Source organism: Humulus lupulus, chromosome 7 (genome assembly GCF_963169125.1).
Source record: "Humulus lupulus chromosome 7, drHumLupu1.1, whole genome shotgun sequence".
In the NCBI taxonomy this organism is placed as follows: domain Eukaryota; kingdom Viridiplantae; phylum Streptophyta; class Magnoliopsida; order Rosales; family Cannabaceae; genus Humulus; species Humulus lupulus.
In genome coordinates this window covers 120,980,428-121,052,516 of record NC_084799.1, presented here as the reverse complement: position 1 = coordinate 121,052,516, position 72,089 = coordinate 120,980,428, and the positions used below count along the sequence as shown (strand labels likewise).

The window sequence follows — 72,089 nt, the reverse complement described above, 5'->3', positions numbered from 1 at the left end:
GATGATGGAGTTGGAGGCAAATGACTTACAAATGCCAACTGGTGAAGATGACTCAGAAGGTTATGAAGAGTTCATTATGCACATGTCAGATGATTGGAATCAAAATGTTGAGGCTGATAATTGGAGTGAAGATTATGAGGGTGAGTATAAAAGTGACTCGAGTATAGAGATAGTTGATTTGGTAGATATTGACAGTGAGGAAGGGCAGGTCCAAAATATCCCAACTGGTGTGGTGTGGACGACATGGCCCAAGTCCAACAACCAGCAAGCCACACTAGTCATCCAAGTAATGAGGCCCAACAAGAAATTAATATAGGCCACGTGGATGGTTTTGGGGAAGCCCAGTCTGAACCGAAAAATAGGCAATGTGCTGGATTTTATGAACTTGAATCTAGGCAAAGTCAAGGGGTTGTGCAGTCACAAACAGAAACTTCAATTGACATTGGTGAAGGGCATGTTGAGACCCAAACACGAATAGAATTTGACCATAGTGAATGGCCAAATGAGTTTGAATCAGAAACTTCTTTTGGGAAAAGTGGAGGGCCTATTGAGACAGAACCACAACCTGAGTTAGGCCGAAATGAAGGGCCTGATGAGACACAACCTAATCCAGACTTTGTTGAAGAAGAGTATGCCCTAGATGAGATGAGGAGAGGCATTTTGGGGATGATGTTGCACACCCTAGCAGCTGGTGGAGTTCAGTGGTCGATACTTGCAACCAAAAAGACATAGGAGAGTCTAATAGTGAATATGAGTTTGATGATCTGAGGAGTTTGAACAGTGATGAAGAAGTAGGCAGGGTTAATAGAGGAAAAAAATAATTCCATCCAAGGACTGTCTGGAATGATTTCAAGTTTACACTTGGGTTGGAGTTTTCTAGTAAGGAGCAACTTAGGGAGGCTCAGACTGAGCACTTCATAAGCACTGACAAGGAGTTCACTTATGTGACCAATAATTATGTGAAGATAAGGGAAGTTTGTAAATGGAAAGGTTGTGGCTGGACATTGTATGCTAGGGTGCAGGCAAAAGATTACACAACATTCAACGTCAATAGACTTGTGGATGTGCATAATTGTGGCATTGTATTTGACATCAAGAAAGTGACTGCTACTTGGTTGACCAAGCATTTCATCGAAGACTTTAGAATGAACCCAAATATGACTTACAACAACTTTAACACCTTGACTGCAAAAACAAAGTTCTCGAATACATCCTCCTGTGCATTCTACAACACCAAGAACAAGGCCAAAGAAATGTTGGAAGGTTTTGTGAATGAGCAATATAGAGTTTTGGATGATTATTGCAAACAAACTCCTATGCCACACTCCTGGAAGCACAACCATTATCAAAAGTAGCATTGTCAATGACAAAAGGTTGTTTGAGAGAGTTTATATCTGCCTCAAAGCTTGCAAGGAGGGGTTCAAGGCTTGCAAACCACTTATTGGCTTGGATAGTTGTTTCCTAAAAGGGTACTGCAAAGGTATGTTGCTAGCTGTTGTGGGTATTGATGCAAATAATGGCACGATTCCAATTGCATATGCTATTTTCAAGAAGGAAAATATGGACACATGGAACTAGTTTTTAAAATTGTTGAAGGAGGATTTGGAGGTTATTGACACTAGGAGATATACACTGATTAGTGATAGACAAAAGTGGTTAGAAAATGCTTTAGGCTCCCTGTTTGATGGTCTGAGATAAGATTTTGTGTGAGACATTTACATGCCAACTTTAAAAAGGAGTTTCTAGGTCTTCTTCTATACTCTTAAGGCATTGTTCAATGTGACATGCTCTTGAACAATCTATGTGAGAGTTTCAACTCTGCCATATTGGATGCAAGGGACAAGCCCATCATAACTTTGTTGGAGAAAATTCGGTTCTGGTTGATGTCTAGATTATGTAAGAAAAGGGAAAGTGTGGCAAAGTGGTTGCAACCTGTGGGGAAGAAAATTCTAGATATCATAGAGAAGAACAAGCAAGTGGCTAGGCATTATTCATGTATTAGAGCAAATGCAAATATGTTTCAGGTTACTTATCTTGGTAGTGAGAGCTTCTCATGTAACCTAGCTACTTGGACATGCACTTGTAGAGCTTTTAAATTGAGTGGGGTACCATGTGGGCATGCATTGGCCTGTATATAGAGTTCCAACATGAATGTTTATGATTTTATAATTGATGCATACAAAAAAGAAGACTTTCAAGCACAATATGCTGCAGTTATTGGACCAATGCCAAGTCTTGATAAGTGGCCAGATCCTGGTTTGAATCCAATTTACCCTCCAACTGAATCAAAATTGCCTGGGAGACCAAAGAAGACAAGGAAAAAGGCACCTGATGAAGATGACACCAATGCAACCAAAAAAAGAAGGTTTGGTCAACCAAACCATTGCAGCAATTGTAAATAAACATGCCATTCAAGAGCCACTTGCAAGAATCCAACAGTGACACATATATTCAATCTTTAGTTATTTTTAGTTTAGTTTGCTTTTCAATTATGATTTCATAAATGTTTTAGTTAATTTTCTTTTTATTTATTGATTGTAGCCTGTCGTTACAAAGAAAATGGGTTGACCGCCTCTAAAGAATCCACATCCTGGCACTGTGAAAAGAAAGGAGAGGAGAGCCAAAAAGAATGCAAGAGATGCAGCAGCAGCAGCAGCAACAACTTCATCATCTCAGCCACCACCCTCTCAACAAGTCGTTGTTGGGGTTTTATGCCCTAATTAAAACCCAAATTCTTTGTAATCTCATTTTATTATCAATAAAATAATAGAAATCATTTTTTGACTTGGTCAATCACTTTGCTCACATATTTTATTTTCATGATTATTTGTTTAATATAAACTTCTATTAAATCCCGAGCATATAGCTAATCTTATTTATAGTGACGTAATCACAGTGGAATATAAATATGATTATATGTTCAAAATAAGTTAGTCCTAAGATTAGTCAGTGCACTGGATTTACACTGACTTGCCAATCTACGATATGATCTACTTACACATTACAGTGTTATGTTCTTTCCAGAACATTAGCAAAGTAGATAAGATCGGATGTATTTGTTACATCGGACAGGACCGATATTGACAGTTGATAAGATAAGTAAACATACCGTTATTATCTATTCTAGTCATATCATATAGTTGACCATAGGTCAATTCAATCTCAATTCTGAGTGGTTAGTATTCTAACTGATTTTATTATTTGAGTTATTTGACTTGTTCGTTACCAGCTTACCCTACGGACTAGCCCATACTTACATCTTGGGAACTCGGTAGTATAATTGAGTGGGAGTGTTAATCATAGATATGAACATCTATAGCTTCTGATGAAGAAGTGAAACGATGGTTTCCTTTTAGTTTGGTTCAAGGTGTTAAATGATAGAGATCTCATTTCAGTAATTAAATTAGTTTACTGAAATATCATTTACAAGGAACTAAGTGTTTTAAGGATAAAATACAATGAGGGGTAAAATGGTATTTTAAGTCCTATCTCATTGTAGACCGTCTATAGAGGATTGAGTGACAATTATGGTTGTAACAATGGATAATTAATAGCGTATCTATATTTGTTATAGAGCGTTCTATGAATTCAAGAGTGCAATTCCAAGTCTATAGTGGAGTCACGAGGAATTAATAAGTTAGTAAATTTATTTGTTAGATTTATGATAACTTATTGGAGCTTGATTTCATAGGCCCATGGTCCCCATTGTACCTTGGATAAAATCATCTAGATAGTCTCAATTAATTGATTTAATCATCAATTAGAATTATCAAAGTTGACCAGGTCAATTTTGGATAGTTTCACAGAGTTGTGTAATTTTGACAAGAAAAGAGAAATTATGACAGATTTATTAATTAAGATAAATTGGTATCTAAATTAATAAATAAGTTTAAATCAAGGTTCAAATTATAAATAATTAATTTGATAAAGGATTTAAATAATTATTTAATTAATTAAATCAATAGAAAATAATACAGGCCTTGATTTTAAGTCCAATGGGCTTATAATCAAATGGGAAATTTCACGGGCCTATAGCCCATGATAATTTCGACCTAGGGCTTCAAAATGGCTGTTATTTTATTGATTTTTTAATTAAATTAAATGGCCTAATTGAGTCTATAAAAGGAGCTCTTAGAGAGAAGATTTTAGAGACGACAAATAAGTCACAAGTCAGATTTTCTGATAGTTTTATATTCTCTCTAAACACAAGTCCTTTTCTAAGCCACTTTGTTATTTTCTCTTCTTCTCTCTATATCTATCTCATGTATTGAGAATTGCCCACACTAGTCTAGGTGGTTCTAAGAATACATTGGAAGATTGTGAAGAAAAAAGAAGATCGGTTCAGTTTCTTGATAATACTCTGCGACAGAAAGGATACAAGAGTTAGAGAAACTGAAGGAAGGACTCTTAATTCCGCTGTGTATACTGTAAGTATTTTATTCTTTGTTTCTCTTGAATTCAATTTTAGAAACATGTTTTAGGCTATCTCATATTAATTTGTTTAATATTATATATACATGAAAATAAATAAAGATCATGTATAAGTTTTTTCCAACAGTCGTTGCATCTCAAGAGCAACACACACCTAGGAGAAGTGGAAGACCCCGTGGAAGACAACCAGCAGCTGCAACTTCCTCATCCCAGCCATCACCCTCTCAGTAAGTCATTGCATCTCAAGAACAAAACACACAGAGGAGAAGAGGAAAGACAGAGTGGACCAGCAACAACATTTTCCTCATCCCAGCCACCACCCTCTCAGCAAGCCACTGCATCTCAAGAAAAAAACACATAGAGGAGAAGAGGAAGACAAAGTGGACCAACAACAACATTTTCCTCATCCCAGCCACCACCCTCTCAGCAAGCCACTGCATCTCAAGAACAAAACACACAGAGGAGAAGAGGAAGACAGAGTGGACCAGCAACATCATTTTCCTCATCTCAACCAATAACATCTTAGAATCTAAGTTATAATGTGTCTGTCATCTTTTGTTGTTAAGACTGTTTTAGGTCATTTATGACATTTGTTTTATGCCATCTTTGGCCTAATTTTGTGTACAAATGTATAAGATGTGGACCTTGTGATTTGGCCAAGTATTTTGTGTAGCCTGTTTATTTTGCAAACTGATATGACTTTTTTGTCTATGAATTATGACTTGCATATGTCTATCAATTTGGGTGCCAATTATATTTTTTCTCTGCCATATTGGGTGCCAATTGTGACCTTGCATCTTGTATGAATTTTCTACATGATGTCATGTAGTCAAAATTATTATTTGCATCTGTGAAATTAAGCATAATGAACTTAAACTAACATGACCAGAATTTAACCAGAACAAGCACAATTGTCAAAATTCATTCATTAATTTTAGACTTGCTACATTACAGATATGATGAAACTAGCACTTTAACAACTGAAACAAACACCATTGCCTTGTGTCGGTACTTTTTTTTAACCAAAATCACACGATGTCTAATATTTCAAACACCAGACTAGTACAATTACAGATAGAATGAAAACTAACTTTTCCCAACTTATACCAATCCAATCTTTCTTAAGGAGGTGACCATAAGCACTGCAAACATGACCCTCACCCATTATTGGCTTGTTCCCACGGTTTAGACTTGGTATTTCAGACTCCAAGAGATCTTCAGCGTTCCAAGTTTCTCCCTCGATTCTTTTTCTCCAGTTTGGAATGACAACCCTTCCACTTTCAACCATTTCTGGATCCACCCACCGGAAAAAATCGCAACCCCCTTCTGACTGACATAAAGCAAGAAGAAGAACCTAGATGAAGAAAACCCAGATACAAAAAAAAAAAAAAAAAATCAAAACAAATTTATCCACACTTACTTTCATTAAGCGACAAGTTTGAAATCTTCTCCCAAGATTTACATTGTTGTCGCGGTCGCAATCGACTCCCACCACTACATCTTCAGGTCATTACTTTTGATCAACTGGAAAAATGCGAACTTTCACCCACCATTTTCCTCCATTGCTACTCGTCTTCTTCAGTCGTTCATGAAGTTTTGTTTTTAATTTTCAGAGTTTGTTTTTATTTTATTTTTCAATAAAACGTTTTTTATTTCAAATTTTGGTTTTTACAAAAATAAATGGTGAATTAATCTCCACTGTACACGTGGACAAAATAAGACGGAATTGAGCTGTATACTAACGAAAGTGGACAATAGGTACTATTCCCACAAAAAAAAAAGATTTGGTACTAAATTACTAGTTTCTTAAAACATTAGATACTTTTTACACTATATATAAATACTAAATCTTTTGTCTCTTTTAAAATTAAAAATCTTTTAAATTTAATTTAAAAAATAAATATAATTTTTTATGTTTGGTATCCGTATAATATTATATAACACTATATTTAATTTTGACTTGTAAATACATATAAATGTATAACATTTTAATAGCGGCACATCATCAAACACACCTTTAAGTATTTATTTAGTTATAATTATTATTATTACCTTGAAAAGATTTCGTTATATTTATTTAAATTTTAGATTAGATACAACAAGGTACCAAAAGGTACGGCAGATGTGTGACAAAATATATTTTTGCTGTAAAAAAATTATTTAGATATTCAAGTACAACTTTAATTAAAAACAATTATTTAGATATTTTAGCGAGAAACCCTATTATAGAGGGGGTGATGGGAATCGCATTCTTCAAACTCGAGCAGTTTTAAATTACACTATTCCAAATGATGAAGAATCTATTTTCAGGTCATATGAAGCTAACATAATAATTAATCACAATTACTAAAGAGTCACTTCTTGATATCTTACACCACACTCAGACTCAATACATACATAATTTTTTAAACGGAGACTATTATGTAATTATCACATATTAATACGACTACATTAAATTATATAAACTCAACACATGTAATGATTCTTTCAAAAGAAAAACATATGTAATAATATATTTGATTCCTAATTTTAATATTTTTCAACTTTAAATTGTACTTAAGTATGCACTGTAGGTGGGAGATTTTGTTGACTATTACTAGGAGAATGTTTCCACCCATGCATGCATGACAACCGTTACATAATTATACATTTAAATAAAAATTGCACTGTTATATTAATAATTACGTAGGAGACAGAGCATAGGTGTTATGGAACTTATTGAAACGGCTTAACCATTATGAGAGTATATACACTACCGATTTGTTATTGTATATAAATATAAGAATTTTCTTAGTTAAGTACATCATTTTTGCTTATATTGTTGGAGTGTTTTCTATTTTCCGCACTTATATAAATTATAACAATTTATTTTTTTTTGCATGTTGGTGTATATTATAGTTATGTCAGACATCCTGTCAATTTTTGAAAAATTTTAAATAATTTACGGTGTCGAAATCAGAGTTCAAATAGTAAGTTTGTGCCTGATTTTTTTTTATACTAGTGGAAAACAGATTATTTGAGCTATGATTTCGGCACTGTAAATTATTCAGATTTTTCCGAAAATTGGCAGGATTCCTATTATAATTATCATCTATGTAGCCATACAAAAAAATTGGATTATAATTTCTCCAAGTACCGAAATAGAAAACAACCTTATGGTAGGGACAAAAGTAATGCCCCCTACCTATGAAGCTCCCTATAAATATATATACCAAAGGGAAGTTTTTTATTTTCGGTACTTGGGGAAATTATGACTCGATTTTTTTGTATGACAACGTACATGATAGTTATAGTAAGCATCCTGCCAATTTTCAAGAAATTCTGAATAATTTACAGTATTGAAATTATAGTTCAAATAGTCTATTTTCCAAATGTATAAAAAAAATTAGACACACATGCAACTGACTGTTTGAACTCTAATTTTGACACTGTAAATTATTTGGAATTTCTCGAAAATTGGCGAGATACATGTTATAACTATAATGTACACCATCATATAAAAAAAATTAGGTTATAATTTCTCTAAGTATTGAAAATAAAAAATGCCCCCTAGAATAGTGGCAAAAGTGATGCACGAACCTAACAAAAATTTTATATGTATATAAATATATATATTTTATGGGACACACCAACCTTTTAAGTTATGATATATGCATATGGATTGAGATACGAGATGAATTAGGTGGTCCAAAAGAAAGAGAATTTAAAGTCTTTTTGGACCAATTGAAAGAAAAAGAGTATTTGAAATCAGTGGTAATTGATGTATGCGTATGCATGCAATGCAAGCCTTTATTTCTTGGTGTTTCCTATTACACAAACACACCTTTAGTAACGAAAAAAGAAGACAAAAATCAAAGAATTTTAGTTAATGGTGGACGGTGACTTTGATTGCTCATGCATGCCTCATTGCTTTGCTTTTCTTTTCTTTCCTTTTTTCTTCATCATGATTATACAAAAACATGTGAGACTATTTTTATACATTGCCATTCCCTATGTGAAAGAACAGCTAGTTCTAGATTTTTATTTATTTATTTTATTGTATTGTGAAAACAGAACATCATTAAAAGGCTAAATCAGCCATAACAAGGGGCAAAATAGAGCTTGGACATGTAAGCCAAAAAATATTGTTAGGTTATAGAAAGACACTGGGTCAACTCTAGGTTAAGGCGGGATAGATATATAGAGATCCCAATTTGTAAGAAATTTAAAAATAGATATAATAAAACATGAAAATTGTATTAAAATAAAAAAATTATGGATCCCTAAATTTAATTTTTACAAGAATTTCAATAATCCCAAGATCAGTCCTCAAAAGAGGATGAGCTACTAGTACAATGGCTTTTTTTTGGCACATAATAGAAATAAGGGATAATTGCGGTATAAATACTCAATGTTTGAGTTTTGTACGCGACATAGACCCAATATTTATTTTTAGTGGCAATAGTACCCAAAGTCAGTAAAAGTGTAATTCCGTCAATCTCCTCCGTTAGGTCTCTTAATGAGCTGATTTGGAAGACACGTGTCACGTTTTTATTAGTCAAAATCATAATTATTTTTAAAATATTATTGAGCTGGACTAATCACGGAGTGACACGTGTTGGTCCAGTCATCACGAAATGGAGACCTAACGGAGGAGGCTGGTGGAATTACACTTTTACTGACTTTGTGTACTATTGCCACTAAAAATAAACATTAGATCTATACCGTGTATAAAACTCAAACATTGAGTACTTATGCCGCAAAAAAACCTAGAAATAACATCAAAAAAATTATTACATACATTAATAACATCCTTATGCACATCTCCACATTGCGAAGCAAGACGGGATCTTATGTGTTGATGTGATAAATTGCATTAAGACAATCTAATTCCAATATGACAGCATTGCCGCCTAGTCTCTTCCACAACAAAGCACTGTGGAGAAGGGTCTTAGTTTCAACCACTAGTGGATCAAGAGAAGATTGAGTGTGATGGACTATGTTGATGCTATAGTACACTACCCTTTACATCTATAATGATCACTCCAAATCCAATTCTATTCTTATCTTTGTCAATCGCAACATCAATATTGACTTTGAGTTTATCAGCAGGCACTGAAAATACTTAAATTTTTTCAATAGTTACACTTTAATATTTTTTTTTAGTATAATACATTCTGTCTATAAAAATAGTGCAACTGTTAGTACCCAGACTTAGCGTCTGACTCAGGTATACACGTGTCAGTATTTGATTGGTTTGTATCATTTTAATTATTTAAATATTATATCAATTATTTTAAAACTCATTTGAAAATAAAATTATTAAAAAAATGAATTAAAATTAAAAAATAATTTTAATAAAAACTAAAACAATTAGTTTGGAAAAATAAAAATTAAATAAACCAAACTAAAACAGATTAAATCAAACTTAAATTAAATCATAACTTGTAAAACTTAAAATCCAAAACTAAACAAAACATATATAAATTTTAAACACAAATTAAATCCCCTTCTTCTCTTTCTTCGTTTCCATCCCTCTCCTTTTTCTTTTTCTTTTTCTCTATTACTGCTAGCTTCGTCCATGGAAGGCAGCAAGAGCACATGGGTGTTGCTAGGCGATAGAGACAGGAAGATAGCTCGGAGAAGACGATCGACAGGAAGGGAGCAGGAAGAGCGATGGGAAGATGGCATGGAGAAGAGATTAGGGTCACTGTGTTGTTGGGCAATGGAGCTGCTGGGTCACGGTGAAGATGGGTGATGAAGACGGGCGATGAAGGCGACCTACGGTACTGCTTGGACAAAGATGAGGGCAAGATGGCGATCTTGTGTTGATGAAAGATTTGGGTTTTAGTTTTTCAATTATGGGTTTTTGTTCTTCAAATCTGGGTTTTGTTAATGGATTTTTTTATCTAAGATTTTGTATTTTGATTGTATTTTGGTGAGATTTGTAGATTTTTCTACCAATGTATGTCTATGTTTGAGATATTTTGAATGGAAGTTTGTATATTTGAGTTCATTGTGTTCAACATTTTGAATGAAGCTGGTTTTATGTTCAACATTGTTCATGTTCATTCATAGTTTATTATTCTGATTTTTTTGTTCATTATTCTTACTCATTTTTTTTGTTTTTGTTTTTGTTTCATTTGTTTCTTGAATTAATTTGGTTGAAAATGAACTCACAAGCATGGTTATGATATTCATTTTAGTTTTGATATGAATCTAGTTTGTAGTTTGAATGTTCTTCATATTTTTTTTAATTTAGGTTTTTACATTAATTAAAATGTGATAATGCGACAAAAATACTCAATGTTTTGGTGTTTGTATGCAATATGGACCCAATCTTTTTTTTTCACGAGGAAAGTACCCAAACTTAGTAAAATAGTAATTTTGTCCATCTCCGTCAGTTACACTACGTTAGCTGCTTGGGTAAATGAGACAAAAGTACCCAAATGTTTGGTGTTTGTACGCAACATGGACCCAATCTTTTTTTCTACGAGGAAAGTACCCAAACTTAGTAAAACAATAATTTCTTCCTTCTCCGTTAGTTATACTCCAATAGTTGTTGACTGGACCAACATGTGTCACTTTGTGATTGGTCCAGCTCATAAATATTTTTAAAAAATTATTTAATTAATTTTAAAATAAAAAATAGTTTTTGAGCAATATGAGATGATTGAGTTTCTTTTGAATTTTGATGAAAATTTTGATTTGGGAAGAAATATTGTTCTGATTTTGATATTCTAAATTAAAATAATATATTTTTGTATTTTTTTCATTTTAATGTATTTTTAATAATTTTTTATTTTAAAATTAATTAAATGATGTTTTAAAAATATTTATGAGTTGGACCAATCACGAAGTGACACGTGTTGGTCCAGTCAGCAGCTAACAGAGTGTAATTGACGAAGATAAATAGAATTACTATTTTACTAAGCTTGGGTACTTTCCTCACGAAAAAATAAGATTGGGTCCATGCCGCATGCAAACGCCAAACATTGGGTACTTTTTCCGCATTTACCCTAGTAGCTAACAGAGTGTAACTGACGAAGATGGACGAAATTATTGTTTTACTAAGTTTGGGTACTTTCCCAGCGTTAAAAAAGATTGGGTTCATGCCTTGTACAAACACCAAACATTGGATATTTTTGCCGCAATTAAGACATGTGTTTTAAGCTCCAAATAATGTGTTTAAAAGTTATAATCCTATTGGTTAGATTAATGATGGTACCCACACTATAAAATGATTCTCTTAGAGTTTTTATAGACTTGATCACTCTCTCACATCTCTCTCTAGCTCTCAAGATCATAAGTTTTCTCCAAGAAATTAATAAAGAAAACACTTGTCTTTGTGAATTTTAAGGCTTGTTTAATCCCAATTCCCTTTCTTACTAGAGAAAGCCTCAAGCATCCATTAAGGGCTAGGAAATAGAGAATTTGGACAACAATACTACTCATGTATAAGCCTTGTTTTGATTCTCATCAAAGAAGAAGAAGCTTCAAGTGGTGTTCTAACTAGGGTTTGAAGCTTGCAAGAAGAACTAAGAGTTTTGTTCTAAAACTAGGGTTTGCATTTCTCTATCTCAATCTTTTCTTAGACTCTGTCAAGGATAATTGTGTGTAGATTCTTATTATTGTGGTAGTGTAATCTCACTCTCTCCCAACACGAAGAACCTATAATTCTATGCTCCAATAAACTAGATTATTAATTAAACTCTTTAATTAAGTAGTCTTATTTATTAACTCCATTATTACTCCACTATACATATGGAATTTCATTTTTAGTAATTATAGAATTGTATATACATAATTATCTCGTGTAATCCATTGATATAATCACTTCATGTAGTTTCGTCCTACAATTATTGGTTTGTAAATTATGTTGGGTTTTATACCCTTAATAAAATCACATTTCTCATGTAATACGTTTTTATTATCAATAAAAGAAGTAGAAATTATTTTTTTATTCAATCGCATTGTTCGCCTGTGTTTATTACATGTTTATTCAATTAGTACAAACATTCATAAAATCCTGAACATATGGATAGCTAAAATTATAGTGACTAGGTCACAATGGATTATAGTTGTAATTATATGTTCAAAGAACGAGTCCTAAGATTAAATCAGTGCATTGGATTTTCAATGATTTGGTAATCTTCAATATGATCTACTTACATATTCGGGTGTGATGTTTGTCCAAGGCATTGACCAAGTAGATAATATCAGATGTATTTGGTTACATCGGACTAGGACTGATATTGATTATTGATAGATAAATTAGTATCGTTATTATCGAATCTAATCAATGTCACAACGTTGATCATAGGTCAAGTCGATCTTAATTCTGGGTGATAATATTCTGCTAATTATATTATTTAAATATTTTGACTTCTTCGTTACCAGCTTACCCTACGGTCTAGCCCACACTTACAATTTGGAGATTTAGTAGTGTAATTGAGTGGGAGTATTATTCATAGATATGAAATCTGTAATGCTCCAAAATCCCTAATGAGGTTTAATAGTATATTAGTAGGCCAGGAGGGCCATAATTGATTTATTATGTCATTAAACTATTATGTGCATGTTTATTTGAATTATATAATTATATGATGATAAATGCATGCATGTGGCTCCACATTTCATTATAGGGGCATTTTGGTAATTTGGCCCGTTGAGGGCATATATGTATACTTTCATGCATGTTGGTGAACTATTGGTGAGGCCACATTATAATGTGGATTTTTTCGAGCTATTCGGCATGAGATGATATTTGAATATAAGTTATCGGTTTGGTCATAACTGGATTGAATTTGGGGCTTGGGGTGAGTCTCGGGGTGATTTGGTGATTAGAGTTGTACGACCTGAAAATCAGCACGTACCTTTTAAGGAAACTCTGGTATAGCTGGCTAGCAAAAGGCTATGATCGATGTTCCACGTGTTCACTTTTCATCCGGGGGAATTTAGCATGATTCCCTAGACAAATAGCTCGAGTTGATGAGTTCAAAGCAACATACTTCCTGGAACCATTTGTGGAGTACAACATCAAAAGGCACGAGCTGACGTTACACTAGCTCGTGGTACGCCAGAGGTCTGACGTACCCCAGGATCTTTATAAAGTTGACCACACAATATAAACGTGCGTAAACAGACATCACGTGTTTGTTTACTCCCGAATTCCCAGATACACAATATAAACGTGCATGATCAGACATCACACGCCTGATTTAGACCATGTGATCCATGATCCATTTTACCTAATGATTAGACCACACTTCAATATAAAATGTAAATGTTAATCATTAGTGTCACAGAGATGATGTGAGGGATCAAGGGATCACAGGATGACCCCAACACCTACCCAGGGATCATTTTCCTATAAATACCAAGACCTTGGATAGAAAAGGGGTTGGGTTTTTCTCGGTGTAATGCAAATATTCTGTTAAAATAGAGAGAGACATACAGTAATAATATTGACTCGTGGACTATGGGGATTTTAACCTCCAAACCACGTAAAAAGGAATGAGTGTTCTGACTATATCATTCTAAGTAGTTTGAAGAGTGATTATTCTCCTTACGGTTTACCCTTAAGCACTAGTTTATTCCAGCTAATCTTCATAATACACTGTTGGCGAAAAACCGCGTCAACAGTTTGGTGCTTTCATTGAGAGCTGCGAATTAGTGCCATTGAAAAAGATTCAGGAAAAATTTCATCATGGTGGTCACTCGTTCAAGGCACAGTAACGAAACGGATTAGCATGGTGGGCAGGAGGCTCACCATACCACTGTTTCTGACGAACAAGGCCCGGAGATCCAGCAGCGATCGGGAAAACAACCGATGGGCCACAGCGACACCGAAATCTCAGCACCTCTACCGCCGAATCTGAACCAGGATTAATTGACAACGGTAGAGATAGAGAACATGCAATTGAGAAGCCATCTAGCCAAGGAAAATAAGCAAATCGAGAAAGTCTTGGCTCGGCTACCCCCTCTTGCAACCGACGTTAACGTCGGAAAGAGGCAAGGCGGGACTCGTAAGTCTCACCGGGATAGTCGACCTAGGCCAAGTCAATCGGTTAGAACCCCAACTCCAAGTTCTACTCCTTTGTCGCCCAATCACCAAGAAACCCCGTTTGGTGGCTTTCCCAGGGATCACCAACGAGTCAGCCGGTCGATCAGAACCTCGACTCCAAGTTCAACGCCACCGTCGAATGCCCATGGCAACCCACATAGATGGTCAAGGAAAAACTCACAAAGACGGCATGTCCCAACTGACTTCCCTATACCGCGATCAGATCGCCATGCACAGGGAACCAGAAATGGTGGAGCAGAGCAACCGCGGGCTAGTTTGATCCGACCTGATGGAACGAGAATTGCTTCACCAATCAGACACCCTCCATCATCGATCAAGCATCCGTCCCCACCTCATTCGGCTCGAGACGTCCCTGCCTACGGAAACAACAGGAGGAATCCTCCAATCCTCCTTTCGCTGCCCCTGCTCATGTCCCACGAGCACGCGGGAACGCTCCAGATCCTCATCCTCGGCTGCAAGCTCTGAGCTTCTCTAATGGAAGTTATTGGACGGAGGATCATCGAAGTGGTAGGACCAGCCCAGATTTGAGGAATCAGCTGAGTTCAGCTCAAAACCCTCGAGTTGATCCACATACCGATCTGCGAGATTGCCTAAACTCACAAAGGACCAATCCGGCTCGCGATGGAGTCAGCAGCACTCACCACGAGGGAAGTCCTTCTGAAGTACGCGACAATGGGAATGCCCCACCAAACCAAGCTCGAACTTAGAGGGACAATAACCCATCAAATGCGTACTGTCGAATGGGAGCTATTGAACAGACCCAAGGAACCAAGGACCCAACCCTCGAGAGGCTGGCCCAGATGGAGGAACTGATGAAAATACTCCTATCAGAAAAGGAAAAAGATGAGTACAACTCAGGGGACGAGCTCAAGCTTTTGCCCCCAACATCGCAGCAACACCATACCCACCAGGCTTCAAGATGCCCCATTTATCAAAATTTGACAGAGATGGAGATCCGTCCGACCACATGGGGATGTTCAATACCCTAATGATGGCTCATAACATCAGACCCGAATTAAGATGATTAGTATTCCCTTCGACTCTGGTCGGACCAGCCAGGCAATGGTTCAAGCAATACAAGAAGCATTCTATCAGCTCGTGGAAGAGTTTTTCCACTGACTTCAAGAGGGCATTCCGGACTTCTCAAGCAACTCGGATAAAGGCAGACTCCCTGGAAAACATAAAGCAGTAGCCTGGAGAGCCTCTAAAAGCATACTTGAGTAGGTTTTCCAACATCGTTGTGTGAGCTAGAGATGCAAATGAAAGCTCTAGGCTTAGGGCGATGAGAACAGGAATCCTTGTCGAAGGCGACCTGTGGAAAGAGATCCAGAGAAAAGGCATCAACAAAGTGGAGGAGTTCCTGAACAAGGCTCGGAGTTGGATCAACCTGGAAGAGGCGCGGGCTTCGGTCGCAGGAACCAGCCAAGTCCCTGCCCAGCCGTTGGAGAGGTAACAGACGTGGCAGCTACGGCTCAAATCGTTACCCAGAATAACCACGGGGGAGGAAGCAAGAGGAAGGGAAATGGTGAAGGAGGCCAGAATGGTTCAAAGAAAAATAAGCCCATGGAGAAATTCAAACTAGTCTATGCAACTTACGCCGACCTCACGGATACCAGGGAGCGCATCTTCTTGGCGAACTCTGCCCGCCTTCCGTGGAAGAAGCCGGAGCCTTTAAAAAATCAAAGGGCAAAGAGAGACCCTTCAAAAAAAATTTGATTCCACAATGACATCGGTCACAACACCGATGACTGCAGGCATTTGAAAGATGAGATCGAGACGCTCATCAGGGTGGGGCCCCTGGCTCAGTATGCCCGGAATCGAGTCACTCCTAATCAGCCCGCTGGGCAAAACATTCAATCAGCTCCGGAAGTCCCCGCAAATCAAACCGGAGCCCAGGTGAGTCAGGACACCCCTCCTCTGATAATAGGGGGAGAAATAACCACCATCTCTGGAGGCCCTCATCTGGCAGGCATGAGCAGAATTTCCCAAAAGAGGTATGTCAATGAGCTGAGGTCTCACAATGGAGTTAAGTTCGTCATGGAGCAACGTTTGTCTAAACAACAATGATTGGAGAAACAACCGATCAGTTTTACTAAAGAAGACACTAGTCATGTCCAGTTCCCGCATAATGACCATCTAGTCATAACCGTCCAGCTCGCCAATCGGAGAGTTAGGCAGACCTTGGTCGACAACAGGAGCTCTGTGAACCTGCTATTTAGGTCCACATTGGAGAAAATGGGATTGTCTGTGGCCGAACTAAAGGCAACCTCCATGATGTTGTACGGGTTTTCCGGAGAAGGTTCGACAGCTATCGGAATAATCGAGTTGGTAATAACCCTAGGTGAAGGACCACGAACTGTTTCTAAGCTGCTCAAATTTGTGGTCGTGGATTGTCCGACCGCATACAACGCAATCTTGGGTAGGCCCACGCTGATGGCATTTGAAGTTATAACTTCCGTCCGCCACCTTGCGATAAAATTTCCTTCATCCATGGGAATATGTACTGTTCGAGGCGATCAACTCGCTGCTAGGGAATGCTATAGCATTTCCATGAAGGGAAAATCACAACCCGGGCAACAGACAATGGTCGTGCAGGATCGAGGAGAGGAATCCCAGGAAGTCAGAGATAATCCTGAGATGGAAGAACCTCAGCCAGTCAGTTGCAGGGGAGCCACCCCGAGTGAGGATATTGATCCCCAAATGGGTAAAGATAGATTCGAGCTCCAGGCTATTGAAGACCTCGAAGAAGTAAACATTGATCCCAAAGATGTTTCGAGGGTCGTTAAGCTCGGGAAAAATCTTGACACCAAAAGAAAGGTGGATCTGGTAACTTTTTTACTAGAAAATCTAGACGTTTTCGCTTGGTCCCATGAAGACATGATAGGAATCAGCCCGAGTGTCATCATGCATACGCTAAATTTGGACAAAAGCATGCCTGCGAAATCCCAGAAATAGAGGTTTCTAGGTACAACCCGAGCTGAGGCACTGGAGGAAGAAGTAGCTAGGCTTTTGAAGTGTGGCTTTATCCACGAGGCTAAGTATCCAATCTGGGTCACCAATCCTGTCCTGATCCCAAAGCCAAATGGAAAATGGCGGACCTGCATCAATTTCTCCGATCTAAATAAAGCATGTCCCAAGGATTGCTTCCCCTTGCCAAGGATTGACTAGTTGGTGGACGCCACCGCAGGGCATGAGCTCATGACCTTCATGGATGCATACTCTGGATATAACCAGATCGCCATGAACCCTGCGGACCAGGAACATACTAGCTTCATGACTCCAACCAACGTGTACTGCTATAAAGTCATGCCCTTTGGGCTGAAAAATGCTGGGGCGACCTACGAGAGGTTGGTCAACAGAATGTTCGTTGATCAGATCGAAAAAAACATGGAAGTGTATGTTGATGATATCCTAGTCAAGTCAAAGACTGCCGATAACCATGTCTCCGATCTGAAGGAATGTTTTGGAATTCTAAGGAAGTATAATATGAGGCTAAACCCCTAGAAATGTACTTTCTGAGTGGCGTCGGGAAAATTCCTGGGATTCATAGTCAACACCAGGGGGATAGAGGCGAACCTGGACAAAATCAGATCGCTGCTAGAGATTCCTTCACCCAGGTTGCATAAAGATGTCCTGAGTCTGACAGGAAGGGTGGCAGCCTTTAATCGGTTTATTTCTAAATCCACCGATAAGTGTTTTCCACTCTACAAACTGCTTCGGGGGAACAAAAAGTTTGAGTGGACTGAGGAGTGCAAGCAGGCTTTCATCGACCTGAAGACACATTTGGCCGAGCCACTAGTGTTATCTAAACCAACGGCAAGAGAGCCCATTTTTCTCTATTTAGCCGTGACCGAAAATGCGGCCAGCGCCGTGTTGGTCCGAGAGGAGGACCGAGTTCAAAAGCCAGTATATTATATAAGCAAAAGACTTCTCGGAGCAGAATCTCAGTATCCTCTATTGGAAAAGATGGTGTTCTGCCTTATTACGGCTTCCAGGAAGCTTAGGCCATATTTCCAATCCCATTCAATCCACGTCATGACCGATTAGCTTTAAGGCATGTCCTGCAGAAACCTAAGACATCGAGACGTTTGTTGAAATTGGTGGTCAAGCTCAGCCAGTTCAAGATACTGTATATATCCCGAACTACGATAAAAGCCAACCCTTGGCTGAGTTCATGGCTGAATGCACTGGATTACAGGAAGAGCCCTTGAGAAAACCAGTGCGGGAATTATGGAGAATCTTCGTACACAGGACATCTAATGAGAACGGGTCCGGAGCTGGGATCATCTTAATATCCCCGGAAGGGCATCGTTTCCACTCCGCGTTGCGGTTTGGGTTCGTGGCATCCAACAAATGAATCCGAATACGAAGCCTTATTGGTTGGGCTTAGAGTGGCAAGGGAGTTGAAGGCCAGGGCCATCCACTGGTACAGCGATTCACAGCTCGTGGTAAACCAAGTATCTGTGGAATATCAAGCTCGAGGGGCCTAAATGGCAGCTTACCTAGCCAAGGTCAAGAAGGAGCTATCAGAGTTTGAGTATAGCCTAGTTGAGCAGATCCGTCGCGAGCAGAACGCCAATGCCGACGCTCTAGCTAGACTCGCTATCTCCAAAGAAGTCGAGACTCTGAGCATAGTACCAATTGAATTCTTAGAAAGCCCAAGCATGGTACAAAACACGATGGAGGTCGAGATGATCGATATCAGACCGACCTGGATGACTCCCATAATAGAGTATCTTACGACAGGAAAATTGCCTGGCAAGCGGAAAGACGCGAGGAGAGTACTCTATCAAGCTCCAAGGTACACAATCATAGATGGGACGCTATACCGACGTGGCCACTCCTTACCACTACTATGGTGTGTTCTGCCAAAGGAAGCCAAAACTATTTTGCAGGAGGTGCATGAAGGCTTCTATGGGGATCACGCTGGGGGGCAAAACCTGGCCTTGAAAATATTACGGCAGGGGTATTTTTGGCCCACGTTATCAAAGGACTCCATCTCCTATGTCCAAAAGTGTGATAAGTGCCAGCGGTTTGCCACCATCGCCCGAGCTCCTGCAGTCGGGCTAAAAATGATATCATCCCCCTAGCCATTCGCGGTATGGAAAATTGATTTAATTTGAGCCTTGCCCACAGGGAAGGGAGGAGTTCGCTATGCAGTAGTGGCCATCGATTATTTTACAAAATGGGCGAAGGCGGAGCCCCTGGCTACAATCACCGCAAAGAGAGTCCTTGACTTCGTGGTCAAGAATATTGTTTGCTGATTTGGATTGCCAAGAAAGATTGTATCAGACAATGGGACGCAGTTTGATAGCGATCTCTTCACCGAATTTTGTGAAAGACACGGCGTAATCAAAAGCTTCTCCTCGGTTGCCTACCCGCAGGCCAACAGGAAGGTTGAGGCTGTGAATAAAACCCTCAAAGCAAGCATTAAGAAGAGGTTGGACGAGGCCAAGGGAGTATGGCCCGAGCAGCTCCTGCAGGTGATGTGGGCTTACTGGACCTCCCACCGAACTTCCACGGGGCATACCCCTTTCTCCTTTACTTTTGAAAGTGAAGTCGTCCTCCCTGTCGAAATAAAGGTAGCCACACATAGGCTTCAGACCTTTAGCCCGGAGCAAAACGACGAACTACTCAGCGCGTCCCTCGACCTAATTGATGAGAAACGAGAAGATTCATAGCTACGGCTCGCGCATTATCAACAAAAAATCACTCGTTATTTTATTTCAAAGGTCAAAAAGTGTGTCTTTGGTTTAGGTGACCTGGTACTCCGAAGGGTATTTTTAGCAGGCAAGGACCCCAAAGATGGTGCCTTAGGCCCGAGCTAGGAAGGGCCCTATCAAATAGTGGAAATCATACATGAAGGTACTTTTTAATTGGCCCGACTTAGTGGAGAAATGGTACCACGGACCTGGAATGCTATGCATTTGAAAAAGTATTATCAGTGATCAAACCACCTGTCTATGTAAGGCTCGAATATAAAAGCCATTTAATTTTAGAAATATAAAAAAAAAATGTTTATGGTATATTTGTATCTTTGTACGGTTTCATCTGCATGTTAGTTCAAAGTAACCCAGAAAGTCCACTTCCTGATTACTTGGGGGCAGACAACCTGAGGACCAAGTTCCGAAACATAGAAGTTGGTTAAATTGATTAACTAGTGTTTTTCTAAAAAACGCGAGGTGTCAATAAAACTAATGCGAACTAAGTTTTTAATTAAATATCCTGGACACGACCAGGTTCCGAAACTTAGAAGTTGGTTAAATTGATTAACTAGTGTTTTTCTAAAACACGTGAGGTGTCAATAAAACTAACGCGAACTAAGTTTTTAATTAAATATCTTGGGCCCAAGGACCAGGTTGCGAAACTTAGAAGTTGGTTAAATTGATTTACCAGTGTTTTTCTAAAAAAACGCGAGGTGTCAATAAAACTAACGCGAACTAAGTTTTTAATTAAATATCCTGGACACGACCAGGTTCCGAAACTTAGAAGTTGGTTAGATTGATTAACAATGTTTTTGTTATATTATTTTATAATATAACGTAATATTATATTATATTATAATATAATATTTTAGATTAAATAAATGTGACAAAGAGTGTCACATATTGTAACATATAAAAGAGAATTACAATATTTAGATATATGAGATATATCCAAATAATGTAACATATTTGGTGTTACAAATTTGTAACTTCCAAATATTACCCTTTATTGTGTAAATTTGGTGTTACACAATATTGAGATGAATTTCATAAAGCCATATGTGAAATGGCTGTTAGAGATACGATTTTAACCCCAATAATGTGTTTTGGGAGTTACAAAATCATTTGGGAGGATTTGGAACCGTTTGGAAAAACAACACAGTTTCAAGTGCTGAAACTGGACTGTGGCCGCAGCCACTGAATGATGGTGGCCACGGCCTGGGGGACAGAGAGCAGTGGCCGCGGCCACTGATGTCCTTGGTCGCGGCCACAGGTGCATTTCAGGCCAATTTTTCAATTTTTTCCAAATGTGTTGAATGGTTCCAAAAACCCAAATAACTCCCAAATCTCAACTTTAATTCCATATTAATCCAATTAAACATTGGTAACAACCATGGGGGTTGGTGGAATTTGAAATTCAAAGGGTGTCTCTAAACTCTATAAATAGGAGCCTATAGCTCACTTGAAATATACAACATTTCTATCCATTAGAGCACTTAGCTAGAAACACCTTGAGGCTTGATTATTCCATAAAGCATTTCCAAAATCTGTGAGAGATCCCTTAGTGCTTGAGTTAGGGGGAAATAAGCTTTTGGACAAAGGTTTCAAACCTTGTTCAAGTTAGTGATCCCCAACACTCGTCACTTCGGTTGTGTGAGTGAGAGTTTATTGTTTTTGTTCTTGTTCTTATTTTATTTTATTTCTTTTTCTTCTTTTTGTTCTTGTTCTATTTACTTTTACTTTTGTTTAAGAGTTGTAATCCTTTTATTTCCTTTGTTCAAACACTTCTAGTTTACTTGTATCTTTTTGTAATAGAGTTGTACTTTCTATTTCTATCATCTTACATCTCCTTCTCCTTTTATTTGTATTTTCAGTTATAGAGTTGTAACACTCTTTTTAATCAATCTATATTTATTTGTAATATTATTGCATAGAGTTGTATTATCTTACCAATTCTATTGAGGCAAATACATATTTTCAAACATTCAAAAGCTTATACCCTTGTTTGTTTCAATGGAAGGTGAGACCATCAAGATAATGAATCAAGACCTAGTGAGGTTGGATAGGTTTGATGGATCCAATTTCACTAGGTGGCAAGACAAGGTGAGATTCCTTTTGACCACTCTCAAAATCGCCTACATTATAGAATCCACTCTAGAACCTCTCCCAACACCATCCAACAATGATACTCCCGAGCAGGTGGAGAAAAGAAGGAAGAGGGAGGAGGAAAATCTCCTTTGTAGGGGTCATATCCTCAACGCCCTATCCGATAGGCTCTATGACCTCTACCCCGAGACCAAATCGACCAAGGAGATATGGGATGCACTTGAGAAAAAGTTCAAGGCGGAAGAGGAAGGTACCAAAAAGTTTTTGATAACTCAATACTTCGATTTCAAATTTTTTGGTGACAAACCTATTCTTCCTCAAATTCATGAATTGCAAATAATTGTTAACAAACTGAAAGTTTTAAAGATTGAGCTTCCCGAGGCCTTTCAAATTGGTGCTATAGTGGCTAAATTACCACCAACTTGGAAGAGCTATAGGAAAAGAATCCTTCATAAAAATGAGGATTATTCTTTGGATTAATCCAAAAACATATTCAAATCGAAGAGGAATCGATATGTAGAGATAAACTTGTGGAGGGGTCTAGTGGAGAGACTTCCAAAGCAAATAAGGTGTCACAACCAAAACATCCCAAAAATAAAGGGAAAAAGGGTAACAAGATACCTTTGGGTCTAGAAACCAACCCAAACAAGTTTAAAGGCGAGAAAGGTCCTTGCTTTGTGTGTGGGAAAAAGGGTCACTATGCTAGAGAGTGTAGGCATAGAAAAGACCAACAAGGACCTAAGGTGAACGCAACTCAAGAGGAAAACATAGTTGCTACCCTTAGTGAGATGAATGCGGTCCAAGGTAAGGTGAAAGGGTGGTGGTATGATACATGTGCCACCATTCATGTCACCTATGACAAATCATTGTTCAAGACCTTTGAAGAGTCAAAGGGCAACCATGAGATTCAAATGGACAATGAGGGAAAATCCAAGGTACTTGGCAAATGTACCATTGAAGTCTTTTTCACCTCCGCCAAGAAAGTTACATTAGTGAATGTACTTTATGTTCCCAAAATGAGTAGAAACTTGGTAAGTGGTGATTTGCTTGGCAAGCCCGGCATTAAAGCCTTTTTTGAGTTTGGTAAACTTATACTTACCAAATCAAATGTATTTTTGGGAAAGGGGTACTCTTGTGAGGGTATGGTTAAATTGTGCACCAATGATGTAACTTTCAATGTTATCAATAAAAATGCTAATTCCGCCTATATTGTTGAGTATGATTCTTTATTTTTGTGGCATCTTAGACTATCGCATATAGGTTTTTAAACCATTAAAAGAGTAGTAAAATGTGGTATGATTGCATGCAATATTAAAAACTATGGTAAATGTGAAACATGTGTTAAGGAGAAAATGATTAAGAAACCATTTCCTAGTGTAGAAAGATCATCTAATTTACTAGATTTAATCCATAGTGACCTAAAAGAGAAGGTGTTGTCTACTACTACGGTGCCCCTAGGATGGCCCATGTCATGACGTAGTACTAATTGATCTACGCACTAGAGCAAGGTTATATTACGGTCATGGTCGTTTTGGTGACAATGTACAAGCTGGTTTGGGTTAAACCTAACTAGTCTAAGGTCTGCTGTAATGCCCTGAATTCTTCGATGTGGTTTAATGGCGAGATTATTAGGCCGGGAGGGCCATAATTGTTTAATTAAGCCATTAAATGATATTATGCACGTGTGTGTGTGAATTACATTATAATATGATGTTAAATGCATGCATGTGGGTCCACACTTTAATTACAGGGGTGTGATGGTTATTTGGCCCGTTGAGGGTAAAATTGTATAATTGTATGCATGTCAATGATATGTGTTGAGACCACATTATAATGTGTGTTTGTTCGAGCTTTTCGGCATGAGACGACCATGGTATGTTAATTGGCGGTCTGGTCATAACAGGTTTAAGTTCGAGGCTCGGGAGGAGTCTCGGGGTGATTTTAATGATTAGAGCGTTACCAGGCATTAGAGGGTAACAGAATATGAATTATTGGTGTTTGAGATTATTGAGAATAGCGAGAATTGGAGAGCATTAATTATGATTAACGAGATAGGTTGGAAAGGACAGATTTGCCCTTAGGAGCCTTTAGAAACCCATAATTGACCTAGGGGTATAATGGTCTTTTTACCCCTAGGATAGATATAAACCCCTTTATGCTGTGAAGTAGAGAGAAAAACAGAGCAAGATTGAAGCTTACCTGTACCTTCTCCTTCATCCATTTTCTTTGTGATTTTTGGTGATCTTGTTGAGGATTCAAGCTTGGGAAGTAGACCTTGGGAGTTTGGGAGAGTGTTCCACCATTGAAGAGCATCACAACCTGAGTTTGAGGTAAGTTTCCAGCCATTAGTTTACTGGTATACTCTGTTTTGGTGTTAGTTTTCAGCTTGTGTTTTTGTGGTGGATTGTTGGAATTGATGGAAGTTTTGGTTGGGGTTTGACTTGGGTTTTGCTAAGGGAGTGATATAGATCAAGTTTAGGGGTTGTATTGGAGGTTTGAGTGGTGTTTAAGCTTGGTTTGAAAGGTTGGTTCCAAGAGAAATCGCAGGGGAAGAAAAACAGGGGTTATGGCTAAATTGGAGGTTGGGCCGCGGCATGGCCAGGGAGGGCCACAGCCCTTGAAGGATATTGAAGTTGGGTGCCTCTGTTTGAGGGACGGGCCGCGACATGGCCAAGGAGGGTCGCGGCCCTTAGTGGATTTTTGGCCAGAAATGACTTTTTGGCTCGGGGATGCGAGCCTTAGGCCTCGGGGTCGATCCTACTACCCGGTTTAGTAGTGTTTGATGTCTCGGAGGCTAGGTTTTGGTTATTATTCATTTTATTGATGGAATCCCATAATTGGTTATGACCAGGGAACCGCTAAAGGACCAAAAAGTTGATTGTTCTCAAGGGTCGTTCTTATTATTAATTCTCGCTCGAACAGGAGGTAAGAAAACCGCACCCTGTGTATATGTGACATGCGTGATTATTAGTAAGGCATGTTGATTGATAAATGTAGACATGGATTGCCTATTGAATGCTAGCGAATGTTGTATACTTGTATATGTACTGACTAGTCAGGGACACTTACTTAAAGGGTCAGAAATGGCATAGCGTCATGAACGTCGAGCCAAATGAAGATTAGATCTAATCGATATCAGCGTTGAATGACTCATATGGGGTATTACCGCTAGACTGACCCTAAGGTCGATGAACTAATAAGCGCTTGTTTGGTCTAAGACCAGTTATTCAGAGCCAGGGCATATGGCCCCAGTGACTGTTTGTCACATGGCTAGGGAACGCTGTTCCAGGGTTATGACTGTAAGTCATGAGGAAGGTTATGTTGGTGACTAATCACCATACACCTATCCTGTTCAAACTTATGAAAGGCTCACTTATCTGTTAGGCCCTGGTGACCCTATCGTCACATGGCTGGAGGGTGCTGTGCCCGTATTAGTGACTCTTGCAATTGTCACCTATTTGCTTGGATTGTTGGTCCTGGTTGATTATTACGATTCTTGTTGATATTATATCTTGCAGTATTACGTTTTCTTGCTGGACCTTGGCTCATGGGTGCTATGTGGTGCAGGTAAAGGGAAAGAAAAGCTCACCCAGCCATGAGTGGAGAGCTTAGGAGGTGATGTGTACATATGCGGCCGCTTGACCACCACGGCCAAGGCGTTCTAAGAGGAACTAGGGAGTTTACCCTATTTTTGCTGCTTAGGTTGGCAGGATTGTAAATTTGAAACAATAATGACCATTTTGTACTGAGAACAACTTGTATATGTTTTGATTTGCTCTGCAGAGCAGTTTGTAATGAAAATATCCATTACCTTTTTATTAGTTTTTTCACCTTAACCTGTTAATTACACTTAGAGCACATTTTTTACCAAAGGACTCGGGTAGCAGGTCAAATTTCCAATCCACCGTTCATCGTAACTGTTCTGGGGTAACCAGGGCGTTACATCTGCGGCAGCCCTATCTAGGTCCCGAAAAGGGTATGGGTTACCTTAGCCTGAGGGACCGGCTGTTGCCCCCGATTGAGCTCATTCCACATCAGGTTCCCGAGCGATCTCAGGAGCTCGCCTCTTTCGCACAAGTGGCACCTCGGGCTCTTCATCCTGCTCAGCGCCATCGTCGACCGCGGCGCCTCCCTCGGGGATGGGCACCAGCTCACAAGCTACTGTGTAAGTAGCCCGCGTCCTTCTCAAGGCCAGAGTCTGGCCTGCAGAGATTAACTTACACGCCAACATCGTGTCATCAAACACGAGCTGGCGATAGTCCTTCTCATTGGGCGGAAGCCCCGCCAGGGTATCTTATTGACCACCAAGGGTCTCTGTTTGGTCGTCTTTGCAAAAATGGCTGCACAATGATGTTCCAATTAGTATACACGAGAAAAATCTAAGAATAAAAAATAATAATAATTTCGCGAGCTGAGAATAGAAAGGAAACTTACGAGGACGTTTGAAGCAATGGTATTTGCAATTGCGAACCCCATTTGACATAAAGAACTAATCTTTGAAGTCATTGGGATGGCTGGGCAGTTCGATGACTGTGGATGAATTCAGGAAACGGGTCAGATAGTAGAACTCGTCGCCTCGTCCCCATTGATCTGGGTTGGCCTTGACGCAGAAGAAATGGTGCCAACCTCACATAATTGAGGAAGTCCGCGAAGTACTGGTCGAGGGGGAGACAGGCCCCGACCTTTAACTGTTCATCACTCCAGGCCGCGAAATCGTCCTGGCGTGGTGCACATCTCCACTCCCCCTCGTAGAGAGGTCGGGCGATGAGAGCCCCCGTCCCAGCCTCGATGTTATGGGACAGCAGGATCTTATTGACCCTTCCTTGGGTCGTTATCTTGGAGACAATTTTTTCGGCCTCGAAAAAGGCGTCAGGAGAGACCACGACCTCCTTCTCCACCACGGGGCTGAACTCAGGTAGGGGGAATCAGAGACGACCTCATTTCCCTTGTGAGATTGCTGGGGTGACGAGCCAACTACGTTCTTCTTGGATGCACCTTTCTTGGGTGCCATCAGCTCGCCTATCGAATAAGAACGACGTAGTTTTTAGTGGATGACGTAGAATTTCTTGAACAGGAGAAATAACAAAGGCCAGGGGTCCTAACACGCGAGCTAAAGTAATCTCAGTCCGCGAGGTGATGCCACGTGCTGCCGTAGACACGTGCCTAGGTTTCCAACAAACCCCTGATATTCAGGGATTCGTGTGTCAGCAGAGTCAGGCCATTACTTGCCTTAGGGAAAGGGTTTTAAAGAAAAACCACCTAAGAAACATGACCCCTAAGCTACCCAGTTCTATACCCTAAAAACCTCTCGTCTTCCATATCTCGAATGGGTATTTCCTAAACTTACCCAGAAATTACCTAGTTATGAACATCACAATCCTAGACATGTTTTAGGATCTACTCAATACGCCTAAAATCGAAACCTATGCACCAAAGTTATTTAGGAGCAACCTACTGTTGGGGACTATAAAGTGCAGATTCACATGACAAAGAAAAAGGAAGAAAATTGAAACACACGAAAAATAGGAAACTTACAATATGTTCTTCAAACGAAAGTTGCAAGCAACGTAGAAGAAAGACTCCTGGAGAAATCCTTGATGACTGGGTTTCCGAGGGTTTTAGAGAAAATGAAGAAAAAATTCAAATGAAAGGTGATGAGTACTGAAAATTTCCAGCCCTATTTATACGTAAAAGGCATAAGGAAACAAGGACCATCCGATCAAGCTAATGCGAGATATGAGGGTCATTATTCGAAAGATGAAACGGCGGCAAAAAGGTGGCTAGGCCATTTAATAAAATCCTCGAAACCCGAACAGACGCCAATCACGGCGTTCCACGTGTCCAGTACTCAAATGATGGGCAGGGCCTGGATAATCACAATGGAAGTTTAAAAGTCCTTGCCGTGAAAGTCAGAAGTGGCATCATAGAACATGAGGAGGGACTTGGGGGGGCAAATGTACACCCTGAAAATCAACACGTACCTTTTTAGGCAGCTCGGGTACAGCTGGCTAGCAAAAGACTATAATCAATGTTCCACGTGTTCACTTTTCATCTAGGGGAATATAGCACGATTCCCTAGACAAATAGCTCGAGCTGATGAGTTCAAAGTAACATACTGCCTGGAACCATTTGTGGAGTACAACATCAAAAGGCATGAGCTAACATTACGCTAGCTTGTGGTACGCCAGAGGTCTGACGTACCCCAGGATCTTTATAAAGTTGACCACACAATATAAACGTGTGTAAACAGACATCACGTGTCTGTTTACTCCCAAATTCCTGGATACACAATATAAACGTGCATGATCAGACATCACACGCCTGATTTAGACCATGCGATCTATTATCCATTTTACCTAATGATTAGACCATACTTCAATATAAAATGTAAATGTTAATCATTAGTGTCACAGAGATGATGTGAGGGATCAAGGGATCACGGGTGACCCCAACACCTACCCAGGAATAATTCTCCTATAAATACCAAGACCTTGGATAGAAAAGGGGTTGGGTTTTTCTCGGTGAAATGCAAATATTCTGTCAAAATAGAGAGAGACATACAGTAATAATATTGACTCGTGGACTAGAGGGATTTTAACCTCTGAACCACGTAAAAAGGAACGAGTTTTCTGACTATATCATTCTAAGTAGCTTGAAGAGTGATTATTCTCCTTACGGTTTACCCTTAAGCACTAGTTTATTCCAGCTAATCTTCGTAATACACTGTTGGCGAAAAACCGGGTCAACAAGAGCATTACCAGAAATTAAAGGGTAATGGGATATGATTTTATTAGTACTTGAGAATAACAGGAATTGGACGACGTTAATTATGATTAACGAGATAAGCGGGAAATGACAGTTTTGCCCTTGGGGCTGTTAAGAGATGAATTAAAAGGGGGGGGGGGGTATTTTGGTCTTTCAACCTAGGATATATATATAAGTTGAAGGTCGTGGAAGGTTAGCCAAAATAGAGCCTTGTCTTTCCTCCCTCGCGATCATCATTTTCCTTTTTCTTTTCCTTTGAATCTTGAAGCAAGTTTGGGAATTCAAACTTGGAGAGGTCTTAGGCTAGTTTCAGCCATTGAAGAGGTCTCAATTCCAGCTTAAGGTAAGGTTTTAGTTCAAGTTTATGGTTCCTTTCTCTATTTTTATGTTAGTTTTGAGATTGGAGTTTTGTTCATTGAAATGGGAATTCGATGAAGTTTTGATTGGTTTAAGGCTTAGGTTTTGATTGTTATATGGTAGATAAGTTGTGGTAATAGTTGGTGGCTTTGCTTTGTGATATGGGGAGTGTTTTAATAAAGTTTTGAAATGAGTTCGAAGGGGAAAAACAGGGGTTTTTGGCTGAGTTTCTGATGGGGCCGAGGCTCTGTTCTAGAGCGCCGCGGCCCCAGCTTGTTGATGAGGAAGGGTGGAGTTGCAAGGCCATTAGGCCGCGGCATGGTGAAGGAGGGTCGCGACCCATGTTTGGGATTGAAGGGTGGACACTTCTATTTGAGGAGGCGGGTCGCGACCCTTAGTAGCATTTTGGCCAAAATTGAGTTTTTGGCTTGGGGAATCAAACCTTAGGCCTCGGGATCGTTCCTACTACCCGGTTTAGTAGGATTCGATGTCTCGGAGGCTAGGTTTTGGTCCAGGAACCTTTTATGATTCATTTTATTAATGGAATCCCATAATGGGTTATGACTAGGTGACCGTCAAGGAACTAAAAGGTTGATCGTTCTCAAGGGTCGTTCTTTTACTAATTCTCGCTCCAACTAGAGGTAAGAAAACTGCACCCCATATGTAACATGCAGGGTTATTCATGAGGCATGTTGAATGTTTAAATGTGGACGTTGATTATATATCAAATGCTTAGCAATTATTGCTTACTTGTGAATGGCACTGACTTATTAGTCAGAATCGACAATGGTGTCAGAAATGACTATGAAGCTGTGACTTACTAGTCAAGTTCAACAGTAGTACTGAGCACTAGTCGTATGTTATTGACCTATGAGTCAGGAACGGCATAAGCGTCATGAACGCAGAGTCGAAAAGATTAGATCTAATCGACATCAGCATTGAATGACTCATCATGAGCATTAATGCCGGACCGACCCCAAGTTCTATGAAAACTAAAAGCGCTTGCCTAGTTCCATGACTAGTCACTCAGAGCCAGGGCCAGAAGGCCCAGGTGACTCCATTGTCACATGGCTAAGGGTACGGAACCCATGCTAGTGATTCCATGATCACTCATTTGGTTTACATTAGTGACTTGCTCATCAGTCACTCACTTGCTTTAAGCTAGTGACTCGATCACTCATTTGTAAAGGGTGCGGAACCCACATTAGTGACTTTTACATCTATCACTCATCTGTTTAGGGCTATAAGTCCTGGATGATTATCATGATCATCATTTGATATTATATACATGTAGTAATGAGTTTTCTTGCTAGACTTTGGCTCACGAGTACTATGTGGCGCAGGTAAAGGGAAAGAAAAGCTCACCCAGCCTTGAGTGGAGAACTTAGGTGGTGATGTGTACATATGCAGCCGCTTGACCACCATCGCCAAGGAGTTTCTCAGAGGGACTAGGGGTTAACCCTATTTTTGTCGCTTAGGTCGGCGGGTTGTAAATTTTACACTATAATGACCCTTTTGTATTGTAAATAACTTGTAAAAGCTTTTATGGGCCCATGAATAGTTTTATGTTTTAAATAAAATATATCATTTCCTTTTGATTGTTTTTTTTTACCTTAACCTATTAATAACACCTAGATGCATGTTTATAACCAAAGAACTCGATTAGCGAGTTAAGCACGGTTCAAAGTTCACAGTAACGGTCTTGGGGTAACCAGGGAGTTACAACTTGGTATCAGAGCGTGCCAAGGTTTAGGGTTCTTGTAGATTGGCTGGGCATGTACACTCTCCATTGAAGACAAGCTCGACTCATGGTTTAGTAACTATTTATGTGGTTATATATTTAATTGCTTAAATAAAGTATAAATGCTTTACCTATCTACATGAGATACCTTGATAAGGTTGTGCCTTGACTACTGTATCATCATCAAGAACGTGCTTATTAGTATTGATATTGCTAGAGCATGCTTATTAATATTGTTCATTGAGAATTATTATTTGATACATATTAAATGCTAAATGCTATGATCATGTATCCTTCTGTATATTTGCATAAATGTGGAATATGATAATTATCTGCTTGTTCTTGGACCGTGAAGCGGCAAAAGGTTTAGTTATCACTGCCTGACTGGCTGTATTGACTATTGCAACACAATTAAAGTTGATAAGAATGATTCCAAGACAGACATATTCATCAACTGGCTAGGATGATCAAGGCCAGAATAATAGGTAAGGTTAGGAGAATGACCAGAGTTAGATTCCACAGCCAGCTCCTGAGAACTGGAAGCAATTATTTAATGATCTGCAAGCTACAATATTGAGGCAAGGAGAATAACTCTGCTTCCTAAGACAACAGCAGGTACCTGCAGTAGCTAGTGTACCTGAGGCACCCCCTGTATCGGTGCCAGCAGTTGAGCAGCTGCCAGAGGTTGGTAACAAATGGGAGCCTCTTTATGAAAGGTTCAGAAAGCAACAGCCTCCAGTATTCGAGGGCAGTGCAAATCCTGTAAAGGCATAACAAAAAATGAACATGATTACCACCATCATGGATTTCATGAGGGTGGCTGGTAATGAGAGGGTGGCCTGTACCACATATATGTTTCGGGAGGATGCCCGAATTCGGTGGGAGGTTATATCCCAGACTAGAAACATCAATGCCCTGAGTTGGGAAGAGTTTCAGACTCTGTTCAATGAGAAGTACTACAATGATGCCATCAGGGCGGCAAAAGCTGAGGGGTTTATCAGGTTACTTCAGGGGAGTTTATCAATGACTGAGTATGCCCTGAAGTTTGATCGATTGACAAAGTTTGCCACGGAGCTGGTACCCACTGACGAGACCAGAAAGAAGAGGTTTCTCCAGGGGCTACAACCTAGATTAGCTTGAGATGTTCGCATTACCACTGTGGCAGGGGTTACTACCTATACACAAGTGGTTGAGAAGGAACTTACAGCTGAGAGTGCAGAGAACAAGATCTGGCGAGACAATGCAGACAGAAAGGAGTTCAAGAGGACATGTCCTCCATTTATGGGTTCTGGTAGGGGTGGAGGCTCCAGTGATCAGCAAAGGAAGGTTCCTGACACCTTCCCAGTTCCTGGTCCTGATAGGCGACCCCGTGGTATTTCAATGGGCCGCCAGAGTGGTAGTGAGGCCTAGAAGACTTATCCTGAATGCCCTAGATGCAAGAGGCGTCCTTTGGGAGAATGTAGGGCAAGGGCCTGCTTTTTATGTGGAGCAGTGCGTCATCTCAAGAAAGATTGCCCTAAGGCAAGAAATGAAGAACCCAGAAAAGTGGACAGCTCGGCCCCAGCTCGAGTGTTCGCATTGACACAAGCAGAAGCTGAGGCTCCACCCTCAGTAGTTACAGGTTAGCTTCTTAGTGCTGGAATCCCTTATAATGTTTTGATTGATTCTGGTGCTACACATTCTTTTGTTGCTAGTAGAATTATTGATAGACTGTGTAGACAATGTGATTATTATGCTGTGGGGTTTGGAACTTTATTACCCATTGGGGAGTTAGTGGTATCCAGGAGATGGGTCGGATCTTTGCCAGTGACAGTGGAGGGCAGAGAGTTGTCAGTGGATTTGATAGAGTTAGTCATGACTGACTTCGACATGATTTTGGGTATGGACTAGTTAGTGAAGTATGGGGTAACCATTGATTGCAGAAGGAAGATGGTCACCTTTGAGCCTGAAGGTAAGGATTCTTTTGTGTTTGTTGGTACTGTGCATGGACCTCGTATACCTATGATTTCTGTTTTGAGGGCTAGAGATCTATTGCAAGGAGGTTGCATTGGATTCTTAGCCAGTGTGGTTGATACCACTCAGGTCATGCCAGTGAGACCAGAAGAGACCAGACTAGTCTGTGAATTCCTGGATGTGTTTCCAGAAGATTTTCCAGGGTTGCCACCACACAGAGAAATCGAGTTCATGATAGAACTCGCACCAGGGATGAAGCCAGTGTCTAGAGCACCTTACAGAATGGCCCCGGCTGAGTTGAAAGAATTGAAAGTATAGTTGCAAGAGCTGTTAGATTTGGGTTTTATCAGACCTAGTTTCTCACCCTGGGGTGCACCAGTTCTGTTTATGAAGAAGAAAGATGGTTCTCTGAGGATGTGCATTGATTACAGAGAACTGAATAAGTTAACAATCAAGAACAAGTATCCTCTGCCAAGGATAGATGATTTGTTTGATCAGTTGCAAGGTAAAAAGGTATTCTCAAAGATAGACCTTCATTCTGGTTATCATCAGTTGAGGGTCAAGGAGGTAGACATACCAAAGACTGCTTTTTGCACTTGGTATGGGCATTATGAGTTATTAGTCATATCTTTTGGATTGACTAATGCCCCAGCTGCTTTTATGTATTTGATGAATAGAGTGTTCAAGGATTATCTGGACTAGTTTGTGATCGTCCTCATTGATGATATCCTGGTTTATTCTCAGTCAGAGTCAGAGCATGAGCAGCATTTGAGGTTGGTTCTATAGAGACTGAGGGAGCACAGACTGTTTGCAAAGTTCAAGAAATATGAGTTCTGGTTATCTTAAGTATCTTTTCTTGGGCACATTGTCAGTAAGGAGGGGATTAAGGTAGATCCAGCAAAGATCGAGGCAGTCAGAGATTAGCCAAGGCCAAAGAATGCTTGTGAGGTTAGAAGTTTCCTTGGATTGGCAGGTTATTATAGGCTATTCGTGGAAGGGTTCTCTAAGATTGCTACTTCAATAACTGAGCTGACATGCAAGAATCAGAAATTTTTGTGGTCATACAAGTGTGATAATAGCTTCCAGGAACTAAAGTAGAGGTTGATTACAACTCCAGTCCTGAGTCTTCCAACAGATCAGGAGAAGTTTGTGATATACTGCGATGCTTCACATCAGGGTTTGGGTTGTGTTCTGATGCAGTCAGGGAAGGTAATTTTCTTCACGTCAACTGAAGGAGTATGACAAGAGATATCCCACTCATGATTTAGAGTTGGCGGCTGTGGTCTTTGCTTTAAAGGTATGGAGGCATTACCTTTATGGAGAGAAGTGTGAGATTTATACTGACCACAAGAGCCTGAAATACTTCTTCACTCAGAAAGACTTGAATATGAGACAAAGGTGTTGGCTGGAATTAGTAAAAGATTATGATTGTGAGATTTTGTATCATCCAGGAAAAACCAACGTGGTAGCTGATGCTTTAAACTCACGAGAAATTATTGTTTCTTGGGTTCATGGTCCCCATGCCATCTCTAGTAAAATTAGATCTAATAGTTTCAAATAATTGATTTAATTAGCAATTAGTAATATCGAGTCGACTGGGTTAACATAAATAAATAATGGTTAATTATTTATTGATATTAGTGAGAATTAGAAATAAGAGAAAGTTTGAGGATTTAATTGAAAATTCTCAAAAGAGAGTTTTATAGACAATTGGGCAATTTTATTGATATTAATATGTTATTGCATATTAATATTAGTAAAATAAAATAAATTAAGGTTCAAAATATAAATAGATATTTTGAACAAGTATTTAATTAATTATTATTTAAATAAATAAATAAGGAATTGATTTTGGGTAATTTTGGAAACCAAATTGAAAAAATCAAAATGGCAATTATACCCTTGTATGGTCGGCCATGTGTGTGCTTTGTGAGCAAGTAATTTGTAACGTCCTGCATTTCAGGTGCCTTGAAACGACTCAGGTCGGGATTTTTTTCCCCGAGTTAAGAATATTATTTTAAATAATATTATATTTGTTTGGAATTTATTTCCATGAGTTATTGCTAGCCAAATTATGAATTTTGTGTTTAAAAGTCAAAATAAGATATTCAGTCTTGGACCGACACAAAAATCCTAATTGGGTAAAAATCTCGGAAAATAAAATAAAAAACTATGGAAAATATATTTTGGGCATAAAATACATTCATAAAAATTAAAGTTTGGTAAAAAATAATAAACCTAAGAGAAAATGGAAATTTTAGGGCATTTTGTGTTAAATGCTTAATTTTACCGAATTGGGGAATTTTATTCCATGAATGGACCTTAGGTTAAATTTTATTGTATGATTAATTAAATTAAATGCGAGAGACATTTAATTTATTTATTATGTGTTAAGTTTTATTTATTTTTTAAAAAAAATATATAATAACTTTATTATGAGTGAAAAATGTTATAGAAAGTCAATTTGAATTTTTCTTCTTAGGAAATATTTATTAACCTTTATTAAAAAAAATTATATGATTACATAAATAGAAATTTAATGTTCGGCCATGTTAGGATAAGTATTTGGGTGGACCAAATAGTTTTAAGTTTAATCCCATTTTAAATATAAGGGTTAAGGCATCAAGTGGATAGTAAAACACTCAAGTGTTTTAAGATATTTTAGAGTAGTCTAAACCCTTCTAACCCTCCCCAAAACCAACCACTCTCTCTCTCAATCACTCTCATATTTTTTTAAAACTCTCTCTCAAGTTATCTCTCCACTTTCAACCTCAAGAACACTAAGAAGGCTTGGAATCTTAAGCTTTAGTCTAGGAAGGGTTTCCCTAAGGTAAAGTTTCAAAAAACTAGACTTTTGTAAAGTTTTAACCATAGATTTTTCAATAGCTAATTGTATATGTTGTTGGGGGATTTGGTTAAGGTTTTGAATGGGTTTTGAAGGGTCCAAAGCTAGTAGAAAGATCCAAACCTAAAGCAAGAACAACAAGAGGTAAAAAGTTTACTTTTTATGGTTGTTATTGTATGGTCTTTATTTTTAAGCATTATTTTGTATATTTAATGCTTAAAGTTTCTTATTGGTGATGTAATAAGGCTATGGTAGTTTCTTTATAATTTTTTTGATGCTTGTGTGTTGATTTTTGAAAATAGGAACCAAAATCCCCAAGAGGTTTGTTGAAAACTCCAAAACAAAAATACAAGTATTGAGCTGTGACTTCCAAGGGGTAAAGCGTCCATTGTATATTTATTTTGTAATTAATTGTGCTGTGATGTTTTTGAGATTGAGTACATAGAATTGAGCTTTTGAAACACTCAAAAATGTTTAAAAATGAGTGAGTTATGCTATTTCAAAGTTTAGGTAAAAAAACAGTTTTTTCGTATTCTTAATTTCGGGACCAAGTTTGGACAGCCACTGTATAGGGCAAATGAACCAAATATTTTTTAAAATTTGGTGGACATATTCTTGGCATAACCTAGTATTCCACTGTCAAATTTGGTAACAAATACTGAACGGTTTGAAAGTTATTAAGTGCCAAAGTTTGGACAAATTAAGGACTTGAAAATAAGGTCATTTTTACCTCATTGTTGGAAAATAATTTCACCAATAAAAAATGCTCCTTGTGACCTAAGATGTTACAAAGACCTAAATGGCATACCAAAAATGGAATTGGGAAATTTTGGTAACAATTAGATAAGTAAATTTCAAGATATGACGTGACAAACACTACAACAATATTTAGTATATATTACATTAAAGAATAGCATATATTTAGAAGTGCTATTATTAAGTGGGAGATTAAAACACACGGATCTTAATAGTGGGGATTTAAAACCCACGGGTCTGATTTTGGCGCCATATGACTAAAAACTCAGGCGCCAAAATGAATTTCTGCCAAATTCCCTTTCTCTCAGCCTTTCTCTCAGCCTTTCTCCAAGTTACCCTTTCTCTTAGCCTCCATCTCTCACTCACGAAGCCCTCTCCACCCTCTCTGCCCTCACGAAGACTCACCGCCCTCTCCGCCCTCATGAAGACTCACCGCCCTCACCGCCCTCACGAGGTCTCTCCGCCCTCAACTCATCTCTGCCTCACCGCCCTCACGAAGTCTCTCCACCCTCAACTCATCTCTGCCTCACTGCCCTCACGAAGTCTCTCCGCCCTCACGAAGTCTCTCTGCCCTCAACTCATCTCTGCTTCACGAAGACTCGCTCCAGAGTCGAGCTCTTTCTCCGCCTCACGAAGTCACGCTCCAGAGTGGAGCTTCTCTGCCTCACGAGTTCTCTGCCTCACACCCACTATCTCAAGTTCGTTTCTCTCATCCCTGATAATATAAATGGTTGGCTGAATGTTGTAGATTGATGTGATAAAAAACCCATCTTTGATAGAAACTAGATTGATATGCAAGATAACTGTTGTGAAAGAACTTTCTAAGAGCTGTTGACAGAATAAGAGCTGAACTTTGAGGAAGATAACTGTTGTGAAAGAACACCATAGATCTTGAAAATATTGATAATTGTTGGCTGAATGTTGTAGATTGATATGTCACAGCTATTTTCCCAGAACACCACAGATCTTGAAAATATGGCTTTTAAGAAGTTAGTAAATTGAAAAGCTTGAAACATTATTAAGCATTAAATGTTTGTTAAATGCGTTAACTTTATGAAAAACTGATAGGACAAAGATTTTATGCTCTACTAAATGTTTGTAGCTTGCAGCCATAATCATGGACAAAGAACAATCAAACAGCATAAACAAAGTTACCAGAACGAAAATAGAAATAGGACAATTCTTTGGAGGGCGGCAGTGTTGTTTTTTTTTTTGGTATTGATATTACATTATTGTTTCCTCAATTTGTTTTTTATTTTCAAATATCAGCTAGATAATTCTTGATCGAAAACTTATAAATGTTTTTTTTTTTGGTCATACATAAATTGTTGAACTACTAAGTTTAGCTAATGCAGGAGCTTCGTGTGTTTACTTATGTAAGATGATATAATATATCTGATTTTCCATGTTTCATCTTCTTGTTACTCATCATAAGTGACTGCTGGCCAACCATAAATTATTGATTGCAGGGACTTATGGAGGAAATCCATGTTGTCTTAAGTAGAAAGGAGGATGAAGAAGATTTAACTAATGAACTAACACGAATTGATATCATCAAATGTATACAGTTGGAAAAAGTTAGATTTCGAGGTGTTAAACTTTCTGGCCTTGATCTTTCAAAACTGCTAATTTTTCACAACCTTGTGCTTGCAACAATAGTTTTGGTTTTATAAGAAAAATAATGAAAGTCTTGCAGTAGAATTTCACATTTTGGTTAGCCAAGATATGGTTTCTAGAGCAATATTTCTTCATTGAAAGAAGGAAAGCTTCATTTAATAAAGACAACACTCTTGCTTACTTTGTTTTTGAAGTTTCACTTAATATGTTTCTGTGGAATTGTAGGATTTGTCTTATGTGGACTTCAGCCATGCTTGTCTTAGAGATGTATTCTTCTCACGTGCAAACCTACAGTGTGCCAAGTTCCGGGTAGGTATTGCTTTAAAGTAATGCATCTATTTACGATATAATAGTTTTTGAAACATTAATAATATTACATTATTGCTGTGTACTAATTCAGTACACAAGATATTGCTGGAAATGAATTAGAAGTTTTTTTAGGATGTTGAAGCTACCAGGGAAACTCTTTGGGTTAAGTTTGAATTTTGGGTAGCAAAATTGGTGTATAATGTTAAAAGTTTAAGGTAGTATTGTTCTCTGGTTTTGCCAGGGATTGGAATTGTGTTTTGTAATTTGATAATTTACAATCCCCAAGTGTTTTGCATATTGTGCTTATTCATACCACATTTTCCTTGTATTAGCTTTACAATAAATACAAGTTTGTTTCTTTTGAAAAATAAATAAATAATAAAGGATTAAAGCTTGTTTATGTCTGTCTTGAAAACAGATTATTAATTTCCATGACCACTTGAAATTTTTATTCTGATCTTCTTATTTTGTTTTGCTTTTTGGGCTGGTATTTAATTTTTCCTTAGAATGTGGATGCTGAGGGTGCGATCTTTCATAATGCAATTTTGCAAGAGTAAGAAAGTTAAAGAGCTACTCTCTTTCAGTTCCTTATTCTCATATCTATTTTACTGAAGAAGAAAAAAACCAAAAAAAATTAAATGATCTTATTTTCTTTTGAAAAGATGTGAATTTACAGGGGCCAATCTGCGCGGAGCTTTATTAGCTGGTGCTAATCTTAAGAGTGCAAACCTACAAGGCAAACTCTCTACACTCTGATAATCATTAAGTAACTGTCATTAGACACATCATCTTGATCTTAAACAAAGTTTCGTTTCTTATCAAAAACCAAAAATGTCATATAAACAATTTGGCTCCACTCATGTATTTTCCTGTTGCATCATCTTGTATTTCTTGGTAATTGCATGTCTTTTTAATGTAAACTCTACTTTCATACAGATCCACCCTTTTTTCTTACTGTGATAAGAATAATCTTGAAAATCCCTTACCTTGTTACCATTTTATTTGGTTTTATTTGTTATTGTGTCATGGGGATATAAATACTCTATACTACTTACTGTAAGGGAGATTGGATATATTAAATTTGACAAACTCTTCAGTGTTTTCTCTCATTTTTGGGGTTTCTCTCCTTTGGCCATGGATTTAGCTTGATTTTATCTTTTATTTCCAATTTCACTGCATCAGTTTTCAACTATCAAATAGGATGGTGATGAAAGTGAAAACACCACAACATCAGATTTCAGCTATCCTTTGGCTTAATACTATTATAGATCTCTGCATTGTTTATTATATTCTTTATATTGATCTTGGGTCAGAGTAACTGTAAACATCTTGTGTCACTTCTAAAAAAGTGTTCACAATTTATTTAAAAGATGATAATTTTCTTTGATATAAAAGATGTGGAGGATTTGTCCTACTTCATTTGCCTTCTTTTTATGATTGTTAATTTCCTATCCTAAGTAGTACTATCAATTTTTTTAGTACTCCTTGCCAACATATTTGTTTGAATAGTTTTCTTTTTTAGTTATTTTAATTTTAATTTCATAGTTTATCTAAGTTTGTAGAGTTTTCTTTTGCAGATGCATGTTTAATTGGTAGTAGTTTCTGCCAGGCTGACCTCCGATCTGCACACTTACAGGTATAAGATTTTAAATTATATTACTTCTTCCTTTTTTTTCTCTTTTTCTTTTATAAGATGCATCTACAAGATACTTGAACTCGGTATCATTCGCACACTCATCCACCCAACCACTCGAGCTAGCTGCTAATATAATCCATTATCCTTTTTGTTTTTACCACCTCAACTATATATTGATGAATGAGAGAATTTTATAATAGAAGAGCTTCCTAGGTATTCTTTTTAAGTTTACTTTAGCCTATAAGTAATCAAAGAAAGTGAAATGACATGGAGAAGATCATCCTAAAACCAAGAAAAATGTTTAAAGTTTTCTTTTTGGGGTTTTATTTATTTTTATTTTTCCTCTCTCAGAATGCCGATCTTACTAATGCCAATTTAGAAGCAGCTATACTAGAAGGAGCCAACTTGAAGGTAAATATTAATAGCTTTAAGGTAAATATTATTAAACTGTGTTTGTATTTATGCATTTTGGCTTTCATATATTAGTCATATGATATTTACCCTCTTGTGCATGTACAGTGCACACGCTCTTCCAATGTCTTATAGGAAGCTTATGACTGATGCATTATCACCTTTGTTGGCTTTCTATCCCACGGGTAATTAAAAATTTAAGTAAGCTTTATCTTTTGGATTTATTGTTAAATTTTGTAATCTGTCATTTAAATGAAGAATATTCTTGCAGATGTTGAGCTGGATATGAATGGGAAACGGTTTTCTTGGCAAGTATGTTCAATTCTGAATTCTTTATATCTGAGTATAAGATAAATTTTGTATCTTGTCATGATCAAATAATAAACGAAGTTTTATCATAATTTTTTTTATGTAACTTGCAGATATTGATTATATTTTTGGGTAGTTGATGTTCAATTCATGTATATATGGTGAAGTGGTGGTTGATTACATCACTGATAGGGAACTTCTTTGATAAGATGTCTCTGTTAATATGTTCTTGTTTGTTTATTCCTTTTTAAGATGTTTATAGAAAACAGTTCTTTTGCCCATTTTTGAAACTGTTTTCTATACCTTTTGCCTTTGACCTTTTTTTACCTGTAAAAGGCTAAAGGTATAAGAAACAATTTTTGCTTTTTACCTGTTTTTGAAAACTGTTTTCTTTAATCATCTTAAAATGTATATTTTTGAGTTAAAATATATTTTAGTTTCATAAATGGCAATTCTATAGGTTGAGCTTGTGCTAACAATTCGATGACTTTGTATTGCTTGGAACTCAGGCTATCTGCAAACTTCCATTTATCGAAGAAACCAGCCTTCTCTCAGAAGTTGCCAGAGTAGAAAACACATTGACGGTATTCTTTTAAATTGCAACACTATTGTTTCTTTAAGAACTAATCTAGGTCATCAAGTGCCATATAAAAAGAAAGGTGCTTACCTGTTAGGATTATAACCGTATAAAGTTAACTATTTCACCACTTTCTCATTTTATTTTCCAATATAAGTATGTGATGGGTTTTGTCTTCTGAGGTTTCTTATTTGGTATCTCTGTATGTAGGATGAGGAGAGTCAGAGGAACAAATTGGGTATGGATGTGCTATTTTTTCATGTGACTTATCCTTTAGCAAAAAATAGTTTCTTTCTATAGAAGTAATATTGATCATCCGAACTTGATCAGTACTCAAGTCAAACAAGACATTGATCCAGAATCCAGGTACTTTGTCCGTTGTTTCTTTTTTATTTTCAAGATTTGGTGAAAATGTAGAGGTTTCCACATAGACATCCAGTATATTCTGTGAACATGAAAAATCTTTTCTCTAAATCAGAAGTCATTTTTACAAGATGACAAGCAATTTTGAATTAGTTCTTTCGTGCGAGCTTTTCACAATTTTAGTGCTAACCTTGCTGTATATCCGTAATCTTGCAGTGGTGGGATGAATGGTTACATTTTTGTTTCTAATAGACCAGTGTAGCCTGCGCAAATAGATTCACCAATTAGTGGCATGGATATGATTGCTGATAATAAAGTCTTGTAAGTTGCATGTTACTTCCTCATCACGTCTGGACGTATACAAATGAGAATCTTTGCTATCATATTTGATAAATCTTTGTTTCTGTTTATTTAGGTCAGTGTTCTACAAGTGTCCAGCCTTCCATGTACACATTCCTAGACCACCAAGTGGAGTTCATTATCCAAATAAGGTACAATGGTTTGTATTTTTTATAGCAGTTAATATTCTAAATCTTGGAAGTTTAATGCAACATAATTCTATGCGGGACTTGAAAAGAGTTCTGAAATTTTACTAGATAAGGATATACAACTTTCTTCTATAGCATGTGCTTCCAAACAATTCTCATTGGAACTAATGAAAATAAATTTTGGTAAGGAAACCTTTGAAAATATTTTAATCTGAACTAGTTAATTTGGTGGTAGTAACTCAAGAGGGGTAGCTCAAATGGTGAGGCATGTAATTTACTCCAACAAGATCTGTTGTTCAAATTTTTCCTGGGCACCTACATAGCAATTGCTATGGTTTCTTGTTCAAATTTTTTAGGTGGAGAGCCTAGTTAAAAAAAAAAAATTAGTGGTAGTAACTTTCATTACCAATGATTTATATTTGTGTTTATGAATCAGTTTATTAACCTTGTTTGTTAGTTTTAGTCTGGACTCTAGAGTAATTGTTTGTGTGGCATTAATGATGCCTGGCATCTCAGCTTTTCCAATTAAATTGTGTGATTGGATTGGAAAACAAACATTTGGTTTTGAGCACCAATGGCACCTTTTAACTTTTAAATGACCCGATTTTTACACCTACCTTTTAATTTGAGACAAAGTGTTGATGGAAACTTTTCAATGAGAAAACTTACTTTATTTGATGCTCCCAGTTTCTCTTGCTTTGATTATAAACGCATGTATATAATACACACACACACAAACACAAATATATAATTTGGGTCAAGCTGATTTTTGGTATTATGTTTATGCAGTCTATCCTCAAGAAGCATGTTAAACCCACACCATTTTTTTGGCATGAGAAGTCTGCTGTTGTTGGACGGTTGCATTCTTTAAGGTGAGAAGGCCCTAATATTATCTTTTTATAGAGCAGATTTTGCTTGTAGTATAATTGCATGGCCAGCTGATAAAGTTATAATTATGTAATTAACTTTTTTTATGTACTCTTTAGTTTACTATAACTTTAAGTTGAAGCATTACTTATTTAAATTTTGTTGTAGCTAAACAAATGGACTCACAACAAAGACAAGTGCACAAAGGATGATGAATTGAAGGATGGAGCAAGTTTCACGCATGGTTTACTTTTGTGTATCTTGTAATGTTTCTATTTTTCATTTTTGAAGTAAAAATTGTTCAAGATTATAAAACTTTATTATGTTATGCTTTCAAACTTAAGTTAGAACTAAGATCTCATGAAGTAGACACATTCATGGTTTGAATTAGTTATTGTTTAATGTAATACTTATGGTTTATCAATCTATTGAGAATTACATTTTATGATTAATTTTGAATTTTTTTTTATCAAAATACAATAATGAAAATATTTTAATTAAAAAAAATCATATAAGTATACTTATCAAAATAAAATTTAAAATTTTATTACTATATGTTATGATTTAAAAACATATTATAAGCGTAAAATCGTTATGGTTTATATAATATAACAAACTAAAAATGTTATCAAAATAATCAAATGTAACAGTTGAAAAGTGTTATGAAAAAAGTACAAGATTAAACTTCAAATTTATAACCAAAAACTCTATCTAAATGTTATTATTTGAATATTATAGCACCTAAAAATGTGTTATTGAATAGTTTAAGATAACACCAAACATAACATTCAAAAACTGTTATAGAAAAGACTGGACTTTTAATAACAGGGGCTATGTTAGCATTTTCAGAAGTGCTATCAATAGTCCCGGTTAGCAGGTTTTAAGTGTTATGAATACTGTTTTTTCTTGTAGTGAAAGTATGTAGTTAAAAATGTGAAAAATAGGGTTTTCACACTTAATGTAAAAATGAGATTTTGGAACTTAAGGTAAAAAGTAAAATTTTGCTTATTGCAAGATAAAAACTTGGTAAGTCTTGAAAACATATTTTGACCTAAAATACCACTTTGAGTTTAGTGAGAATTATTTTTATTAAAGAATTTTTATTCTTTTTAAAAATAAAAAAAATTAATTTATTAATAAGTTAATAAATTAAAAGATGGTTTAAAACCCTATATTTTGAGAAAATAATTAAGTGAGTTATTTTTCTAGTAAGTAAACTTGATTAATTGATTTCAGAAAATTAACTAGTCAAGATGAGAAATTTTTAACGGTTTTCCTAATTAAGATAAAATTAGGCTATTTTCTTAAAATAGTTTTTAGAGATTAAAACCTTAAGAAAAATAAAAGGAAAATTAAGAGTTTATTTTCTTGAAAAATAATTAAGGAATTTAATTAGTATTTTCGGGATATAATACCGGCTAAAATCTTCTATATATTTAACCGACTTGTTAAAAGTACGGGTTAATAGCGATACCTTTAAAGAATAAGATTTTTAGCGAATTGTGGGAAAATACTATTGTGATACCCGAGCCTAGGTATCGAGACCATAGGATAGGTCTCCCCGAGACTTAGGGTTTAGTCTCAAATATTTTTGTATGAATTTCCTTAATGGGTTTAAAACCAAATAAGGATCTTTAATCATTACTAATGATTTTGAAAATGACCAAACTACCCAAAATAATAATAATGAATTATGAAGTGCCATAATTAATCCGAGTATATTGTATGGATAATTACAGTATTGGCTATGCATAACTGGATTATACACTGAAGGGTGAAATCTTGCTGAGGGCAAAGGACTCCAAGTAAGTCAACTTCTATTGTGTGGCTGCAATATGAAATGACTATTGTATTGTATGTTAGTATAGAGACACATGCACATATATACACTGTCGTAGAAATCTTGCTTAGAGACATTAGTCTAGTTGGTGCTGATTCAGAAAATATGACTGGTAGATATCCGTCATATTCTAGATGGCTGATCCCCTTCACACTGCTTGATTTTATTTATGTCCGGTTCATTACCGCGATGAGTGGCCAAGAGTTGAGGATTGCTAGTTTAAACCTAGGGGCGCCAAAATGAATGGGACCTAGGGGCCCTCATGCTTACTTAATCAGTGAACGGTTAGAACCCGAGAAAGTACTCTAATAAGTTATTCCCGGATAGTAGCCGTGAATATTGGCCATTCAGTGAGAGTACCTAGAGATACTAGGGGTTGCCAAGTTTGAGTGAGGTTGAACACCCTAGAGGCAACTGCTCACCAGCACCATTGATTAACATAGAAGTCTCTGTAAACTCATGTAACTTCGATTACACTCTTGGATAAGTAGTGATGCCCTAGGTAACTTGATGGTTACCCTTGTGAGGGATTTACTCTTGGATAAGTAGCGATGCCCTAGGTAACGCGATAGTTACCCTTGATGGGGATATTTATTGGCTAGATCTTAGTGTTGAGACATGGTTCTCTCTTACAGATTAGCATTTATGCTGGAGGGCATGTTACGCCCAAATTTTTGGAAATTATCGAGCGTTGGTCTCGAATTATATTGTTATATATTATATCTGCTTGCTCTGGGATTTTCTGAGTGCAGGGATTGATAGGTTTATAAGAAATAGTTGTGATAAATTATATTTGCTTGCTTTGGGATTTTTTCTCAGTGCAGGGATTTATCTGTTTATATGAAATAGTTTGCCAGTGGTTATCAGGCATGACCATAAGTTTGCCAGGACGCTTTTGAGTTCTTGAAATTGATTGCGTAAGGTCCGGATGATCCGGAACCCTAATTTTTGTGAGCTATTGTTATCTGTGGACAATAACTTGGTCAGTGACCACCTGTCTTCTCTGCATGCTTTTGTTTTTAAAGTTGAACTTACTAAGCATTTTCGCTTATCTAGCTGTTTCCTGTTGTAGGTAAGAACAAGGGCAAGGGAGAGCAGTGAGCGTTGGAGTCTACCTTGCGAATGTACATGTAGACCGACCTCTTTGGGAAGCCGTTTTGTTTTGAAAATGTTTGTTATTTTCATAAACTATGCTCATTTTACTATTCATAAAATATGTTTGTATTAAATGTTAAGTATGGCCATACGACTTTTTAAAAAGTTTTTTTTATATAGGTTTTTAAGACATTTTGTTAAATGAAAACATTTATATTTCCGCATTATCGAGTCTGGAAAACCCGGGTCGTTACATAGTTGCTCAAATTATACACTTATTTATTTAATTAAATAATTAAATCAAAAATGGTAACAACCCTATTTTGGTTGCCCTAGTATTTACCTATAAATAGAACCTTATGTGAGTGATTTTCTAAGAGTTTTTGAGGTAAGAAAACTCTGTCAAAATTCTCACTATAGGTCGTGTTATGGTTGGTTAAATACAAAAGATAAGTGTTGTTATACAAGCTAGGTATAAAAAAATTAGTAAATTTCACATAAATTTGATTTTCAATTGTAGGTACTTAAAAACTGTGTTTTTGAGTCCCACGTGTACGTGTTTCTAAGGATCTCCAAAAAGTTTGGTAGCATTTGGAGCAATTTTAGGCCTGTTGGAGGGGTCACAAGTTAGAGGAGGTGGCGATGTGTCGCCTCTTTGGTTAGAACTAATGATTGTGCCTAATCTATGAAAGGGTTCTCATAGAGTTTTATAGACTTGATTACTCTCTCAAATCTCTCTCTAACCTCTCTCTCTAGTTTTCAAGATCTCAAGTTTTCTCAAAGAAACTGTTATATTATTTTAAATAATATAATGTTAGATTAAATAATGTGACATAATGTGATTTGTCACACAAATGTGATTTGTCACACAAAAGTGATTTGTCACACCTTGTAACATATTATTGAGAGTCACAAAATTGGACACATGTATGTGCCCAAATGTGACATTTTTTGGAGTTACAAACTTGTAACTCCCAAATATTACCCAATAATGTGTAGATTTGATATTACACATTTTGATTTGAATTTCTTAAAGATATATGTGAAATATGGATGTTAGAGATGTGATTTTAACTCCCATAATGTGTATGGAAGTTACAAAATCAAGTGGGAATGAATTTGGAACGTTTTGGCAAATTTGGAAAATTGGTTGCTGAAAAAACGACTTAGGTCGCTGCCTATGTTTTTCAGGCCGCGGCCTAAGAGGCAAAAATAGGCTAAAACACACCGTAGGCCGCGGCTCGTGTTTTTCAGGCCGCGGCCTGAGCGGCTGACAGCATTTTCCAACTTTGGTTTTTATCCAATTTTGAACGTTTCCAACAGCCAAGTAACTCCCAAATCTCTATTTTAATTCCATAAAACATCCAATTAATCATTGGTAACAGCCATGGGGGTTGGTGGAATTTGAAATTCAAAGGGTGTCTCAAAACTCTATAAATAGGAGCCTAATGCTCACTTGTAAGACACACCATTTTTCATCCGCAAAGCACTTGGCTGAAAAATACACCTTGAGGCTTGATTATTCCAGAGAGCTATTTCCTAGAGAGATCCCTTAGTGCTTAGAGAATAGGGGTAAATAAGCTTTTGGACAAAGGTCTTGAACCTTGTTCAAGTTGGTGATCCCCACTACTCTACACTTTGGTTGTGTGAGAGTTTGTTTGTGTTTTCTTTCTTTTGTTCTTCTTGTTCTTCTTATTTACTTGTATTATTATAGTATTGAGTTTGTAACCTTCCTCTTCTACATCTTTTTATTTACTTGTATTTTGAGCAATTGAGTTGTAATACTTATTTAATCAATATTATCTTGTCCATTGTATTTTTGGATAGAGTTGTATTTTTGGTTTTTCCACTTTTCCATTGAGCAATAAAATAATATTCTCTAACAGAAACTCATAAAGAAATTGCCTGACTATGTGAGTTTAAGGCTTGTTCAATCCCAATTCCCATTTCCTCTTAGAAAAAGCCTCATGCATATATGGTGGGCTAGGAAATAGAGAATTAGGATAGTGATACAAATCGTGTATAAGTCTTTGGTTGTGTTTTTACAAGGAAGAAGAAGTTCAAAGTGGTGGATTCAACAAGGGTTTTGAAGCATCATCAAGGTTGAAGAATTGTGTTCCAATACCAGGGTTTGCATCTTCTTTCTCAATCTTTCTTTGGTCTCTGTCAAGCATAATTTTGTGTAGATTTTAGATATTATGGTTGTGTAATCTCACTCTCCCGCAACAATCTAATTCTTTATTATCTGAGATACAACATCATGGAAGAATCTAACTCATTTTCAGCTTTGAAGTTCATGACTCAATACTTGGTTAGGCTGGATAGATTTGATGGTACTAACTTTGTTCAAAATAATTCCTTGTTGGTGCCATAATAGCCAAGTTGCGTCGATCTTGGAGGGGCTATAGGAAGAAGATCCTCCATAAGAATGAGGATATTTCATTGGATGAAATCCTCAAACATTTGAGGATTGAGGAGGAATCTCATTATAGAGATAAGAACGAGGATGAATCTAAAGGTGAGACTTCAAAGGCCAATGTGGTGGCAAATCCTCCTAACAAGGGCAAATGAATTGGTAAGAACAAGGGCAATGGTCAAGAACCCTTAGGGCCTAAGAACAATGAGAGACAATTCAAAAGTTCCAAAGGACCTTGCTTTGTGTGTGGCAAGAATGACCACTTTTCTAGAGATTTTAGGTTCAAGAGGAACCATAAAAATGAAGCAAGAGTCAACTTTACCAAAGAAGAGCTAGTGGCAACACTTAGTAAAGTTAATGTCATTCATGGAAGGTGAATGGATGATGGTATGACACTTGTGCCACCATTCATGTTACATGTCATAGATCTGTATTCAAGACCTTTGAATCTTAAAAGGAAGGGCATGAGATACAAATGGGAAATGAGAAAAGGTCCAAGGTTGAAGGAAAGGGGACTATATATTTGTTCTTCACATCCGGCAAGAAGATTCAACTCTCCAATGTTGTGTATGTACCGAAAATGAGTAGAAACCTTGTGAGTGGTAATTTGCTTGGTAAAACAACAATCAAGGCTGTGATAGATTCCGATAAGCTTACTTTGTCAAAGGGAAATGTATTTGTGGGAAAGGGATATGCATATGATGGCATGTGTAAACTTTGTACTTCTATTGACAATGTGACCAATAAAGCTTATTGTTCTTCTTGTTATATGCTTGACTCAAATTCTATTAATTTGTGGCATGTTAGACTTGCACATATAGGATTTAGCACAATTAAAAGATCACTTAAATGTGGATTGATTGTGTTATCCCAAAAATTTGAAAATGATGATGTGGCAATAGAAATGACAGGTGGCATGGAATAGTTGGGTGATCTGGCTTAGCAGCAGCCCAGTACATCAGTGAGGAGTTTTGACTGCTTAAGAAGTGTCATGTCCAAGCCAAGTGCACCCGAGGAGAGTACTTGGGCTAGGGTGTGTCCGGTCGAACTTTGTTCCGAGAAGCATTCCAAGGGTGGTGGTCGGATCTTGGTCCAAGGAGAGCCCAAGGGTGGTGGTCGGACCTTGGTCCGAGGAGAGCCCAAGGTGTGGTCGGACCTTGGTCTGAGGAGAGCCCAATGGTGTGGTCGGACCTTGGTCCCAGGAGGCCTTGGGATGTAGTCGGACTTTGGTCCGAGGAGAGCCCAAGGGTGGTGGTCGGATCTTGGTCCGAGGACAGCCCAAGGGTGGTGGTCGGACCTTGGTCCGAGGAGAGCCCAAGGTGTGGTCGGACCTTGGTCCGAGGAGGTCCAAGGTGTGGTCGGACTTTGGTCCGAGGAGTAGTCCAAGATGTGGTCGGACTTTGGTCCGAGGAGAGACAAGGGTCTGGTCCTTATGCATATGTCCAGCAAGTGCATGGTTGTCCAAATAAAGAAATGGCATGCATATGTCCGACCAGCACTTGTGGGTATCCAACATGCATGTGTTCGACCAGAAGACAATATTCATCAACCAAATAGACTAGACTGCGTCAAATTCCCAAAAACGGTTTCAGCAAGACTCAGACTGGGCATACGCGGGAATCTCTCATTCTTCACTCAAATTGAGGATTCTGTTGTATTTTGAATACTTCTTGTAATTTAAATATAATACGAATAATAAACTATCCCGAGACTAGGGGATATCAATTTCTGATCCCAAGCCTATAAATAGAGGGTTGATGGGATCAGAAAAGGACTTTTGGCAATTTGAATTTTTGGTCTGAGTTTTCTAGAGAGAGAAAGTGTGTTTTCTTGAGAGAGAATTCCTTTGTATTCTGAGAATTTACACTGAAGAAACTCAGTTGACACTGGTTCATCTGATCTTGAGTGTAGATAAAATAATAAAATCTCTAAGTGGATTAAGCTATTACCGACTGATCGGGGCTGAACCACTATAAAAATTGCGTGTGTTCTTTATTTTCTTTATTAAATTGTCTGTGTCGTTTGAATTCTCTTGAAGGTTTGTCGTTTTTGACGTTCTCACGTCGTTGGCTAAAAACGCAATCAACATTTTGGTGCTTTCATTGATAACCTGAAGAGAAGAACAGACGGTCCCTGAGGCAATATGGCGCCTAAGAACACCAATGCAGCCTCCAAGAAGATGAGCTCCTTTAAAGAGCATGCTAGATCAGAAGGTCCTAGCGTTCAAGAGTGTGAAACTGAGCCCAGAGTTGTACTCGAGGACGTAGCACCAGAAGTTGAAGAGCTCCAGGAAGCCATGAGCGCCTTCCAGGAGGAGATGGCTTAGTTCAACGCCAGGCAGGAGGCGTTCGCTGAGGAAATGGCTACGCAGAACGCCGCATTCGAGCAGCAGAAACAGGAGATGGACGCTAGGAGTGAGGAGCTCCGTCGACAGCAGGAGGAGGCTGACAGGCGACATCGCGAAGCTACACTCGCTCTGGAGGCAGCTACGCAGCTGACCCGAGCCAATGCCCAGGTTGCACCTGGGGTGGCAGCCACCACAGAGGCAAGGACCACAGAAGTTGGTCGTAAGAAAACTGATAGGCCAGGCAGGGGTGGTAGTAACCCACCTGGTCATGAGGAGGACGGAGCCTGATAACTCTACAAAATAAAGTTATTTTACCACTTTTTATGTGCTAATTGTTGCTTAATTCTTGAGTTTTTAATTGATTTATTAAGTTTTTATGTAATTTTGAATTTAGTAGTCTTATCATGATTTTATATATTTTTGTGTGTTTTTATAAGTATTTTGTTGTAAAATGTTGTAGTTAATTATTTGAATTATTATTGTTAAGTTAGTGGTAAAAAAATGTTGTATTATTGAACTTAAATGTAAAATATAAATTAAGTTATAATTAATATTTTCAAAGAATTAAATTGATTTATTTTATAGTTGAAAATATTGTATTATGATTTATTTTATATTTATTTTGTAGGGAATGTATGCTCTTAAAAAGAAAGAAAAATGAAGGATAATATGGCATTTTCAAGAAAACAAGACAAAGAGTTGGCATTTATGAAAAGCCTCATTTGGGCCCAAGCCCAACAACCCCATGCAGCTCCTCCACCTGCCTTCCCACGTTGACTCCACCTATCCAGCCAAGCATCACATGATGCAATTGCTTCTTCCAGCTGCCCAAGCCTTCATCCACATGCCAGCACCTCACATATGCACCCAACCCTCCAGCATCAATGAACCCAGCGGCCAGCTCTCCACCGAAGCCCAACACAGGCCCATTCCGCCAGCTTCTCCATCAATTCGGCCCACCAGAAGCCTCCATCAGCCATAAGCTATTTGGCCCAATTCAGCTAGTCAACCAAGCTGCCACAGCCACAAAAAAAAGGCCATAAAATCATGTTTTCATTCCCAATATTTTTCACTCAAATATCAATTTACTCTTCCCTATTTTTCTTACCTAAATAAGCATTCCTAATTTATTTTTTTACCCTAGCTTTTCACTAATCTTTTACCCAACCAAATATTTCATCTTTCCAATACTCTTACACTTACTCTATTTATCCTACCACTTCCCAACACCATTAATTTAATCAATTTATTCATTTTATTTTGATTAATTTAATCTCCAAATTTTTCCTATAAATAGAGTATTGTAAGACCATTTGGGGAACTCTTCTTCATCTTTTCAACATCTTCTACACATATTTTTCTCTCTTCTTTTCACTATTTTCTCTCTACCATTTTCATCTTTTGAAGAGCATGTCAAGTATGTTATTTTGTAATTTTTATTTCAATCTAGTTATGAGCTTCTAATCTTTTTCAAAGATTATTAAGATGATGATGAAGCAAAATGTAACTAGATAGTATTTTTTTTGTTGTATGTTGATTTCCCATTTGTACAACATTGTTTATGGATTTTTCTATCAAAGATATGCATTTTTCATCTAGTGTTGATTGTTAAAGCATATTACACTTAGTTCTTCATTATGTAAAAATATGATATTCTTTGATTAAATGTTTTTCATTAAATTGTTCACATCTAATTCTTAGAGCATAAGTATCATATTTTTCCTAAACATAATCTCTTTGATTTTTTGTAGTTTCATTAGGTTGTAACACAACTAATGCTTAGAAATTATATCTTATATAAGTGAAGAAAAATCCTACCTTTTTTAAAGTAACTTGTGCTTGAATAGAAAATGTATTTTGAAAAAAATATAGTGTGATTTATTTCAACTATATCTAAACTTGGGAATCAATATACTTATAAATACTATTGAACTTGCATTTTGTGGATTCTAATATCTTAATAATCTTATTTTACTTATCTCATTTGAAAACCATTTTTCTATTTAATCTTAAATCTTTTTATTACTTGTCTTTTATTTTTCTAAAACAAAATCTCATCAAATATTTGGAACTAGGTTAGAATATTCTTGCTTTGTTTGAAATAGTTTCTTTTGATGTTAGTCAACTCCCATGGGTTCGACCTCGTACTTACATGAACATTATATTCTGAAACGATTCGTGCACTTGCGAGTTTAAATATTAAAACACCCTCTTTTGGGATTAACAGAGCCCGATCACGCACTGCCTTAACTCAAAGGGGGAACTCCAAAACCCCCTCAAGGAGCCACCGATCAGAGACTTCCAGATCAGGGAGTCACAAGTCAGGCAGCAAGAAAACACCTCCTGAGCAGGAGCACAATAAAGCTCCTCGTGGCAATGAGACTTCCCACTTCAAAGATGGGCATGGGCGTGATGAAGCTGACAGTCATCACACTAACCATTCTAAGGAGAAGAATAATAATAACCATCGAGGAGGGGAGGATCGACCAGCTCAGACAGGAAGGCCACCAAGGCATCCCAACCAGCGCAGTGGCAAGGAGCACGTTCCACCCAGCAAACCATCCAAGAAGACTCGGAGTACGGTGTTCGATCGGTTGGGAAAGCACACCACTCAGAAGGACCTGAGGAACGTCATTGATGATAAAAGGAGGACCGTCCCAGTCGAAGGGCAAGAGCCAATCCGTCCTACCAGTCGAGTAGAAATACTCGATGATGGTTTGCCGGATAGGAACACCCGACCAGGCGGTCCCGAAAGTGAGTCCCCACCAGTGGCCCCAAGCATCCAAGCCTAGCTTGATGCTTTGACAGCAACAGTTCAGAGTTTGTCAAAACAACCAGCTGCGATTGATCCGGTAGACCACAGAAGTGGCAGCCCTTTTTGTGCTCGAATTAGAGCAGCTCAACCACCAGCGAAATACAAAGCACCGGTACTGCCAGTTTATACAGAAAAGGCAGACCTGGTAAGACACGTTGGGAAGTTTGAAGATCAGATGGAGCTGCTCGGGGTGAGTGATGACTATCGCTGCAGAGTCTTCCCCACCACATTGTCAAACACTGCCCAAGAGTGGTACTGGAAATTTAAACCAGACTCCATCACTTCTTGGGAGATTTTTAGGAAGGAGTTTTGCAGGTAGTTTAGTACTGCTCGAACCCCTCCTGTTTATGCCAATCACTTGGTGGATATTAGGCAAGGAAAAGATGAGTCTCTCAAGAACTACATTCAAAGGTTCATGAGATAAGCTAGCCGAGCTACTGCGGTTGGAGATGAGGGGAAGATGGTGGCGATCTCTTCGGGCATTATCTATCGAAGTCCTTTGTGGGACAGTTGGATGATGCAATTGAGAAGGGAGAAAATAGATTGAACAATCCGAGCGGGTCGAATGATCCCCCCAAGAATGGTGGGAATGATTAAGGTGGTGGTAAGAAACGTGGGAATAACAGGTCTGACCGCCACAATGAGAAGAAGGCTAAGTCAGAACCAAACGACAAGCCTACTAAGTATGAACCTCGATTCACCAACTACACCACTCTTTCAGCAAGCCGAGCGGAGATCTATTTGGCCAGCCACCAAGAGGTCCCTTACCGGAAACCCCCACCAATCAAGAAAGAGATGAGTAAGAGAGATATGAACAAGTTCTGTCGCTTCCATGGAGACTATGGTCACGACACGAATGAGTGTAATCATCTCAAAGATGAGAAAGAGTTTCTCCTCCGGTCGGGGAAGCTAAAAAAGTATCGAGCAGAAAAGACCCAAGGAGAGGGGAGCAACAACAATCCTGGGTTCAAGCGGCAGCGATCCCCACCTTTGCAACCTGAACCTGTGGACTTCACACTAGATACTATATGTGGAGGACCACATCTTGCTGGAGATAGCAACAAGGAGAGGGAGAGGTATGCCCGCACCCTTCGTCACGAATTGGATGCGGCATCCACTTCCGAAGTCATGACAGTGGAGGAGCGACCACCGAAGAACCCAAGATATGAAAGTGAGTCCCTCACTTTCACTGAAGAAGATGCTCGACATGTGAGGTATCCTCACAATGACCCTCTTGTTGTGACAGTCCAAATTGCTAATATGAAAGTGAAGAGATGTATGGTCGACACAGGGAGCTCTGTAAACATTATTTATAAGTCATCCTTCAAGAAGATGAAGCTATCTATCAATGACTTGAAGTCGTGCTCTTAAGTCATTTATGGGTTTACTGGAGAAGGATTGTCACCAGCTGGGACAATCAAGTTGCCAGTCACGACGGGGGAAGCTCCCAAGCATGAAACCGTAATGACCGAGTTTTTTATTGTTGATTGCCCGTCCGCCTACAATGTGGTTATTGGTCGACCACTGCTCACAAACTTACATGCGATAGTTTCAATCTGGCACCTTTCTATGAAGTTCCCGACCAGTGCTGGCATAGGCTGTGTCCAAGGAGACCAGAGGGAGGCTAGAGAGTGCTATAATGCCTCGGTAGCTAAGGCAAAGAAGGGGGCCAAGGAGAGCAATATGACTGTATGCGTTGAGAGAGAGGAGGTGGACAAGATGGATGTCGACCAGAGTCTTGCAGTTGTAACCGATGAAGAAATGTTAGAGGAGTTTGACCAAGAGAGCACTCTTAGTTTAAAGGAGCAGAAGACCCCATCCGGTGATGAAGTCACCAAATAAGGCGTTGCCCAAAGCGAGGGAAGGGACATTGATCCTCGCTTTGGGGATTATGAAAGTGATGTGGGACCGTCCGAGGAGTTAGAGGAGGTCCTTATAGATAAGAATGACCCGACGAGAGGGGTCAAAATTGGAAAAAAGTTGAAAGCAGAGGTGAGAGCACAGCTGATAGAATTTTTGCGAAGGAATCAAGATGTCTTCGCCTGGTCTCACAAGGATATGGTGGGTATCTCACCAACTATGATCAGCCACGTGCTCAACGTGGATGAAAGATATCCAGCAGTGCAGCAGAAGAGGAGATTGCTTGACAAGGATCGAGCAAAATCTCTTAAGGAGGAAGTAGAGCAGTTGAAGGAGAATGGGTTTATCAGGGAAGCATACTACCCCGCCTGCGTTTCAAACCCAGTGTTTGTGCCCAAACCCAACGGGAAGTGGAGGACTTGCGTAGATTTTACTGATCTGAACAAAGCATGCCCAAAGGATTGCTTTCCTTTGCCAAGAATAGACCAGTTGGTAGATGCGACGTCTGGTCATGAGACATTGTCCTTCATGGATGCATATTCGGGGTACAACCAGATCAGCATGCATCCTCCTGATGAAGAGCATACCAGCTTCCGAACAGATATAGGACTATACTGCTATAGGGTTATGCCCTTCGAACTAAAGAATGCAAGGGCTACCTATCAGCGTTTGGTGAACGGTATGTTTCGTGACTTAATCGACAAGAGCATGGAGGTGTACGTAGACGATATGCTGGTGAAGTCAAAGGAAGCTGAAGGGCACGTGCGAGACTTAGAGGAGTGCTTCGCAATACTGAGAAAGTACAGCATGAAGTTAAACCCCCTCAAGTGCTTATTTGGAGTGGGTTCTGGAAAATTTCTTAGGTTTATTGTGAACTCCCGAGGAATAGAGGCAAACCCAGAAAAGATAAAGGCCCTCATAGAGATGAAGTCTCCAACTAGAATAAAGGATGTACAAAGCTTGACTGGGCGGATTGCAGCTCTAAGCAGGTTCGTTTCAAAATCAACGGACAAGTGCGTCCCGTTTTTTAACCTGGTTAGAGGAGGCAAGAAGTTTGAGTGGACTGCAGAATGTGAGCAAGCTTTCCAGGCCATAAAGGAGCATTTGGCCCAACCTCCTGTCCTTTCTAAGCCAGTTGATGGAGAAGACCTCCGTTTATACCTAGCACTCACGGAGCATGCTGTTAGTGCTGCCTTAGTACGAGAGGAGGATAGAGTACAGCACCCGGTGTATTATGTTAGCAAGCGATTGATAGGAGCAGAGTCCCGGTACCCCGTGATCGAGAAGTTGGCTTACTGCTTGGTACTCGCATCACGAAAATTGCGGCCATACTTCCAGTCACACCCCATTAAGGTCCTTATTGACCAGCCTCTACGCCAAGTTTTACAGAAGCTGGAGTCGTCTGGTCGGCTACTGAAATGGGCCGTTGAGTTAGGCCAATTCAAAATTAAGTACCAGCCGAGGACTGCTATTAAGGGCCAAGCTTTGGCAGATTTCATCGCTGAATGTACCGGGATCGCTGATGTTCCCCACCAACAAGAGAGTTTCACTGGGCAAAAAGAAGAACTTCCTACTTGGCAACTTTTTGTTGATGGGTCGTCGAATGAGCATCATTCAGGGGCTGGAATTATATTAGTCACACCAGAGAAGCACCGAATTCATTGTGCACTGAGATTCGAATTCAATGCTTCTAATAATGAGGCGGAGTATGAAGCCCTCCTAGCAGGTTTGCGACTGGCCAGAGATGTACGTGCCCGGTCGGTGGAAGTAAATAGTGATTCCCAATTGGTGGTCTACCAAATCTTGGGGGAGTACCAGGCAAGGGGCCTACGCATGATGGCATACTTAAACAAGACCAAAGATCTGCTAGCACAGTTCGAGGAGTATACCATCAAGCTAGTACCACGAGAGCAAAACTCTAATGCAGATGCTCTGGCGAAGCTAGCTAGTGCAAAAGACGCTGAAACTCTGAATATAGTACCAGTAGAATACTTGGCAGAGTCGAGCATTGATGAACAAGAGGCCATGCCAATCACGATAGCTGACACCTGGATGACCCCCATCATCACCTATCTTGAGCAAGGGACCCTCCCAGAGGAGCGTAATGAAGCAAGGAAGATTATGAGGCAAGCTGCTAGGTACACCATGATGGATGGGGTGTTGTATAGAAGAGGGTATTCCTTACCTCTACTCAGGTGCATAACACCCGACCAGTCAAAGATTTATTAGCTGAGGTGCATGAAGGGTTTTGTGGAGATCATGCTGGGGGGCAGAGTCTATCTAAAAAGATCTTGCGACAAGGATTTTTCTGGCCTACCATGAACGAGGACTCTATGGAATATGTGAAGAGGTGTGACAAATGCCAAAGATTTTCTAAAGTGCCCAGAGCGCCCCCAAACGTCTTGAAGCAAATGCAAAGTCCATGGCCTTTTGCAGTATGGGGTATTGATCTGATCGGGAAGTTGCCCAAAGGGAAAGGAGGAGTGCAGTTTGCAGTGGTTGCAGTAGATTATTTCACTAAGTGGACTGAGGCCGAACCATTAGCCACGATCACATCGAAGAAAGTGTTGGACTTTGTGGTTAAGAACATAATATGTCACTATGGACTGCCTAAGAAGATAGTGTCTGACAACGGCACCCAATTTGACAGCGACATATTTACCGATTTTTGCACTCAGCATGGCATCACAAAAAGTTTCTCCTCGGTAGCCCATCCACAAGCCAATGGGCAGGTTGAAGCGGTAAACAAGACATTGAAGGACACTCTGAAAAAGCGCCTGGAGCGAGCTAAGGGTGCTTAGGCGAAAGAATTACCAGAAGTCCTTTGGCCATACAAGACTATGCCTCGAACAGCAACTGGACATACCCCATTTTCTTTGGCATATGGGTATGAAGCCATGATACCTATGGAGATAGACCCTCCATCTCATAGAAGGACCATGTACAACCAAGAGGAGAATCATCAGTTGCTAGCAAAATCCTTGGACTTCCTCGAGGAGAGAAGAGAGGAGGCAAACCTGAGAGTTGCTGCTCACCAGCAAAAAGTGGCGCGCTACTTCAATTCCAAAGTCCGAGATCGAAAGTTCCAGGCCAGAGATTTGGTCCTCAGAAAGGTGTTTGTCAGAGACCCAACAGCTAGTGTGCTAGGACCAAACTGGGAAGGACCATATCAAATTGAGCAAGTCTTGCCACCCGGCACCTACAAGCTGGCTCGGTTGAATGGAGAGCTGATCAGGAATTACTGGAACGGCGAGCACTTGAGGAAATATTATCAATAAATATTGCTTACAGAGTAGTGACTTTGTGTCAAGTGCTTAACTTGTTATTTAAGTTTTTGTTTGTAGACTGGCTATTTGCTAACCAGTCATGTTATTTTGAACAATGTTATTTTGTTTGAAACTCGTTGTTAGACACGTTTTGTCATTTATTATTACGAGTAATAAAAGAGATCACGCGCAGCGTGGTTGAATCTTGCTACAAATTTTGCATATGTGTTGATTATTCTTGCTTGGCAGTGTTCAACTGTCATTATGATTTAAACAAAACAGGTCTTCTAAAAAACTGAAAATACATATATACCGGACAGTGTTCAACCGGTCGGTATCATGAGATGAAAGATCAACGTTTAAATAGTTGCATGTTTTTGTAGTGGTTAACTGCTGAAATATGTTTGTATATTCTATGTGTTTCACGAGTAGTCACTGCTCGGACAAATTCGGTCAAGTAGCAAGTGATCAAGGATTTTTTAACCCTCAATCACTTGGGGGGCACATAGAGTATACTGGTGTGTACTTCTACACAGGCAATAAGAGCTTGAGCAAAGATATATGTTTTTGGGCTGACTTGTAAATTTGGAAGTCTAAAAAGGCCATTAAGCTAACTTGTTTGACAAAGCTTAAATAACTTAGAATTTTTAAAATTTTAAGTTAGAAACAGATATTCGTGTGATAATAAAAGTTATACTCATAAAATGTTAGAGCAATAAGAGCATGAGGAAGTATATTTAGTATGGACTTATGAAATGTTTAGAATTTCTAAGTTAGAAAACTAAGTACTCATGTGAAATTTAAGGCATATAGGAACTTTACTATTCACAATAAACTTGTAAAAGACTTAAAAGTTTAAAGCCAGTCAAAAAAGAAAAAAAGTAAAGTTCAAGTGTCAAGCTGCTCAATCATAAGAGAAAAAGTATAAAAATAAAACAAACTATGATAAAAACTGGTAAGACTACAACTAGTCATGCAGGTGCGCTCTAGCAGGATGAGGAGTCACTGGCGTGCTGCTCTGGTAGGCTGATCAACCCCCTCCTCGGCATCAGCTGCTCCTCTCGCTCGGAATGATAGTGTAGAGGAGGTAGGTGCAGGACCGGTGGGATTAGCAGCTTCCTCAGCAGCCCTGGCCTCACATCTGGCAAGCTCCTCTGCCTGGATCTCATCGGTCAGAAAATCGAGCTTGAGGGGTTTATTTAGCTTCCACACCTGGTAGAAGCAGTTGAAGCAGGTCTCCTCGTAGCGGGTTAGATCAGCCTCCTTCTCTTGCTTCAGCTCTTCATTCTCGCTAATCAGTCCCTCGTTCTCGTGAGCTAAGCCCTCGTTCTCACGAGTCAATCCGTCTAGCTGATCGGTCAAGGATTTGTTGGCTTAGGTTAGCTGATTATTCCCATCAGCCAACCCCTTGAGAGACTCCTTTTGCTCAGTCACAGTCTTCTTCGCCTGTTCCAGCTTGGACTGAAGAGCATCCGTTTTTGCTCGAGCCTCCACGAGTTGATCATTTAGGACCTTGATCAACTCCTTATAATCAACCGATCGTTGCTGGGCATGACAGAAGGTCATAAGCGTCTGCATGAAAAACAAAAAGTTACTACAAAGCATTAACGTAAGTAACAATTTATCTTGTGGTAGAGTACTTACATTTGTCAGCTGAGCAATCCCTCTATCTAGGACAACATCAACACTGAGTCGAGGAAGAGACTCAAAGCCTTGAATCGTTGATGTATCATGGAGGGTCTGATCAGCTGCCCCCCTGAGTTTGGTGTCAGCAGCTCAGAGTGCCTCGCTCGGGCTGGACGGGCCTGGGGGAGTCAGGCTCGCTGATGGGGGGAGTGACGAAGGGGTCAACTGCGGGATCGTCACTGACCCCTCAGGTTGTCTCCCCTGGCTCGGGGGCACTGCCCTCGGGATCTTCCTCGGAGGAGTGAGACCACTTCCTTCGCCAGACTTCCTTTTTGGAGCAGGAGGAACGATGCAATGTCTGAACATCTTCGAGTCTGCAAAAGAGGAAAACATAAGATTCGTTAGAAAAAATACATATATATAATAAAATGTAGATAAGTATATTACTACTATAATTTTATTAGTCTCGAATCACCAAATTATTAAACATATTCCTATGACTACTAGACCTGAGTTGAGAATTTGATCAATGAAGTCATCCTCATCATCCGAAGATGAGCTAAGTTCTCCCTCAATCTGGATGGCTTTTCCTTTCCCAGACTGAGCAAGAATAGCAGATCTGTGCTGAGGCTCAGGCTGAGGCTCCCTAATGACAAGGTCGCCAGGTCTATGAGAAAGCGGAGAGGGTCCAGGAGAAAACTGGTTAGTCACTATCTCCGTGCCCGCATTGGACTGATCAGTCGTGTTGTTCTCCCCAGTGGTACTTTCCACCGCCATATTTTGGTCACACGGTATCAGGCCCACCATCTGAAGGTAGTCTACAGTGAACAATCTTTTCACGTCTTTCTCCTCAGTGCTCATGCTAGCCAGCGCCTCCGCTCGATTGAACATCCCTTCAGTAGGCAAGGGTTGCTGGAACGGACCTGCGTGTGTAAAGGCCAAGTTGTTGGCCTTGATATCTGATGTGAGGAAATATTCCCTGTAATATTTCCCGGGGTTCGACTTGTGGGAGATACCGCTAAGGTATGTAATCCCCCTTTGCCTGTGATAGAGGTGAAAGAAGCCCGTGTTGTTGTGGGTGGGATTGGTCCTGAAGTCAAACAAATAGTGCACCTCATGAGGGGTGGGCTCGTCCCAACCTTGCAGAAAGTAGAGAATATACAATGCGGACAATGCCTGGATCCCATTCGGTGCGATCTGGAATGGGGAGACATTGAAATAATCCGCTATAGACCGAAAGTAGGGATGTAATGGAAGTGTCGCTCCTGCGTGGACATGATGCCTGGACCAGGCACAGTATGCTCCACCGGGCCTGTTGGCTCTCTGATGAGAGCTCGGGCATATCACATTCACCCCACTCAAACCCAAAGCCTCGATGTGTTTGTGGAACGACCCGGGGTTAAGTTTTGAAGGCTGGGCAGTGAACCAGGAAGGTTCTTCTTCTCTCCCCTTTCATGGCCTTTGAATGGCCAAGTTCTGAATCACGGTGGAAAACTTCTGATAGGGTGATCTTGAAGCAGTTGCAGTGCGGGCGTCACTGCGCTCCACCACCTTCTGCACTGCTCTGCAGGCAAATTGTGGATCTTGGTCTTGGGGAAGTCTATTAGATTTCTTCACCCTCATCTTCGACTGTGAATCTTGTTGGAGAAACTGTTCCTTGTGGAGGAAATACAGGGTTGAGAGGGGAAGGATCCGCTTGAAGCGACGAAGGCGGCCCTCTGGAGTACAACTGGTGGACGATTTTGATGAGGAATCGCTATTTAGAGGAGTCTCGATTGACTGCGGGATAGAAGTGTCGGAGTCCGTATGGTTTTCACCTCCCCTATAATCAAAGCGATTCATCTACAAAAATAAATAAAAAGTGGGGAGGTGAGTAACCATACAGATAAAATCCAACAAGAACAAAATTTATTTTTATAATTAGAAAATTTTATCTAAGTGATAAAAATATAGCATGCATGGAAAAAAAGATTTTTAGTGCTTAAAAGTGCCTAAAAATGTTTAAAATTTCCTAAGTGTTAAAATTTCCTAATGCCAAGGAAGGCTTGTGCATCCTACGAGGCGCGTACGAGGGCTAGGAGTGTGTGTCCGATCAGACACCATAGGCCCGAGGAGAGGTGTGCCCCAGCCGCATGCATCCAAGCGTAAACTTAGGCTATTGGCGTGTCCGAGGAGACGCTTGGCCAGCGTGTGCTAAGGGTCATGAGGTATCCGATCGGATACCATGTGACCGAGGAGGAGACGCGCGAATTTGGTCCGGTCGGGTGCCTAAGGTGTCCGAGGAGGTTCGGGAGGTGGCGTGCCTTGCGTCCGAGGAGAAGCGTGCCATGCCTTGCATCCAAGCCGAATGCGTCCGAGGAGCCCAACACCAACAGCCCCAAAAGGTCCGATCGGACATGGGTGTCCAAAGAGGTGGATCCGTAAGGTTCGAGTGGTACATATGTGGTCCGATCGGACAACATTTTTACCCAGAAAAATTGGAGGCCGAACGGCCATATCTCTAAAACTTACCCCATTTTTCATACCCAAACTCTAACCATAAAACCCAATCCGAAAAAGCAAGGCCCTAGATTCCCTAACATAAACATGTTTTCTCATCCAAACATACAAACACAAGATCAAAATAGGGAAGTGAAAAGTTTTTTCATGTTCTTGAAACCCTCTATGCTATCAAAAACCCCAAAACCCACAATCATGGTTTATGCTAAATTAACCTATTTTTCTTGAAATTCCAATGAAATTAAGGGTAATGTTGGGATACCCATAGCACAAACATCATCAAAACAGCCACCCAACACATTATACAAGCATTCTTATGACACCCATGTCATGGGGTTTCGGCCATAGCATGGGTTTTTCATGAAATTTTTGAAAAAATAACAACAATGTAAAGGCATGGAGAAGAAGACTTACTCAACTTTGGAGAACCTCTGACTCGCTTGAAGATTGCTTGAAAAAATGGAGAGCTTCCCTTGAAGTCCCTTGAAGATTCGGCCAAAGGGAGGAGAAGACAAGGGTTTCGGCCAAGAGAGAAGAAAGAAAGAGAGGTTTTTAAAAAAATGTGATTTTCTTGTGTAAGGAAGAATGTGTAAGTGTAGGGGTTATTTAAAGGAAAAAAGTGGGAGTTATTACTTATTTTTGGACCCTTGATATTCCTGGGCTATTTTTTCTCTCCACGATCATGGGCAGTTTTTTGCAGTGATCGTGGCCTATAAGTTGTGGTCTGCTGCATGGCGGGAAGATGAACAGTTAATTTTTATAATGCCGTCAACTGTGCAGAAAAAAGTTTATTATGTGAAGTATCATATAATAAACTTGGGGGGCAAATGTTATCCCAAAAATTTGAAAATGATGATGTGGCAATAGAAATGACAGGTGGCATGGAATAGTTGGGTGATCTGACTTAGCAGCAGCCCAGTACATCAGTGAGGAGTTTTGACTGCTTAAGAGGTGTCATGTCCAAGCCAAGTGCACCCGAGGAGAGTACTTGGGCTAGGGTGTGTCCGGTCGGACTTTGTTCCTAGAAGCACTCCAAGGGTGGTGGTCGGATCTTGGTCCGAGGAGAGCCCAAGGGTGGTGGTCGAACCTTGGTCCAAGGAGAGACCAAGGTGTGGTCGGACCTTGGTCCGAGGAGAGCCCAATGGTGTGGTTGGACCTTGGTCCAAGGAGGCCTTGGGATGTAGTCGGACTTTGGTCCGAGGAGAGCCCAAGGGTGGTGGTCGGATCTTGGTCCGAGGACAACCCAAGGGTGGTGGTCAGACCTTGGTCCGAGGAGAGCCCAAGGTGTGGTCGGACCTTGGTCCGAGGAGGTCCAAGGTGTGGTCGGACTTTGGTCCGAGGAGTAGTCCAAGATGTGGTCGGACTTTGGTCCGAGGAGAGACAAGGGTCTGGTCCTTATGCATATGTCCAGCAAGTGCATGGTTGTCCAGATAGAGAAATGGCATGCATATGTCCGACCAGCACTTGTGGGTATCCAACATGCATGTGTTCGACCAAAAGACGATATTCATCAACCAAATAGACTAGACTGCGTCAAATTCCCAAAAACGGTTTCAGCAAGACTCGGACTGGGCATACGCGGGAATCTCTCATTCTTCACTCAAATTGAGGATTCTGTTGTATTTTGAATACTTCTTGTAATTTAAATATAATACGAATAATAAACTATCCCGAGACTAGGGGATATCAGTTTCTGATCCCAAGCCTATAAATAGAGGGTTGATGGGATCAGAAAAGGACTTTTGGCAATTTGAATTTTTGGTCTGAGTTTTCTAGAGAGAGAAAGTGCGTTTTCTTGAGAGAGAATTCCTTTGTATTCTGAGAATTTACACTGAAGAAACTCAGTTGACACTGGTTCATCTGATCTTGAGTGTAGATAAAATAATAAAATCTCTAAGTGGATTAGGCTATTACCGACTGATCGGGGTTGAACCACTATAAAAATTGCGTGTGTTCTTTATTTTCTTTATTAAACTATCTGTGTCATTTGAATTCTCTTGAAGGTTTGTCGTTTTTGACGTTCTCATGTCGTTGGCTAAAAACGCAGTCAACAGATTGATTGTGATAATGTTGAGCAATTAAAAGAACATGTTAAATGTGAATTGTGTGTTAAATCTAAAATGGTAAAGAAATATTTTCCAAGTGTTAAAAGAAACTCTAAGTTGTTAGATTTGATACATAGTGACTTATGTGAACTAAATTAAATGTTTACTAGAGGAGAAGTAGATATTTTATTACTTTCATAGATGATTGATCTAGGTTCACATATGTATATTTGCTTAAGAATAAAAATGAAGCATTTAATGTGTTTAAAGCTTATAAAGCGGAAGTTTAAAATCAATTATACAGGAAAATTAAAGTGCTTAGATGTGATAGGGGTGGTGAATATTGTTCAAATAATATCAACTTATTTTGTGAAGAGCATGGAATAATACATGAATGTACATCCCCTTATACTACACAACAAAATGGTATAGTGGAAAGAAAAAATATAACATTTCTTGAGATGATTAATGCTATGCTATTACATTATAAATTGAGTTTTAGTTTGTGGGGTGAATCCTTGTTATTCACTTGTCATATTTTGAATTCTATTCCCATGAAGAAGAACAATATCTCTCAATATGGGCTATGGAAAGGAAAGAAACCAAATATTGGTTATCTTAAAGTGTGGGGGTGTCTTGCTTATTGCAAGAACATAGATCCCAAAAGGAGCAAGTTGGGTCCAAGGGCTATAAGATGTGCTTTGTGGGTTATGCCTAAAATAGCAAAGCTTATAGATTATTAGAATTGGAGTCTAATGTGATAATTGAATCAAGGGAGGTTGAGTTCTTTGAGAACATGTCATGTGATGACAACAAGTTAATAGAATCAACTCAAATAAGAGAGCATCAAGAGGAGACTCCTAAAATGGTTGGTGAGCAACCTCAATTGCCTAGTAGGAGCCAAAGGCTCAAAGACTTGGGATCAAGTGAGAAGTGTTCTCAAATAGAGACACTATACCTTATAGAAGGTAATAATGAGGAAGTTACTTGGCAATATTAAATAGTTCTTCAAATAGCGGATGATCCCAAAACTTTCAAAAAAGCTATGTCCTCAAAGGACTCCACTTTTTGGAAGGAGGCAATAAATGATGAAATAGATTCAATTATGTCTAACCACACTTGAGAATTGGTTGACCTTCCAAAGGGGTCTAAACCAATTCGGTACAAATGGGTATTGGGTATTTAGAAGAAAATACCATAATGATGGCACCATACGGACCTTTAAGGCAAGATTAGTAGCCAAAAGATTAAAACAAAATAAGGGATTAGATTATTTTGACACTTATGTACCGGTAACAAGAACTACTTCTATAAGATTGTTATTTGTCTTATCATCTATATATAACATTTATGTTCACCAAATGAATGTCAAAACGACATTCCAAAATGAGGATCTCGAGAAGGAGGTCTATATGAAACAACTGGAGGGTTTTGTTCTTCAAGGAAATGAACATAAGAGTACCAAAGAATATAGCCTTCACTATACAAACTTTCCAATGATACTTGAAGTATATTCCGACGCTAGTTGGATATCGACACTAGTTGGATATCAGGAGTGGGAGATAATCTCTCCACCGCCGACTGAGTGTTTACTCTTGGAGGAGGTGCAATCTCATGGAGCTCCAAGAAGCAATTTGTATATCACACTCAACCATGGAAGCAGAATTTATATCTCTAGCGCCAACCGGCAAAGAGGCCGAGTGGCTTAGGGATCTCATGTTGGATATCCCTTTCGCCGTGGATATGGTATCAACAATTTCAATACATTATGATAGCCAATCCACACTAGCTAGAGCATATAGTAATGTGTACAATGGGAAGTCTAGACATATTAGTCTAAGATATGAATATGTGAGACAATTGATTCAAGATGGAATCATATCAATCTTGTATGCTAAGACAAGTGAGAACTTAGCGGATCCATTTACAAAACCTTGTGTGAAGAGGTTAGTAAGTTTCACTTCAAAAGGGATGGGACTGAAACTCCTATAATAAAAGATTCACCAATGATGGCAACCCAACTCCAAACTTGTGAACATCAAGGGAAAGAGTTCAATGGGTAAGAACAAGTCATTGATAAGTGAATGGTTTCAACACTAAAACTTTTGTGAGTTCCATCCAAGATGGTTAGTGTTGGTTGTTAGGGTTAAGCCTAGGGCTTTTAATGAAGTTTAGTTGAGTGCAACAAGTATCTATAAAAGTAGCAAAGATATTGTAAGAACTTCACATATGTGAAATTAGAGGTGGTGCCGCCTCAAATGGGAGTTGGAGTTTTTTCCCGGAAAGTTCATGAAGGGATGAACACATGGTCACATGAGTGCTAAGCGGGAAAGTTGGAAAACAAGAGATCTAGTGGAGGTGTGTGAGGTATCAGCAGTTTTATCATAAGGAATACTTGGTTCAAGCTTTTAAGCTACCAATGATTTCGATAAGACTTTGTATTTTCACTACGATAAAAAAGTTCATGTCGAAAGACACTTTACTTTATGCACCAAAACTGTTTAGAGCTAGAGGTTGATGCTTGTATTTAACCGAGTGGGGGAAAGTTGTGATTGGTTAAATACAAAAGATAAGATATTTATTGATTTAAATAAAAGTAAAATTTATTATATTTGAATGTTATAATAATGTTTGAATTAATTATATAATAATATCAAGAAAATTCCTTCTTCATTCATGAGAATATGATCTTGTATTAGTACGAGAGAATTAAGATCATATATAATGAATGAAATATTCGTAAACATATTAAAGTAAGGAATCTTTAATGAATGGTTACTAGTGCGGTTTACTAAGCATATGGGATGGAAGTGATCTATATTCAGATTACTGACGTGGATAGACATCTTAGTGAATGTGTTTTATATAATAGAGATTATATAAGACATGACCGATGAGAATTAATTATCTTTATAAACTTGTCTTCAACATAAAGGTTTAATTCTTATCATAATAGATGATCATTTGTAGATCAGTCTAAATCCTGAGTATTCATTAACTCATGATTGTATTTATTGGATCTTTAGATTCACTCGTTAAGGTTTCTTAGTATAATGAGGCTAATAAATTTTTTTTTGGAGATTCAATATCATGAATAGTTGGGAACATGATTTACAATAATGGAATCCATACTTTCCTAACGTGTCGAGTATTGATTCCCTTAAGGGTTAATTTTGGAACTGAATAGTTATTGAGCTCAAATTTATAATTTGATTATAAATTAATTATTTGCAAGTGAATTAATGGCACTTAAGGATCAAGAGGTAATTAGAAGATAAATGAACCAATAAATGGAGGACAAAACTACATTTATTGATTATATCAATGGACTACAAGAGAAAACTCTGTAAATATAATTCTATAAATACTTAGAGTGCAATTCCATATTTATAGTGGAATAATCATGAAATTAATAAATAAGATAATTAGCTTAAAGAGTTTAATTAATAATCTGGTTTATTGGAGCTTCGTATTCTAGGTTCATGGTCCCCAAATCACGTATGTCCTACATTGTCAAGAGTAAGGATGTCAAAAGAAAGATTTGTAGAGAGAATGACTTAATTGCAAAAGAATTAATTTTCAAGGGCAAGGAAATATTTATGTGATAGTTATTGTAATGTCCCAAATTCTCTAATATGGCTTAGTGCCTTGATTAGGGGGCTAAGAGGGTAATAATTTGTTTATGGTATTATTATGTGGTAACATGCATGATTATGTGAGTTGTATTATTATATGGTTGTATTTGCATGTAGTGGGCATGTTTCTTATTAGAAGGGCATTTTTGTAATTTTTGCCTGCTGAGGGCATATTTGTATATTTGTGTGTATACGATTGAGACCACATTATTATGTGGATATATTTGGATTATTCGACACGAGACGATCCTAACGAGCCAAGTAGCGGTTTGGTCATAACGGGGTCAAATACTGGGCTCAGGGTGAGCCTACGGGTAATTTGGTAATTTAGTACATTACCGAGATCGGGTAATGGGGAAATTATTTGGAAGTTAATTGAGGATATTGGAAGTAACGTGAATTGTGAGACGTTAATTATGATTAACGGGGTATGTGGCAAATGACAACATTGCCCTTGTAGGGCTTTGAGAGAGTGTTTTGACCTTAGGGGCATATGTGTCATTTTGATCCAAAACCAGTGACTTGGTCACTCTTTCCCTCAGCATAAGGAAACCTCAAAAAAATAGAGCAGCTTTCTCTTTCTCTCTCTCTCGATTATTCTCTTCTTTCTCTCTAAGATTGGTGTTTGATTTTTGAGAAAGAACCAAGTGAATTCAAGGCTTGGGAATTGAAAGCTTGAGGTCTATGACTAATTTTCTACAGCTAGGGGATTAGATTCATAGCTGAGGTAAGCTATAAACTCTGTTTTTATTTTAATTCTATTTTGGTTTTGGTTGTTCTTGAGCTTCAAAGCTCAAGTATGGATTTTTGTTTTTTGATGGGTTATAAATCAAGTTTTAGGGTAGGTTTTGATGAGGTTGGTGTATTGATGAGGTTTTGAGGTTAGATTGTGAGTTTGGATGGTGTTTGGATGAGGTTTTGGTGACTTGAACTTAGGGGAAAACGCATGGGAAAAGCAGAGAATTCTGGGCTGTAGGGATGGCGCCCCAGCGCTAGGCAGGGGAAGCCAAATGGTGACTCTCTGACTTGGATGGCGCCCCAATGCTATACTTGTTTCAGCAAAGCCTATTTTTAGGGCTTGGGAGGACTTTGGGGGCTCAAGGGATGGTTCCACCACCCCGTTGGGTGGGATTGGAAGTCCCGAGAGCTCGGGAGTGGTCCCGGAGTTTGTTTTTAAGGATTGAATCTTATGAGATTATTATTTATGGTAGTGACTAGATTACTGCTAGGGCTCGGGACAGGATCGTGCTCAAGGGTCGTTTATATACAACTTGTGCTCGGACCAAAGGTAAGAAAATTGCACTCAATATGAGATGTACATGATTAGGGCTTGGCTCGAATGTTGAATACAGATTTGATTAGGGCTTGGACCCTTGTAAATGCGCATGATTATGATTATGATTATGCATGTGATTATTGATTAAGCATGTCTAGTGCTCTATATATGGATACTTGCTATATGATAAATGCCTATTAGCAGTATACAATTGAGGAAGGCTTGACTTATGAGTCAAGGGCGGTAATAGCGCGTATAACGCTGGTCGATATGGTTAGATATAATCATAAGGGCATTATACGCTTGTCCAACCCAATGGTCGTGGAAAACTAAAGCCCCAGGTACGCTGGGCCAGCTCCAAGGCTGATTATACAAAAGATAGGGCAATGGGCCCTGGGGTGACTTATTAGTCCCAGATCCTAGGGTGTTGAGCCCCAGTGTGATTTATTAATCATATAACTTGGGCAACGGGCCCCGATATGATTCAGTTAATCCTTTATTTAGGTCATTTGGTCCCATATGATGCGGTATTCATTTATATAAATGGTATGCCATGAGTAGGGTAATTACTTCTTGGCATGTTTATTATGTTTGGTAATGTAATTTTCTTACTGAGTCTTGGATCACGGGTGCTATGTGGTGCAGGTAAGGGGAAAGGAAAGCTAGACCAGCCATGAGTTGGAGAGCTTAGGTGGCGACATGTACATATGCGGCCGTTTGAGCACCATGACCAAGGTTTATCAGAGGAACTAAGGTTAAACCCTATTTTTGCAGCTTAGGTCGGCGGATTGTAACTTTTGAGTTGTAATGACCATTTTGGAACTGTAAACAACTTTGTAAGCGTTTATTATGGGATCCCATGTACAGTTTAATGTTTTAATGAAATATCAATTCCTTTTGACCGGAATTTTTAACCCTGGACCATTAATCACATTTAGATGCACGTTTATGGCCTAATGACTCATTTAGCGAGTTAAGCACTATTTAAAATACATAGTGTAACGGTATTGGCTAACCAGAGCGTTACAATTATGGGCAATTGATTAATTATGAATCAATTAATTATTCAACTATATAGTTTTTGTTTTGAAAAACTATATGTTAAAATAAATATTAATCATGTTTGGATTAATATAAAGAGAGATTAATAATTATCTTATTTATAACAAGATATTTATTTATTTATTAAAATTGATATTTTAAGATAAAGTTAATTTTGAGTTAACTGATATTTATTTTGGGATATATATTGTCTTAAATATAAATTAAACAAATAAATGAGAACATTAGGGAAAACCCTAATGTGGCTCACGCCACTCACTGTATTGCATAGTGGGTGGCGCCACACACGGATATTCCCTATTCCTGGGATTTGAATTTTAAATTTCAAATAATTTGTTTATTTAATTATGTTTATATACATTTAATTACTCTTTTTAAATATTATTTAAATTAAATAATTAAATAAGTTATAGCTGATCAGAATTATTTTAAATAAAATAAAGATTAATTAAATTAGTTAATTATCTGAAAAAGAAGTGATACTTTTCATGAACAAGTTGTTTTACAGAAGTTTTGAAGATCAAGGTGTGAGCTTTTAGAATCTGGATAGGAAGATCGTTGATTGTTGATTCTTGATAGGCTACAAGAGGTAATCTTTAATCTATATGTATGTTATTTAATATATCTATATATGTATAATCATGGCTGGTATTAATAAAAAATTTAAAAGACCCATTCCGCTGTGTAACTCTGATTTACACTTTTAATACCAACATAAGTATTGTTATACAAGCTAGGTATAAAACACTTAGTGAATTTCACATAGTGAAAATGTGAAATTTGAGTTTCAATTGTAGGCACTTCAAAAAAAAAAAAATTGTTCCAAAGTGATACATGGAGGTATCTATGGATCCCCAAAATGTTTGGTAGCATTTGAAGCAATTTTAGGCTCGTTGGAGGGGTCACAAGTCAAAGGATGTGTGTAATGCCCTACTAATCTAGGATTGTTGCACTGTGTGTTTAAAATGGTGCTTAACTCGTTAAGCAATTTATTTGGACTTAAAC

At 38.6% G+C, this 72,089-nt stretch overlaps 2 protein-coding genes and 1 long non-coding RNA gene across 3 annotated transcripts; all 3 read left to right on the top strand.

Annotated features, from left to right (window-relative positions):
* The first annotated feature begins 38,200 nt into the window (after nt 1–38,200).
* On the top strand, nt 38,201–40,785 carry LOC133792129 (FH protein interacting protein FIP2-like). Its single transcript, XM_062230049.1, has 6 exons — nt 38,201–38,389; nt 38,568–38,651; nt 39,158–39,204; nt 39,314–39,387; nt 40,229–40,287; nt 40,639–40,785. Exons 1-6 carry the CDS (start codon nt 38,201–38,203, stop codon nt 40,771–40,773), a joined length of 588 nt encoding a protein of 195 aa, XP_062086033.1. The 3' UTR covers nt 40,774–40,785.
* Nucleotides 40,786–40,895: 110 nt separating this feature from the next.
* LOC133789880 (5'-3' exoribonuclease 4-like) lies at nt 40,896–41,944 on the top strand. Its single transcript, XM_062227562.1, has 3 exons — nt 40,896–41,010; nt 41,517–41,591; nt 41,795–41,944. Exons 1-3 carry the CDS (start codon nt 40,951–40,953, stop codon nt 41,882–41,884), a joined length of 225 nt encoding a protein of 74 aa, XP_062083546.1. The 5' UTR covers nt 40,896–40,950; the 3' UTR covers nt 41,885–41,944.
* A 52-nt stretch (nt 41,945–41,996) lies between these two features.
* LOC133789879 (uncharacterized) lies at nt 41,997–43,654 on the top strand. The gene is made up of 4 exons (XR_009873761.1): nt 41,997–42,268; nt 42,363–42,438; nt 43,225–43,307; nt 43,471–43,654. It is a non-coding gene; the product is annotated as an uncharacterized LOC133789879 (long non-coding RNA).
* The last annotated feature ends 28,435 nt before the right edge of the window (nt 43,655–72,089 follow it).

What these genes read in the sequence shown, in the direction of transcription:
- LOC133792129 (XM_062230049.1), top strand. Translation starts at nt 38,201, where the DNA reads ATGGAGGAAATCCATGTTGTCTTAAGTAGAAAGGAGGATGAAGAAGAT. An exon ending in TGCTTGCAACAATAGTTTTG is followed by an intron (nt 38,390 to 38,567) that starts GTTTTATAAGAA and finishes GTGGAATTGTAG; the next exon opens with GATTTGTCTTATGTGGACTT. An exon ending in CATAATGCAATTTTGCAAGA is followed by an intron (nt 39,205 to 39,313) that starts GTAAGAAAGTTA and finishes TCTTTTGAAAAG; the next exon opens with ATGTGAATTTACAGGGGCCA.
- LOC133789880 (XM_062227562.1), top strand. Translation starts at nt 40,951, where the DNA reads ATGAAGAATATTCTTGCAGATGTTGAGCTGGATATGAATGGGAAACGG. An exon ending in GGAAACGGTTTTCTTGGCAA is followed by an intron (nt 41,011 to 41,516) that starts GTATGTTCAATT and finishes CTTGGAACTCAG; the next exon opens with GCTATCTGCAAACTTCCATT. An exon ending in GAGTAGAAAACACATTGACG is followed by an intron (nt 41,592 to 41,794) that starts GTATTCTTTTAA and finishes CTCTGTATGTAG; the next exon opens with GATGAGGAGAGTCAGAGGAA.